This window comes from Setaria italica, chromosome I, assembly GCF_000263155.2.
Source record: "Setaria italica strain Yugu1 chromosome I, Setaria_italica_v2.0, whole genome shotgun sequence".
NCBI lineage: Eukaryota > Viridiplantae > Streptophyta > Magnoliopsida > Poales > Poaceae > Setaria > Setaria italica.
The window spans coordinates 32,221,720-32,288,531 of record NC_028450.1 but is presented as its reverse complement, the minus strand read 5'-3'; the positions used below and the strand labels follow the sequence as shown (position 1 = coordinate 32,288,531).

Below are 66,812 nucleotides of genomic sequence, written 5' to 3'. Positions count from 1 at the left end.
TAAAGATCCTCCATTGAAATGTGGCAAATAGAACTTCCATACTTTTGAAGTCAAGGAAGCCTTAATGCTGACATTAGTGATCAAATTTCGACTCTAATGAGCTAAAAGAGGCGGTGCTAGTCTCCACTCTGAGCTCCTACATCTCTCGGTCAGGCGCGTTCCATCACAAGACCATAGATGCAGCCTCTTGTGCGAATCTGCACCCTTTTCGCCTACATCTATCGATCGCATAATCACATTATGCCGGCGGGCCATCACATCCCCGCGACCCCAGCTTAGAGCGCGCGACAGAGGCAATGGGACGAACACCTTTCATACAGGTACAGGCACAACAGGCACCTACTAATTTACCGCAAACAAGCGCGCGCGCAAACGTCCCTACAAGCACTCAAAGTCGGAGAAGAGGGGGAGCGCGAGCGCGTGCGTACCGAGAGTGGCGGGGGTGTCGTAGAAGATGGTGGAGGCCTGCACGACGGTGGCGCGCACTGTGGTCGCGCTCGGGTCGGCGCCGCCGTTCATCTCCACCTCGGCGATCACCGGCCCGCCGCCCGAGCCCGATGTCACCAGAGCCATCCGTGTGGGCCTGCTACTGCCACTTGCTCGGGGACGAAGCGGAGGTGGGGACGAGGCGACGAGCGCGCGGGGGAGTGGATCGCCAGTGGACTTGTGCTTGTGCCTTGTGCGCGTGCGTGTGGCTTCTCTTCGGTTTTTGTTTGGATGGTGGGCGAGGGAAGGCAAGTACAGTAAGGCCGGAAGAGGAGCGTTCTATCACGACGCTTCTAGGCTTTTCTTCCCAGTTTCTGTTTTTCTTTTCTTTTCCTTTGGTTCAAGATCACGTGAGATTCCAAGATGGTGGCTACTGGCTACAAATGTCTACTTGTAAGTTGTACAGTCAGTAAAGAAGAGAGTAGTAGAAAATCAGCCTTGTAAGGACGAAGTCAGTAAAGAAACTAACTTTTTTGTTGAATGTTTTTAGGTGCATTTGCAACATTTATAACATCTTTGGTGTGTCTGATGGCTGTTAAGAAAAAATGGTGATTCGTCGCGATCTCATGACATGCTTCAGGCAATGGTTCCCATGATCATTTTTCTTGTTCCTTTTTGCTTACGGGATTATTACACTGGTCCAGATGAAGAGAACGAAGTAAAATAGACAGTGTGATGCTTGAGGACAAGGTGATGGTCGTTTTCGACCCACACGACCTTTGCAGGCTCACTATCTTGACCACATCGAGCGGACTGATAGAACCAAACCCATCACTGTCCAAGTGGCCGATCAATTATCATTTGACAACAAAATAGCATTACTCGCAAATCGGCACGAAGACGATGGGACTTCTTTGTCCCGATTTTCACGAAGCGACAGCGCCAGAAAATAGACATGACTTTTAAGCCAGACCTTAGGATAAGATCCACCGTCCTGAACATAACAGTTTATTCGCAAACGTACAACAGAAAGCCCACAATTATTGTGATGCAATGGCCACTTGCAATTTGTTGTATAAGGCGATTAAAGATGTGTGGTCATTAGGTCTTCGAAACGTCATCCCTCTTTCCAGCAAAAGTCTTCTCTGCGTCGGAAGCGAAGGAGACAGCAGATTTTGGATCGGTATTCACCACCAAACTCAGCACCTCTGGTCGCGAGTAGTGGCCCACCACGTCGAAATCAAACTTGGCTCGAACGATCTCTCCAAGGTCTGTGAACCATACCAGGCAATTTCCAATGAGAATTATGCGTGCCCTAATGCATATGATACTGTTATCATTTTTTTTTTTGCGAAACATATGATACTGTTATCTGGAATGCAAGCACATAACTAACCTACCATGTCATAATGCTTAATGCATATGATGAATGTATACTGGGATATTTTGCCTGGAATGTATTTGAATTCCTTGGTTTCTTACCCAGGTCAGCTGTGAGGAGGGCCTCGCCTTCATAGTTGGGACCTGCCAACACTGTTCCAGATGGTGAAATGATGACACTCCCTCCACAACAAACAACAGATTCCGGGGATGGCTCTTCCTCTAGGCTACCAAATGTATACTCGGGAGGGGGAGGATAGTCCTTTCTGCGGGTGAACGGCACTGCTGACAGCACGAAGCATCCCCCTTCAAGGGCAATATGTGTCACAGAAGCCTGCCAACTTGTCACGCAATCAACAGTGGGAGCACAATATATCTGAACACCTGTAAACATAGGACTCGGGTATGAAAGATTAACTCAAGTGCATCTGTGCATGTGGTGCATTTCAGCAGTTACACCTTATGGTTCCAAATTATGTTCCTGCACTTTGTTTCAGATACTGTACTTAGCTAAGCAAGAAACAGAAATACCTTTAGCATACATGGCGGTCCTGAGAAGTGGCATTCTGTTTTCCCAGCAAATGAGGGCACCGATTTTTCCAAGAGGAGTATCATAGACAGGTATTGTAGATCCATCTCCAAACCCCCAAAATACTCGTTCCAGTGCGGTAGGCATGAGCTTACGGTGCTTCCCTAGGTATTTTCCCAGGGGATCAAAGGTGAGCACTGTATTGTAAAGTGTGTATCCTGACCTTTCAACCACCCCTATCACCAAAAAAATCTTATATTTTCCAGCTAATGCAGCTAAGCGGGATACTTCTGGGCCTGCATCCATCAAACATTGAAATGTTTACAAAGTGCTTCCTAGAAATAACAGATGCGTACATTGGTGAAAAATAAACATTGATACATTAACATCATTTTAGAATACCAGGCACATCTACGGCTGATGCATGATACTTCCGAAAGTCTTCCTTTCCCTTGGCAGTGCGATTGCCAACAACGAGTCCAAAGGTAGCCCCATGAGGATAGCCACCAATGAAGACTTCTGGAAATAAAACCAACTGTGAACCATATCCAGCTGCCTCCGCCATCAATTTTTCTGCTTTATCTGTAGTACAAATCATTGAAGAAATTTACAAAATGCCTCATCTCCAAAGCTATCAGACTTAAAAGGCTGATAAAAGGATTATTGTAAAAAAAATTGTGACTCCAGTACTGGGTAGGAACTGAGGTGGCACATAATAGTATGCAGATAAAGATTTTATTTAAATGCCTGTGTATCGCACCTGAAATACCTAATCCTCCAAGCAAGTAAAACTGTCCACACAACTCACCCACCACTATCTAAGAAAAGGCAGTATCAACTCCTTATCCCGTATAGCTCATGCTCATTAACCCTGAGAAAACCTACTGCTCCATCCATATATCTAAGATCACTATAGAGAACAATGTCTCCTTGAAGCAGATGCCGCCATGTCAAACAATCGGTACAGTATTTGAGAAATGAATCACCATATAATGACACTGTCACAATTCAATTAAACAATTTTCTCCGTGCAGTTTTACGACTACGATCCATCACTGAACACAATTCACAAAGCTAGTTTTGACGAGACAAGCAAGCAATCACCTCGCGCGCGCAGCACTGATCAAGACCGCCACACGGGCGAGACAATGAATCGAACACCATGCGCGCTACTCCAACAACTACAGCGACAACGGGGGAAGAGCAAAGCTGCACGCACCGAGAGTGGCAGGGGTGTCGTAGAACACGGACGCCGCCTGCACGACGGTGACCCGAACAGTGCCGGCGTCCTGATCGGTGCCGGCGTTCATCTCCACCTCCGCGATAACGGACTCACCGCCCGAGCTCGCTGGAGCCAGGGCCGCCATCGTCTCAGAGTACTGAGCGATCGGGCGCGTCGGGCCGGGGCCCGGGGGCGGGCTACTTGTCGTGCTTCTTGCGGAGGTAGTCGCGGACGAACTGGTCGCGAGCGAGCGTGCGCGCGCGCTGGGGTTCGATGTTGACGTAGGAGAGGTGGATGCCGTAGGCGAGGAGGCCCGCGCCGAGGGCGAAGAGGGAGGCCGTGGAGAGGAGCTGCCGGGGAGTGGACGGGGAGCACCACCCCATCCGTCGGGTTTGGTGAGGCGGTTTATAAGGGAGAACGGAGAGGGACGGCGGCGGCCACAGGAAGGAAGACGGAGATCGGGGTTCTTCCAGCCTACCGTCTCGGCAAGTTTTGTGCAGGTCACTGTAAACTTCTGCGATTTGCATCGATATTCTGTGCTATTTTTATTACAAAACGGCAAGGGTTACAGTACAGAATTACTCTTTTCTGGACCAATTGAAATCGCCCCCCATCAGCATCAGATCTGTCAGGCAATATACTGAAGGCGATGTAGAAGGATAATGTACTGATTGCTGAAGGGAGGAGGAACAGAGCTGAAAGACAATACGAGATTGTAGAAGGATAATGGGCAGTGACAATGTACGCATCTGACATCTTTGATCTCTCCAACCTATTAAATATTAATCCATGCCACGACTTTTATCACCACAACACCACCCTCATAATTTAATCTACTAATTCACCAATAACGAGTCTCAAAGTAGTGCCAAATAAGCATAAGGACGACCCATAGGTATCAGTCTTCAGTTCTCACTCCATGGAATGATGGGAATTTGAGTCATTCAAAATTCCTTCGAGATTCATCCAGTAGGACGCACGTTGCCAATGAACCATGATGATGTACTATAAATGGCCGCACCTTACGATCCACAAGAAGGTTCAGTAAAGCACAACATGGGTGGGATGGGATTGTCCATGAACTTTTTGGATGGGACGATCCCACTTGTGTTTTGTGTCAAGCTCCAAATCTACAACCCTGTGTTTGGTTTAGAGTCTGATTTTAGGATGAAACGATCCTACTTGTGTTTGTCACCCCGAAGAGGAATTTCTAGGTACTAAAATTCGGGACGTGTTTGGTTATATGAAGAGGAATTTCGAGGTACTAAAATTTGGGACACACTGCAAGAAGCCTCATGCACCGAGACTACCGGCTCATCAGATTATGACAACTTATTAAGCCCACAGTGCAACTGGAGACCATGGCCCATGGCTATTGCGTCTATCGAACTTGATTTTTGCAACCACGAAATCCAGTCACACAAGCAAATCTGCAATGCTACGGTGACTTGCAGGAACGATACCAAATACAAAATACCACAAGAAACTAAACCCCCTGCATCGATAGGGTACACAAGAACCGTGCATCACATAAATAAGCCGCAGGGAGTAGGTCAAATACAACATCAACCCACCTGACGTTAACTTTCTTGTCTACAATATGCATCCACGAGGGTTCCAATGTAAGCATCACAAGACACTGGAGCAAATCAGTTTACAGTGAGTGACAAATAAAACCAAAAGAAAAGCTTCAGGCCGGCTGCTTATAAGTGATGCTTTCGTTGTTTGACACAGTAAATCATGACCAGGTTTACTCCACCTCTTCCAAGAAATCCTTGATCTCTGATGGGCTTAGAACTCTGCATTTTGTATGGAAAGTATTAGTTCTCAGTAAACCATCTGATTGTAGCAAGGAATCATTAACTAGTTTTAGTGTTGCAACAGTAAAAGCAGAGTGAATACAAGCATATAAGACCCAAATTCTACAACCCACAAAGATATATGTTTCACTAACTACAAGACTGAGAGAATTGTAAATTTTAACTATCCCTCAACAGGCGTTCCATGATAACAAGTGAGGAAGTGAACCAATAAAGAACATCCTCATAAGATAGGGAGCAATGCCACATTTAATCATTGGATGAGGCAGTGGAACAATGAATCATGCTAAAAAATGGATGCTAAAATTGAGTCTGTATAACATACTTGAATTCACGGTCAGCTCGAATAATTCCAATTTCAATATTGTTGGAGGAAATTTGCCCCTCATATCTGCAAGTCCAGATCCAGAACCAGTTAGTAACTAAGGATGTTTCAACAGTAAGCAATTACAAGTGGAATGGCATACCCTTCTTTCAGAGTCAAAATTGCTGTGTGGATGGCATCATCAAGCTCCATATCTTCTGTGTATCTACAATGAAAACATAAATAAAGGTTATACGTCTACAAGTGAATTCATAATCCTTGGGGCAAAAAAGATGAATTATTATGACATGTGCTGCTTTTATTAATCAATCAGGCATATAAAGTCATCTGAAATTTATATACAAATGTATGGAAGAAAATTATCAGCAGCTCCAAGTCATAACAATATCTAGTATTGCTCAACATTAGTGGTACACCACGTCGAGAATACGCATACCTCTTTTCAAGAAACGTCTTTGCATTGGACACATTTTTCCCCATAGCTGATGCTTTCCAGGAGAAGTATGATCCTGAGGGATCAACCTGAATAAACAGTCAACAATGTCAGCAATCTTGCTGCTGATACAGTATGATGGCGAAGTATTAGCCCAAAATGCCAAAAGTAGAGAATTTTCATTTTATAAGCAAATAACTGTTATCTCTTGTAAGTTATGACTTGATACAAGGAAACCGGATATACATTTGTCAGGTTGTCATTGAGATATGGACCATCATGTCAAATTAAGCTAAAATGAGGGGAATAAAAATGAATAGGTTTCTATCTAGTAGCTCCTTCAGCATACCTGATACAGCTGCGGGCCATTGTCATCATATCCAGCAATCAACAGCGATACTCCAAATGGTCTTACACCACTGAAACAAACAAGGTTCACAAGTAAAATACATTAGCATACATCTATCATTAAGGAGTAAGAGTTCTCTTCAGGCTTCCATTAATTAATCACCATAAAAACCAAACAATAGAAGCCATTATGTGTTTTTAAACCTGATGGTGTATCTCAGTAATCTCACTTTTGGTCAAGCTATCAGAAGATGTTAAGATGGCTACTAAATGTTTATATATTCCATATTTCAAGTATGACGCTGGCTGACTTGTTTGGTTACTGAAGTAGCCAACCACCTAAACCTTAAGGAATTAACAAGCAGCCAAAATAACACATTCATTAATGTCATCATGCTATCAACATATCCTAATAGTTAATAGTTTGGGTATTAAAATTCAAATGCAACTTATATTTATACACACCAAAGTAAGGTACCAAGTCTAGTAACATACCCTGATTGCGTGAACTCCTGCATAACAGCAGCAGTCTCTCGTACAAGCTGTGTAACGGGTATATGTTCCTGCATTTGACAATGAGAAACAATAACCAAAAACAAATTATTTACTTGGCAGCATGTGAATAGAGGAGTACAAGTTTTTCAAGTTACAAATTTATTTAAATGACCTCCTTACAAATTTCCAGGAGTCTAAACTAAAAGATTTGCCAAAAAGTATACCTTGTACAACCGATAGTACTGTTGTGCTTGCTTTCGGCTTTTCCTCACCAGAACACGGAAATCTGGACCCATCCCACTGAAAACAATGCAAGGTGAAGTTTATGACTAAAACATATACTTGGCAATTAAAAGATGCACCAAAGGTCCATAACTTCAACGAACATAATAAACTTGAATATGAAATGTATTCCAATTCCAAAATGTAAAACAAAAACGAATACAAGATCAACCAAGAAAGTGCAGTACCTGTAGACAACTCCAATATTTGGTGTCAGTGCCTGAATCTTTTGCACCTGGAGTTTTTCAAACAGGTAATCGTTTAGTACTTCTGTGGGTGGGTGTGGGGGGCGACAGAATGCAGCCGAAGAGAAATAAAAAGAAACAAGAACTAGTTATACTTACAGAGGTTTCATCCACTAAGATAGAAGGTAATTTCTTCTCAGTGGCGATGACTACACCATTGGCAGCTGCGAACATGACATTCAGAAATATCAAAGAGTGAAAAAGCAATGTAAAATGATGTACTGTCTAACCAGCGATCATGTATACTACATAGAACAGAATGGTACAATTCATACCAAGTACCTAGTATAGTGCAGTTAATTACACTAAAAGAACTAAATGTAACTTCAGAAGGAATGCTTAGGTTAATCAGGAAGTACAAATATCAAACAACAATCATGAGGGAAATTCAAAATATTTCTTTAAACTTCCACATCCCATCTTTGGCTGAGTGGCACCTTTTCTGTACAAGTATACTACTCAGAGTCTGGATATGAAGAGGACGAACAAATTTGCAATTCCCAATGAACAAGCTCCAATTCTCCACATCCAGGAGCTAGAAGTTAGTTAGAATTCAAAGTTCTCAACTTGCAGTGCCCACACTCCAAGGAATATAAGTAAATATAGTTCGAAAAGCGTCCACACAACAATAGATCTACATCAGAAAGAACACCAACTTTTACATTACTGATAAGCATTCAGAATATAGAAGAATACTTCAAATGCGCACATGCTTTGATAATCCCATCAACAAAGAAAATCAGGGCAAGTTTGACGAATGTATTAGCTCCAATAGTCCTCATAGTCATCAAGGAACTTACAAAACTGAACCTCATATGCAACTTGAGAATTCACATAAGATAAGAAAAATCATGTTAATGTCTTAAATTCACGCAATAAATTGTGACTAGCAGAAACAATATGTCCGTGGTTTTTTTTTTCAGTGCACCTCTCTCCTTGAACTTATGAACCAAGCAATGCCCCAAGCAAGCATCCACACAAATGGATGCAAACTGCTAATGTAAGGGTATCCAGGAGTTTTTTTTTTCAAAAAAACACAACTATATGCACAGTTGCTATTAAATCTTTGTATCTCTGTGATGCCAACGAGAAAGAATGAAAGGCCGTAATCAGCGCACAGGAATCAACAAGGACCTCAAACACATGGAGGTAACCCTAAATCGTACACTTTAGCCAACAGGCAACAGGGCCAGTAACTATAAGCCCTCCGCAATGCCCTAATGTTCGATAAAGCCTAACACTGCCGTTTCAAACCAGTCAAATTGATCAGGAACTTCTCCGCTACCCTATCAATACCCGTAATGTGAAATTAGAGACGGTAGAAAGCACAAGGGCGGAAGGGGGTTGGCGCAGATCGAACCTTTGATCCCGAGCGAGGTCTGGCCGGATCCGACAGCCGTGAGCGCGTGCTCGATCTGCACAAGCTTTCCTGACGGGCTGCAGCGAAATTAACCGAGGAAACTCGCATCAAATCACCAAAACTACATCAAATCTCCCCGATCTCGAAAGAGGTGACGAGCAAGCGAGAGATGTAGCGAGGGGGGGCACGAACCTGAAGGTGGTGAGGGAGAAGGAGTACTGGCTGTCACCCATGGCCGCCGCTCACGCACTTCGTCGGCTCCTCTGGATTGGGGTTTCGCGTCGGCGATTCGCGGCAAGGTTTTTGCTGCGCACAGGGGTGCGAGGCGGCTGAGAAAAAGAAGGGGAAGAGGACGACGAGACGGGAGTGGGGAGGTGGAATCGCAGGAGGAAAACGGAGAGTGGAGTGTTTCGCAAGAAGAAGGCTTTGGGCTGGAGTCCATGTTGAATTTGGGCCTTTATCTATGGGCCGGTTATCTGAGTTTTTTTTTTGCGGCGAAAGGGAGTTTATAACTAGGCTGGGCCGGGCCGGGCCCACCTCGCACCCACGGGCTCCTTCTCTTTTCTCTCTCCTCCCTTCTTCTTCCCCCAAACTTCTCCGACGGGCCACCGTCGCGGCAGCACCGTGCTCCTTCCAATTCTCTCCGCAGCAACCTCCTCCGTCCGGTGACTTCCCCCTCGGCGGAATCGACCTCCAGGCGCCGTAACACCGAACCATCGGCTTGGTACGCTCTATTTATTTCCGAACAACCACCTTTCCTTTGATATGAGTAGGGTTGAGGTTGAGAACTTGAGAGAGGATTTAGGAACGTCTTGGGAAGCAGTTGCTCATGTCGTTGGGTTAGGGGATTATTGCTAATAGACGTTCCTGAATGATTCCGGGTTCTCAATTTGTGGCGCGCCCTGTCTGTCTGATGAGCGCGGCAGGCAAATGCCCAGATCGGGTGGTACCGGTACTTGAGAAAACTTGGAATGAATGATTCAGGTTCTTGATTAGCCGTAGTGGATGCTTGATGATGACACGCGTGTCCTTAGTTTAAAGTTGTGGTTCATGTACTCTAGTGTTAGATCTTAGATATGGGTGTCCTGTATTGCAGTTAGATGAACAATTTGATGTTACCTTCACTGGAGTATAATATTAGAAGGAAAAATGTATGATCGATAAACCTCCTATATATTTGTCTATGTAGTCAGACGTCCAGTTTTGTTGTAGTATTTTCCATTTGATGAAAACTTGTGGCTGAGTAGCTTAGTTCATGTTTTTTGTGGATTATTTCTAGCTTCCTGAATCTGGTTCCAGGATATTTAATCTTCGTTTGGTATTACTTTTCCTGTGACGAGCTCAATATTGTTCATTTTCACTATCAAGGTTAATTAAATCATTCTAACTTCATCTTATATCTTATTTTGCTTGCCTTCAGTAACATCTTCACTATACCAGCTCTGTGGTAATCACTCATCCGTAGATAAAACAGTATGCAGGTAAGTTCACAATCGTTTCATTAGCACATTAATTGCATAGCCGTGCAATGCGTCAGTCATTTCATAAAAATAAAATAACTATCTTTCCTTATGCTACTTGATGCATCACTTTTATCCCCCCCATGGAAGATTTTATAGGTAGCAATTTGCATTTCATAGGAAACAATTTGCTCTCCTTTTTCCATTCCTTCTGTTCTATTGTGCATTGGTTCAAGTCTGTCATAAGTATAAAATTGTCTGAAGAATGAAATGTATCTGGCTATCTGCTAACTAATATAGTGTTATAGTCAACCAGTAATATTCACAATCCTACATCAAATACTCCACCATGCCCACGGAATATTTTGAGGTTCACAATGTTTTTAATTAATAGCTATCGAAATTTGGACCTTTTCTAAAATATATTCTATCTCTAGGCATCTAGAGCAAGGCTTTTCAAGGAGTACAAGGAGGTACAGCGAGAGAAGTCAGCTGACCCTGATATCCAATTAATCTGTGATGATTCAAACATATTCAAGTGGACTGCTCTTATCAAGGTAACTTTTTATTGCAGAAATAGGCAAGATCAGTCTTTTAACAAACTATTGCTATTGCCTCCTCTGATTGTCTATCTTTATGTGGTTAGGGCCCTTCTGAAACACCTTTTGAAGGTGGTGTTTTCCAACTTGCGTTTTCAATTCCAGAGCAGTACCCTCTGCTGCCTCCACAAGTTCGATTTCTGACCAAAATTTTCCACCCAAATGTGCATTTCAAGGTTATATAATAATGTGATGTCATCCTTTTTATAATTTTAAAATCATAAGCAACAAAATTAAGGGGAAATTTCTGTTTAGTTACATTTTTTCCCATCGTTTTTGGTTTTAGACTGGTGAAATTTGCCTGGATATTTTGAAGAATGCATGGAGCCCTGCATGGACCCTTCAGTCTGTTTGCAGAGCAATAATTGCTCTGATGGCCCATCCTGAACCAGACAGCCCACTTAACTGTGATTCAGGTAGCTCTTTTTCCTACCTATGACTTTGTATGTACTATGTTCACTCTACATCAAACTATGCAACATGAAAGCTACCACATTCTACTACTTACAATCTTACTGAATTAAATTATGGAACAGTTGCATGACAACTTTATAACTGTTGTAACTTCTAGATCTAATTACTCTACACTATTACAATATAGTCCTACCAAAATAAGTGGTCTTCATTGCTCAATCAATCGATAGTTGTTATCTTTACGGGTTCGTATTGAGTTTCTAATCTCTAAAAATGATGGTGTCACCTTTGACCTCACTATTCGAGTATTCTTTTACGTTTATGTGGATCTGGATATTTACTCTCTTTTAATATGATAATTATCAGTGGACTTCGCTAGCATGATTTAGGATCATCTAAATGTGCATTTTATTGTCAATCATATAACAAGGTTCTTTTTTGTGAAAGAAACATGGTCGAACTGAAAGAATGGACATAACAACTGATGAATCTACGATGTAGCACCTGCATTTTGCAAGATCCCTTTCTGATTAATGATGTACTGCCTAGACAAACTTATCTGATAATATGTTTACTTTCTGGCTGTCTTTTTGCCCAACGACAGGCAATCTCCTAAGATCGGGTGATATCCGAGGCTATCAATCAATGGCCCGCATGTATACAAGGTTGGCGGCCATGCCAAAGAAAGGTTAGCTGCTCAAGTGCTAAGGAGACACGCTCCAAGCTAGGAACGCAGGCCAATTCATGTACAAGTACAAATTGCCAGGTTCCCCCTTGTGCTGTCTGTGTTTGAACTTGTGCTTTTTTTTCCTTGACACTCTTATGCGTGATTCAGAGTGAAAGGGAGAAAATCCGGGTTTCCGATGTGTAGTCTGTGATGTAATGATGTAATAAGTCCTGGAATTCGGCAGGTGCCACCCCTAATTTTCCTTCATTACTTACTGTTTCAATCAGTTTGTGCTGCGCGCACTCCGAAGGTCTCTTGTTCCATATGCTGTGAGCACCAGTAATCTATTTGTGAAGTATCGATTTTTAAGGGCACACAAAGAGGCACTCAAGACTTGTGATTGTGAATACTGAGATCAGCGCTATGATTTTTATTCCTGATTTTCTTTTCCAATCGAATTACACTTGCATCTTTGGGAGAAACGAAAAGGGAAAAACTTCAGATCAGCCGGCGTTGCCGGACAACGAGCGGTGGCCACTAGGGGAACGCCGTCGGGGGCATCTTGGTGCCGGCCAGGAAGTTGCTGAAGAGCGTCAGCGCCTGGCGCGGCGCGTGCATAGGCACCTCGTGCCCGGCGCCGCGGATCGTCACGAACGTCAGCCCTTCGTAGACGATCGTCCATCCACCAACCTAAGTTACGGACGAGAAAGGCGTCAGTTCGATGCTCAGCAACGACGAGCTGCTTTCTGAGCCCAATTCTGAACAACCATTGGCTTACCTGCAGGTGGTCGTACCACGGCGTCCACTCCTGGACGGTCTTGAGTCCGAGCTTGTTGAGGGTGAGCCTCGTCGCAGTCACGGGGATCCTCCCGTCGGTGTCGCCGCTGAAAACCCAGACCTTGAGTCCGCCGGCGATGAGCTTGCGGATGATGGGCAGGGTGGAGAAGGCGGCGTCGTTCCAAGTGCTGATCACGTCGCTGCACAACACATTTGAGTCCTTTTGGTCAGTGCTAGCTCTGAAACCTGAGGAACTAATGTGGCAGCATTACTTGCTGCTCAATTGTCAGCAGTGAGTCGCACGGCACCTGCAATGCGTCCAGTTGTAGCCGATCTTGGTCACGTTCGCGTGCAGCGCCGCCTGGACGTCGGGCCGGTTGAAGTAGACCTCGGCGTACTCCGCCGTGCAGGGGTCGTAGCCCGCCGGCTTCATGATCCACCCACGCTGCAACATCGACGCAGAACCTTTTGAGATCGGTCCCAATGTCCAACCAGGAGTAGCGATGAACTCATCAGATGATCGGAGCGCAGCGTGTGCGTCGTCGTCTTACGTATTTGGAGAAGATCCTGGGGGCGGCGCCGTGGACGGCGACCTTCCGGTGGCCGCCGCGCGACGCCGTCGAGCCGGATCCATCGGTGCAGACGGGGGTGTAGAGGCTGTACATGTCGATGAGGCGGTACACGGCGAAGTACTCCTGGAGCGCGGCGTCGCAGGCGCCCGTCACCTTCACCATGCTGAAGTTGCACCGGGCCTTGACGTCGCCGTACACCCGGTCGGAGATGACGGCGTGGTCCCAGGCGTAGTCGATCATGCCCGTCTGGTCCGTCTCGTCGTCCATGAGCGCGTTCCCGACCATGAGGCCCTTGAAGTTGATGTAGTTCTCCCTGGGGCCCGCCTTGTTGCCGTCGAAGATCTTCTCCGACAGCTGCGGGACGTAGTGCCCTGGCAGAGGCAGGAAAAAAAAAAAGGGAACAGCTCGCGTCACGGTCTTTCAAAGATAGCGCTCAGATCATATCTCCATCGGTGATGAACAGTTGAACACTCACCGGCGTAGCTCTCGCCGGCGATGTAGAAGTCGTGGGACTTGTACTGCGGGAACCTCTTGAACCAGTTGAGCAGGAATACGTAAGCGTCATCAGCTGCACCCAGACGTGACAGTGAACAGTTCAAGTTCAGATACGGTTCAAATTCATCCAAAAACAACAAAATTGTTTGTCGTCTCAGCTACAGAGATCACTATTATGGCGATGGATTTAATTTACCGGTGATCTTATCGCCGAGGTTCTGCAGGTCGGAGCTTGTGTTTGTGTAGGAGAACCCAACGCCCACCGGGGACTCCAGGAACATCAGGTTGGCCTCTGCATTTTTGTTCAAAGTCTCAGCAAACTGAACACACATAAGCGTCAGCGTACTACTACGGTTGAAATTCCTGCTCTTTAACAGTGCGTGCCTGTGTTCCACGAGTAGTTGTTCCATTTGAGCTCCGGCTTGCCCTTCTGCACCAGGAAAGGCCCCAGCTCCTCCGCCTCTCCGTACCCGATGGACGAGCACCCAGGCCCTGCAGCAACAAACAACAATAACAATGCTCAGAACCAAGAATCCAAAAAAGACTCAAACATTGCAATATTTGACCAATAATTTTGACTATTTTTATTTTTATTTTTATAATATAAACTTTATACGGTTGGATTCATAATAAATATATTTTATAATGATTATAAGTTTATAACCATAAACAAATTAATATAAGATAAATTAATGGTTAAAGAGTTATTTGAAAGATCGTGCCAAATTATAGTATGCCTTGTAAAGATAGATGGAGGAAGTACTTGGATGAAATCATGCATCCGAATTTGAGACGAGGAAAACTCAAGCACACCTAGCTGGCTCATGATTACGAAGGGAGCAGGGCGGGGGAGTGGGAACGGAGCCCCGCCGCGACGAGGATACGAGCCCCCACCCCCCCCCCCCCCCCCCCCCCCCGCAAGCAAGGTTCACGTTGCAGCGTCGCCGCCCAACCCAATCATACTAGGCCCGTGGACCGGTCAGCTGGATAACGAACGGAGTGGGCCGCAGACAAGCAAGCGGTGGCCAGCGGAAGCCGTAGCGTCGCAGCAGAGCCCTCAGGCGAAGCCCCTCTTTGGTAGGGCTCACCCAGCGATTTCCTGAGCGGCTTATGGTGAAGCACTGTCAAACGGAAAAACTCAAAATGGCTCATGAGGAAAAGCAAGGAGAAGTCCCGCTTTTTGCGCTCTACGTGTTCTTCCGCCGATGAGAAGCCAGAAATAATGACTCATACCGGCTCATTCCTCCACCCAAAACACTAAAGTATGCATGTGCCCTTGCTATTTCACGAAAATTACAACATTTACTATCGAGTGAACCTGTGAGCTCGGCGGGCGCATTGGAGGTGGCGGCGGGGGTGGTGGCCAGCAGGCGCCATGGCGGCCGGCGGCGCGTGTGGAGCCCATGGCTGGGCCGAAGCTCAACAGCCGAGGCGGAGCACGACGGCGTGCCGAGGCCGCGGCCATGGTGGAGCTTGGCTGTGTGAGCGAAGGTGGCGTCCATGGCGAAGCTCGATGGCGCGCACAGCTAGGGATGCGGGCAGAGTTGGGGCAAGAAGAGAGAAGAGGATAAGACTGTGTGGCTGTGTGGCTCGTGGAGAAGAGAGAGAGAGAATGAATAAAAAAGAATGGGGAGGGAAAAGAAAAAAATAGTACTCCTTGTTCCAAATTATAAGTCATTTCAACTTTCTTAGAGAGTCAAATCATTTTAGGTTTGACCAAAATTATAGAGAGGATCACAAAGGTTTATGGCACCGAATAGATATACTATGAAAATATATTGAATGAAAAAACTAATGGTACTTATTTGGTATTATGAATGTTAGTAATTTATTTTATAAATTTGTCAAACTTGTGATGCTTTGACTCTTAAGAAAGTTAGGATGATTTATAATTTGGAACGAAGGGAATAAGAAAAGAGGGGGAAAAGCAAGAAAAGAAGGAAGAAAACTAGAAAGAGCATAATGGACTTTTATCTTCTCTATCAATTGTAAAAAGGCAGGTGAAAAAAACCATTTCATCACAAAAGCTAGAGCCAAAGTTATTTTTGCAAGAACAAGAGCCGTGCCAAACTAGCCCGAAATCATTCGCTCGGTTTCAACGAGACGGAAACCTACGGGCTACAGCGGCCACACGGGCCGGTAAGATCCTCCGCAATCGCCGGGCCCCATCTCGTTCTGGTCCGTCCGCGGCGGCTGCGCCCTATGCTATGCATGTGACCCTCACTGAATCGACCCACGTCCGGCGACTGAAGCCGATTGTTACAGCTGAGACCTGAGAGGGCGCCGTAGTGGACCGCAGTACAGTGGTGGGCCGGACCACCGGACTACCAGAGGCTAGCGCGCGGCCTAGAATCGCCGTGGCTGCCACCACCGCAGGCAGGCATGCTGAATTGCTGATGCTGTTGGGAGCGCAGCGCACCCCGCACCACGCACCATCCCTGTTCAGATCTTTTCCCCCGGCTTCCATCCGGTGGGCGCGGAGCCGCAGAGCACGCCGCGCACTGCAGCGCGTCGTGCACGTACGCCTGGTCCCCCCGTGCGCGTGTGGGCGGCGCCGGCTCGATCGCTTGCTGTTGGCGCGCGCGCGTACGCCCGTGCGGCCTCGCCCGCGCCGGCGCTTGAAAGCGCCATGCCAATTGCCATGCCAACCCGCTCCCCCTTGCCGTTTGCGCGCATGCGTTCGGTCCGGTGGCGGACTCGGTCGTGGGCTCGTGGCTGGTGATGGGTACGTACACTACCGTGGAGTGCCCGCGCGCGGTTGCATATGTACAAACACAAAGGGACGACCAACTTTCCGTGTATCCCAGAGACGGACGGGGTATATGCAGCATGGACGATGCTTTTGCTTCAGCTGTGTTGTTTGATTTCCCTTTTTGTTGGCAGGACTGTAGCTTGTTTTCAGCTTGATCTATGCACGCGAGTGTATCCACAGCTCGATCGGGCCGAGGCCGACCCGCGTAGTGCGCTAGCTGAAGAAAGACAGAAAGAGAAGTGCCTCGACCGGCGAGAGTCAGAGAGCGCATATTGCCTGTTGGCGTTCACGAACGCGTACATCGATCGGGGAAGGGAATAATCGATCGATCGGTACGTGCCTGATGGCCAGCCACGTACTGACAAAGAACGGCTTGGCGGTTTGCGGTGGGCGAGAGGCATATACTACATGATACGCATACGTCGGTGCGAGCTGAACCAACAGCTATGTGGGACGCATTTTATTTCTATAGTGCGGATGCCCGGATTTGGCTACCCGAAATCTTGTTTTCTATCTCCACAAAAAGCCGGAAAGAACATTGTCGCCTGTCCTAACCGCCTACCTGCAGAACTGATTGTTCTGTCCTAACTGACTGATCGGACACTTCCACGAAGACTGAAACGATGATCAATCCGACTGATCGGCATTATGGCCTAATTGTCGTCCTGTCCTAACTCAACCGTAGTCCGTAGGAACCATATGATCTGTACCTTGAAGACCTAGAGTGTCTTATCAGTTGTTAGACTAGCTACTTGCTCAATCACCATCCTCTCTCTGAAATCTAGACTCGCACGTTTCCAACTAATAATATTACCAAGGGGTCCGAAGAAACGGCTTAGCCGGTGCAAGCAAGCAGGGAAACTATACGCTGCCAGAGACATGAGACATCTCTGACTGACTGGCTGACACTTTGCTTGGGATGTTGGCAACGCCGCGCCTGGCGGGGAGATCCCAACGAGGACGTGCTACTACGTGAAGGCCACAAGGCTTGCTCGTCGCTCGGAAGAAGAAACACACAGCGAGAGCGAGGGCCCCAACCGGCCGGCCGATCCCATTGGCTGCACTTCAGGGATGCCCCTTCGCTCCGGGATGGTGTGTGTTGACTGCCGTGAGCTGACCGTCCCCACCAGCAAGCAAATCACCCAGCACTCAATGGTGGAGCGAGCAAGCTGAGCTTCAGCGATCAGCATCACCGTGTACAGCTACAGGCTACCACTACACTGGACAAGTGCGTAGCGGCAGCGCCAATAATCCTTCTGAAAGAGCGCAGCGTGTAGTACAACTAGGGCGTCGTGTGGGCCTCACTGCAATGTGTAGTACTACTCTGCAGCTCTTCTCTTCTGACCAGCAGCGGCTCCGATCCGGCTCGGTCAGCAATTGGAACACCGGCGACGCTGACGCTGACAGCGTGGTCCTGCGTCGTCTTGTGCATCGCCGTATCTAGCATTGGTCAATTTCGGATTGGGAAGGAGAATGGGCCTGAGTGGGAATTTTATCCCCTTTCTATTTCCATTTTTTAAATGAAAAATGGTAGTACTTAGTAACTAAGGTTAGGCTTCAACTTGATGGAATGTCTAGAGTGCAAAAGTCTCATAGGAGCTAGCTTTGCGTAAATTTCAAAAGAAGACCTTGAACTCAACATTTTTTTTTAAAAAAAATCCCGTGTTACTTGCTGGAATTGCCTACGGTCGTACAATGGTAACCAAACTCAGAAAACTCAAGTGACCACCCGACTTCAACGGTTACACCATCAACCTCCAACAGTAACCGTCGAATTAATGGTGAACGCAATTACTTGATGATGGGATGGGATAGCTCCTCACTTTCCCCTCTGAATGTCGCCTAATCGGTTGGGCAAAGTGCGCAGTACTGCAACTGCAATTAGGACTAGTCTACTCCTGCAATTTAGTACGCTGATGAAACCCTGCATCAACACCTAAGCTAGCTAGCTGCTCGTACGTCATCACAATTCACAAGCACACGCCATTAATCTCTCTCTCTCTCTCTATCCCCAGCCTAACCACTCCGCTTCTTCTTGATCAATGTCAACTTCGACGAGAGAATCAATGAACGTCTCAACAAATTACTTTTATTGCTGTTCATAGACGACGACCAGCTCGCCGTGCGTCGTCATCCTACCTCTATCTCTCGATTCCTAGCCGGCCGCGTTCGCTGCAGCTTCAGCCGCATGCATGTCGTTGCAGCCATGGCCGCCGAGCTCAAGAAACACGCAGTGCGCAGCAACGACAGGCGGGGGGAATTAATGGCGAACCAAGTATGAGCGGACGACAGCGGAGTATTAAACGATGCTAGTAGCTAAGCGTCGGACGCTAGCTGATGATGAAGTGATGAGCGGAGCGAGGTCGGGAGGTGTGTGTGGATACGTACCGCCGTTGAGCCAGAGCACGAGCGGCTTCTTGTCGGGCGCGGCGGTGGCCTCGAAGAACCAGTAGAAGAGCGCGCGGCCGTGCGTCTCGTTCACGGTCACGTACCCGGCGTACTGCGCGAACCCCACGGCCGGCTGCCCCGGGAGCCCCGCCACGCGGTCAGCCGCCTGCTGCGCCGCAGCCACGGCGTCCACCTGCGCCGCCGCGGCGGCGGCGGAGAAGAAGCAGATGAGGGAGAGCGCGAGCGCGAGCAGCAGGGAGCAGCGGGCGGGCGCCATCGTGATCGAGAGAACGCGGGGGTGCGCCGCTGCCTTTGCCTGCCGCTAGCTCCTCCCAGCTGCTGGTGCGTTGTCACATCGCCCTCGGGTGGGCAATATATACAGGTCCCGCGCCCGGGCCCTTGAGCAAGCTTCAGAGAGAGAGCTCCCTCTCCGCCTGAGACGAGTAGACGACTGTGGGCTGGCCATGCATCATTGTGATGTTAATGTAGTCAAAGCAGTTATTACTTAAATTTTAATGAGTGAAAATTTTGAGTTGGCATTTGGCAAATCTGATTAGTAAATGTAAATGATATGGAAGCTCAATGCCAGTTTGAGAATAGAAAGGATTGCCATCCGAATTATGGCTCACGAGAGAGAAGGAAAAACAAATCTACTTCCATCTGAATTTCGTTGGAACAATGATTTCGCCATTCATTATTCTAGTGGAATTTTTATTTTATATGATAAAAAATATTAATGAAGAAAGTATTTTTTGGATATGAATCCAATGGCATCAATTTTTTTTATCAAAAAATATTATGCATTAATAGAGCAATTGTTCGCCAAATTAAGGTTGTCCTAACGAAGCATGTTAATCTTTGTCATTTCAAAAAAGTATAGAGTATGCACAACCAATTTATACTTAACCTTCGTGATCTATTTATACACCACCGTCACCATTTGTTTCAGAACTCCCAATCCTAAACGGTATTAGTTGTGAGAATATGATTGTGGGTATAATGTGTAAGGAAAACATGGAGAAAATCAAAACCCAGGCGAATGGCGTATGTGAATCCGTTTGCAAATAAAAAGGCAAACTGAAGCTATCTTCACTTTTTATTTATCACAAAATTATCCTAATCAGAGGATACAAATACATTTGTCATGGGTAATTAATTTGTGCTATATATACGTTGCAGGTAATTATGTGCTATATATGGCACACGGCCTGATTCATTTCTGTTTATGAACTTTATCGGCATATTGCGATCAATGTAAGAGCTAAACAACTAATATTTCGATAATTTAGTAGCACTATGCATAAAATGCAAAGTACTCTATAAAATCAACAAATAGTATTCTGAAATCTGAACTCGGGTCATATATGGTTGAGGTTTCAAAAACAGGTAGACTAACCAGTAGTATACTCTAACCTTTTTGTTCTATATCTAGAGTTCACCGTACATTTAAACTACATGGAGTAAAATACTTGAATGGCGGAATCGACACATTCGAAGCACTTTTTTTCCACAGCAAGTAACTTCATACCAGTTGTTTTACAGATTACCATAATGGCATTCAGATTTGCCGTGCCTGGATTGCTTGTTTTACAGAGTAACATAATGGCATTCGGATACCCCATGCCTGGTTGGCAACTTGATCGACGAGGTAGCTTCAGAAGCCTAAGAAAAAAGTCTACCTGAGAGAAGGTTTTGTGTGCGTAACTAGCAATGTGGCTGACGGTTAAAGTCTGAAGAACAGCGTCTATGCGAAGACATGTTCATATTCAGACCCTAGGCTAATCCGCCGGCTGGACACAGCACTGCCGGATAACTTGTCCGGCATTCGCCCCTGTTCTGGTTAGCCTCACTGCCGGATAACTTGTCCGGCATTCGCCCCTGTTCTGGTTAGCCTGATCGATCTGAGCTAACACAATAGCAATGGCATTATATCCAGCTGCGTCGTTTACTCGTTTTGTTCTTTTGGGATGTTCAGAGACAACAATGGTGCCTTGGTCTCCCAAATGTGGGCTAAATTGAGACTGTATAGCCTGGAAAAAGAATAAAGTACGGTTTCTTCAACAACTTCCCAGATAGTGCACTTCCAAATTCCAGCTAGTGCATGATTGTATCGGCCGGCACATGGCTGCTCTTATCAACATGAATGCGTGAGATCACCGCTGCAGCACAGTGCACAGCCATATGAAAATCGACGACCCAGCCGCTCCTGCTCTCTGGATGAGTAAATTTCTACTAGTAGTTGGCAGGAAAAAAAAATCAAATTAGTCGCCATCATACGAAATCGTACATGTCACCGTCGTTTTTATATTTAGGTAGTTGTAGAAATTGCCCTGCATGAAGCAAAGAAAGCAGGTGTACTATTGCAAGATAGAGATAGCTCTTGGTTCGTAGTATCGTTGTAACCAAATATGAATGGCTAACACAGTGGTCGGATTTGTATTTGAGACTTGGTTGCTGGCGATTTATTGGCCCCAGGGAAAAAGAAAAAATGTCCATGAAGAAAGTGCCACCTTTGAAAGGCCAAAATAGACCCGATAATTTATCAGTAACAGAAAACTACATCGGTGCATGGGGCAGAAACCAAATGCCGATCAGGTCTTCACAACGCATTTATTCTGTTATCGCATTAACCAACATCGCACTCACGAAATTAATATCAGATACAAATGTTTTAAGGCAGGTACCTCTCTTGCTTCATGGTCCACAAATTCTCATAATATCTTTCAAAAGGAAAAAAGGTTCTAGAAATAACTTCATCAACCAAGAGAAAGGTACACTGATTTTATAGAAATGTTGACAGAATGACAGTTTTACTCATAAATGAACATTAAGCGGTGACAAAGAAAACATGCTCATGAACTGACAATCAAGCACCTGTCTGTGCCCAAGTCCAGTCAGCATGGCGTGCTTGCATCGCCAGATTAGTTTTGAGTACTCAATGAATGTAAAATAAATTTTGTGCAGATTTTGGGGGTTTGATCTCATGACCTTCTGATACTTTATTCCTAACAAGGCATCTCTATCAACCAGAAACAAATTCATATATAACCAAATACCATCCATAAAACAGAGTCACCTACGTCCTTTTGTGTCACACCGTTCTTTCACCACTAATCTATGCCAACATGCCATGGTAGGCAGAGAGCAAGCTTGCTCGTTTTCAAAATTATCTGGGTGCTTTGTCCCATTACCATATGAGTTGGCGACTTATCTCGATTAGGTAACAAACCATCTATGATATGTTTGATGTGATGCTTGACATCAATCGAGCAGTCGACAGGATTCTACCAACCTGAAGCAAGGGATGCCTGATGAAGGCATAACTGCAGCCCCAAGAGACTATGGGAAGGAAGTGAATAATCAACTAAATAGGTCATATACTACAGGAATTAACTAACCTTTCAAGCTATACGATCGAAGCAAAATCACCGTCCAGACCGCAAAATCTCAAGGCTTCCTGGAGCAGCCATTTGACTGATAAATTTCTTGTGGTGTTACCAAAGAATGCACTCTTTCGGTGCTACTAGCTAGCTAAATCGCCATGATGACACCAGGCAATGCATATCTCAAGGAAGAGCAAAAATACCACATACAGCATAGTTCAAGAGGAAGGAATATAGTCAACTGTCCTGCATAATTTTCAGTGAAGCGGGGATTGCAAGGAAGAACAGGTCATGCAGCAAGAGGATGGCCACTAGGCAATACGAGCATATTCAATTCAGGATGGCTAAAAAAGAAGCAACCCTACAGCAGAACTCTGTTTGACAACCTGGTCACAGAAAAAATGGAAACAATAAGCTGTTTTTGCTAGCTTTAAGTTATTTATTAGATGACAAGTATCAGTAAGAAGGAAGAAATATCACCATTCCTTTTTTTTTTCTGTTTCAAAAGCGCGCCCTTTCAAGTGCTGCAAGCACAAACTTCTGAAAACAAATTAATTTGATTTCCAATCTTTTGTTTTTTCTGAGACTGAGTACATAATTTAGAACTTTAGATAGCAGATGGGAACCAAACTGGAAAGCATAAGTTAAAAAGGCAAGTTCTGGCAAATTTGGATGTAAGTTTCAACATCAGGAAGTAGATTCATAAATTATTCATCTCCCTTAAATCGCTGGGATAGGCACACACAAAGGGAGTAACAACAATACAACCAGTATTCCTTATGTGCTACAAGTACCCACGAGTTTACAGGAGGCACTCTACTTTTTGCATGATGACAAATGCCACAGCAAACAATTGTTGTAGCAAATGGGGGGAAAACAATAGGAACCTGAAACTACCATATTGATTTAAGGAGCTTACCAGGGCTCTATTGCAATTTCTGGAAATAAAAAAAGAACTAGGAAGTGTTAGGAAAAAATTGCATAGCCAGAATGGTACAGAAGTGCTGAACTAGCCCCATCTCCTCTTGTCCTCTTCTTCATCAACAGGGCTATACCATTCTGGTCGACGCTTGGAGTTACTGTAACGGTAGTTAAGGAAGAGCTCTTCATCATGGATGGACCTTGTACTCACTAATACTAGCGTCTTTAGAACTAGAGAATCCCCAGCCTGATTATCGGAACTTCCAGACTTGAAATAGAAGGAGCCAAACCTCTTCATCTTAATGGGCTCTTCACCACCAAACGTAACGTTAGGTATGTGTACTCTCATCTCCTTCTCTGTCAAAGGAAAATCATATGGGCATATCATGACATTGGGACTTGAACCTTTTGGTGGATGATTTGCAAAATGACCAAAAGCAAGGGGATTTCGTCGTTCAAGCACTTCACTGAAACTTTCCCTCACACTTTTCTCTAGAGGCTTGCTAAGCATTCTCCACACCCGATCAGAGTTGTTCTCTGAGCCTTTAGGTGGTACAGCATTGTAGTCCACCAAATCTGAACCATCCCATAATTCTCTTGTTTCACCACCCAAACACCATGGTTTTGCATCAATTATTGTTCCATCGTATCTTGTGATCAGATAGTTGTTGCATGCATCAATTCTTGGGTATCCAGGTATATATCGATAATAAGCAGGTGAATATATAACACCAGGATAGATGGCCAGGACAGCACCAACATTTGCTTCTCCAGATAAGAACAGACCTTGGCCTGCATCTTTGTGAGGAATTCCAGATGGTCTGATGTCAAGGGTGTACCCAAAATGATCCCTGAATTTATTTGACAGTTCTGCTCGAGTTAAAGGCCGTGTAGCAGGGATAGCTGCACTGCAGAGCAAATAGATAAGCATTTAGCTTCCTACAATTCATCAAACAGAAGCAAGTGCAAACAGTAAACATACATAACCTCTTCAGGGTTTATCATTGCTTCTTGCAACATGTTTATGCAATGATGCATATGACGTCATCAGCAACAGATCAATGCATACTTATGTAACCTTAGTCTGGAGTTTTAAACAAACAGTGCCAGTATGAAATTGACTTGAGATTTGACATTATGGTATGTACAGTCGAAGCATGGTTATCACAAAACACAAAAAATCTTGAGAGTTACAAAGGAATGCTGTACCCATCCCACATAGGCCCATACAGAGGTAAATGAACTGCGGTTACCATACATTAAGTATCTTCATTAGTTTAGTTGCAGAAAAATGTATAGAGTGACACCTCAGTGGTACAAGTTATTCAACAGGACAATCCAGAAGCAAGCGATCAATGCGCTTAGTAGCCTATTTTAGGATGATATACCTATTGACAGGAATGCACCAATTTAGTGTACTTAGTGAGAGCACTACCTTTGCTTGTTTGCAGATGCAGCTCCGCCAACAGCAAAACTCAATCCACTACGCCGAGAATGACTCTCTGCTTCTGAAGGATTATTCGATGGATCATTTGTTACATGAGGACGAAGAATGCTATCCATTGTTTGGCATATATCACTAAGTTGATAATGAACATTATCCTGCACTTGTTTCTGCTGGTCAGTAACAGATGCTTTGCTAGCCAAGTCAATAATCTCCTCCGCATCCTTCTCTTCAGCATTCTCCCCCAGACGATAATAGCTAAGTGCACAGTAAAAGAAACTTAAGAAAGCAGTAGTCTTCACATATGGCTTTGCAGGAGAACTTAAGAAAGCAGTAATACAATCTCAATAGACAGAGATGACAACATAAATGGTTTAGTGGCTTAATCCCTGCAGCTAGCAGAAGAGTCAACAAGGTGTGACTCATCTAACCACAGAGATTCATAAGGATGCCTTATGACCTATAAACAACAAGAAACCAGTAACCACCTTAACAGGCTCAAATTGGTCCTGAAGGCTTGCAAGAATGCAGGAACAAACCCAATTACAAGTGCAAATTTATGTTCTTCACTAATCAAGGGAGGAAAGGTACTTATTGCATACACAGAAATTTCATAATGCTCATCTTGAAAAAAAATCACAGTGAAGAAAAAAGTAGGAATACAGAGCCTCTTTTGGATATTAGCAAACCTTGTATAGAGAAACAAACGGTTTACATCAGCTTCAAATTGAAGATGCCTTGGATCACGAGCAAACATGGGGTTCTTAGCAAGTGTTCTGACCGCCTGTAAAATTTAACAATAGAATCAATTAAAATGATATACAGATTTACGGTGATTAAGAAGAAATCTTCGTGGTGTTCCGTAGGCTAGTGCTCTGCTGTGCTCATTGAGTTAGCAGTAGCACTAAATGAATAACGGAGAAATCAAATAGTCATCCGAACGAGGATGCAGGGAGCTTTGAAGCTAAGAGCAAATCTAAGAAGGAGAAGCAAGCTTCGCAGGTGGACTGCAGAAAATGCCCAATTGCGTGCCGAGCATCTCCCATATTCTATCAGGTCAAAGCGTGCAATATGGTTTCGAACTTCCCTCGTGTCAAGGAAATCCATGAAGGGTTTCGTCGCCCGCGACCGGGAGGAATTAGGCAGATCGAGATCCCGCCGACGGTTGCGAGATGTGAAGGGACACAGACAGGGACGCTCACCTCCTGGAACTTGTTGAAGAGGAAAGCCATTCTGGCCTGGCGCTGCCGAGAGTGGCAGCCGGGGGCCCCTTCCTGGCCCCGCGAGAATTAGGAGAAGCGAGCCACGCCGGCCGGAACGCTCGAGCTGGGGTGAAGACGGGAGAAGGGCTGGGAAATGAGGCGGCGGCGGCGGCGATCGGCGTCGTCGTGGGAGAAGCAGGGGTTTAGCCGGAAGCCTGGGTCGTACCGGATTCTTTCGGTCCTCATGGGCCACACAATGCGGCCCATAATAGTTGTACTCGGCAACGTTGGGCCTCTTGTGCAGGTCTACAAAACAACAATCTGCTGCCTCGCTGATCATTATTGTCGTCGATCAGCGCGATAAGCAGCCGTGAGTCCTTCCATGGAGAAGCTTGGCATGATCTTTATCGCTTTCTATTTTCTATTTGGCGACATGTTAACCCTTTATGCATCATTGAACACCAGAACTAGCGGAGGGGCCCAACAGTTGCGGCAGCAATAGTTGTCAATTCTTCGTCCCTCGTAGCATGGTGATAGCAGTAGTAGAATATCGTTGGTAACATGGTATACCGCATCGCTGATTCGCTGTTGTTGCAAAAACAAGACTTCATTTAAAGCTCGCTTTTTTGTTTGAAGCATTGAACATGGACTACATTTGAACAGCGAAACCAGATTTCAAGCCTATTTTACCAATCTGGCATGAGAAAGAGGAGTACCACTGGAGCCGTTGCGATGTATTTCCTCCATTTCAAATTGTAGGTCAATCCAATATTTCTAGATTTGTTTTTGAATTTATAGTAGATAGTGTATATCTACTAAAACGACTACTAAAACGACCACAATTTGAGATGATGCTCTTGCCTAGACTTAAAACAAGGTCCTGTCGAACTCAGGTGCCATAGGTGTGAAGGAAGCTTTTGGTTGGCCCATATACATCTCAATTTCAGATACGCATGCAACAGCAACCACCTTAGTGCAGAATCGTGGATATTTCTTGAATCCCCAAAATTCACCAATATACCAAGTCTTACAAAAGTGCTAGATTACATACTGTTTCCATTAGGTGGAGAACTCAATGTATTCTTGAAATCCTAAATTCAACATCAGATGTTGCTATATCAGAATTCAGAATCATGACAGCTCTGAGTAAAAACATGTGTTGAAAATGTCAAATTTACTCCATTAGCTGACGCAGCAATCAAACTCAACAAGTCAGCTACTAAACTTTCTGAACTTTCCATGCCAAGACCTTAATCAGTCTTCCTGACTAAATAATAGTCCTCCATCCAGGGTTTTTTTTATTATATGTATTTTAGTTTCATTAAGTGTGGCTCTAACCAACAATTACACCATATATTTCATTGATGTGTAAGTATTTTTAAATATGAAGATAATAACACAAATATTCTAAAAAAAATATGTATTCATCATAGAGCAATTGCTGGTCAAAGGTCTGTTCAAAGGAAACAAAATAAGCCTACAAACTTAAGAGGTACACACAACTAAAAATTCTTGACACAAGACTCCACAAGCCAGATAACATGGAACAAGAACAACCAAATATGAGTTCAAAATCTCCTAAGCTGGAATGTGAGTGAAAGACTCAGAATTTCCACTGAATCTGAGAAAAACACATGTTTTGTTTTCACTCCTGAACAGAACCACCAACAATACGAGATAATACAAACTGTTACTTTCCATAACAAGTACCAACTGTTGGTAGAGTAGAAGAGTGTTAACAGCTTCAAATTTTAAAATGCTACAGGATGCTGGTGCCATCCAACTGCAATGCAGTCTACTGCATATGGATTATAATCACCACCATTATGATTATCAAAAAAAATCACCACCATGATCAAATCCAGCATTACACAAGCAATAACTTGGCCAAAATTGATCCTGGTTCGTTCATTTGTCCAGCTACACTTACAATGCTCTTTGCATGGAGTGATGCAAAATATGGGTTCTATTGCATATTTTGACTGAGCCACGCAGAGCATCAAAGTTTAGGACCAAGCTCTATTAAATCTTTTTAGATTACATAGGTTGTTAGATTGCAGCCGTAACAAACTTTGAGAACAGACGTTAAACGTTATTGAAATTATAAGTACATTCACCATTATACAATTTTTATTACCCTGCTCGAGTGCTTGATTGCATACAGTTCACTAGGTGGAAAATTCCTATTGCCGTCAGATATAAATATATATATCAGAACTGTTAAAGCTTGAAGTGGAACCATGTGCTCACCTGCTGACACACAAATTCAATTCGACAAAAACTTCAAAAGTTCCATCCCAAACTCACACAGCTCAATGCTGAAAAATCTTTTAAATCTTTTCCTAGAAGTCAAATGCATCAGAGCTTAACTCCATGGTCTATTCTATTAAGCTCTAATAAAGACTGGAGACAACCTGCTGCATGCAGTTTGCTCCATACTCTAGCTCATACCAATGAACTTCAACTTGTGAACAGTTTGAAACAAGTTTGAAGTTAACGAGGATCCACAGAATTTGAGCTACACAACATAACAGAAGTTCAATATGGTATTGACGTGAAAAAAATCCTATGTTAGAAGGCATGGGACTAAAAATTGAGCTACCTTAAAAGATGCTCTTTTGGGTGACCACAAGAGTTAATTAAAACAACTATTTCAACACCCATTTGTAAATTTTGCATGCCTTAATGCTCAACCAAATAATGGCATGTTTAGGCATGCTTCTTGTCTTGGAATTTAACCAACCCACCCAAATGTAAATAACAAACCAAGTAAGTAATCAATTTTCTGAATATCACAAATGATGAGGCCTCCTAGGTACATCTAGTAGCAAGAGAAAGGCACAGGCATCATGGTGGATCAGGACATTACAGAATGTTCATTCATCTTCGTACCGCAGTTACATAATATGTGGTCAGCAATAGATGCTAAGTCAGGCCTGAGCAACTAAGCCATTGGAAGAAAACTGGCACACATGAAAGAACATGTACCATGAACATCTTAAAAAAACACAAGTTTGACACCGATAGAAACAAAGCTCAAGAACATTTACTGTGATGTGAGGAGGGAACAGCAGAGATGAGATTTTCAATGCTCCATTATGGAATTGATACTAATATAGTACAACATACACAATACTGTGTCAATTTATCCGTATCAGGAACGAAATTTCCTTGGAGTTGCAATAATTATCACCAATAACTCAATTCAGGCAATTGAAGCAAGAAGAGGAATGGGGAGCCGGACGCCTCGGCAACCAGAACAACAAGGTTAACCTTGTCTAGTAAGAATTAAACCTTTGGATCTAACGACAAACACAGCCACCGGACGCGATAGGATTTCACCTTTGTGGCCACCGTTCCTCACACCGCAGAGGGCTCCTCAACATCCCTTCCCCGTCCGCCGCCGCCGCCGCCGCCGAGGTTGGGCACATCGAGGCCGCCTCCACCGAGTCCTTCGGTCATGAGCGAGGCGGGCCGGTTCTCGATGACCTCGTCGATGAGGCCCCAGTCGCGCGCCTCCTCGGGGTCCATGAACAGGTCCCTCTCCATGCACTGCTCGATCTTATCGATGGGCTGGCGCGTGTGCTTCTGGTAGATCTTGTTGAGCCGGTCGCGCATCTTGAGGATCTCCTTGGCCTGGATGGCGATGTCGGTGGCCTGCCCTTGCGCGCCACCAGAGGGCTGGTGGATCATGACCCTGGCGTTGGGCAGGGCGCGCCTCTCACCGGGCGCCCCGGCCGCGAGGAGGAGCGAGCCCATGGAGGCGGCCTGGCCGATGCAGAGCGTGGTGACGGGGCAGCGGATGTACTGCATGGTGTCGTAGATGGCGAGCCCGGCGGTGACGACGCCCCCCGGTGAGTTGATGTAGAGGTGGACGGGCTTGAGCGGGTTCTCGGACTCGAGGAAGAGGAGCTGCGCGACGACGAGCGAGGCGGTGTCGTCGGCGATTGGGCCGTGGATGCAGACGATGCGCTCCTTGAGGAGGCGCGAGAAGATGTCGTAGGCGCGCTCCCCGCGGGAGGTGGTCTCGATGACCATGGGGACGAGGCCGTACTCGCGGTGCGGCGAGAACCCCTCCGGCTGGGGCGGCTGGTAGGGCGACGAGGAGAAGAACGCCCGCGGGGGCGCCGCCACGACGAGCCGGCGCGGCCCGAGCCCGGCGGAGCCCGGGCCCAGGCTCAGCGAGCCGGGCCGGGGCGAGGGCCGCGGCGAGGAGGCCGGGAGCGGGGAGGCCGCGGCGAGGTGGGCGAGGGCGAGGGCGGAGGAGGGCGTCATGGCGGCGGCCGCGTCGCGCTCGGGCAGGGGGCGGGGGATCTGAGGCGGTGGCCGGGGGCGGAGGGCGTGGGTTGGGGATTGGGGGAGGAGGGGACGGCCCGGAAAGGAAAGAGTTATAGCAAGCGTGGAGGAGTGTGAAACGGATAGGGTGAGGTCAGGTGGGGAGGATACGAGACGGAGGAGGAGGAGGTGGAATCGCGAGTCCCGGACGCTGCCGCTTCGGTTCGGACGGAGCGGGTGGGTTTGGATCTTTCGTCATGCTCTCCTGCCCGACGGGCTTGTCTGCCTGGGCTCTCTGCTTTTTCTCCAAGAAAGAATTTGGCCCACATGAATCAGGACTCGGTTACCGGCGGAGGTGAGATAGTTTTGGGTTGGGAACTTGGTTTTCCATATTTTGTTTTTGCGTGGAGGTGCGGCGAATTTGGTTCCACATGCGACGGATTTTTTCCCTATTCGTTGCAAATTTGGTATATCCCATCCCGCTGCTACTCTGACTTTTACATCGTCTGCAAATTCGTTGCGAATTCGGTCTGTAAATGTCTGAACCTGAAGTGAACATCAGGTTCTCATATGGAATTATCAGCCTGGTACTATCGACGAGTGCAACATTTTGAAGTTTTCTTGTAGATAGATCATGTTGTTTTAATATTTTGCTCTTCCTTGTGCGCGAGTAGCTAACGATGAGATGCTACTAACGGTAAATGCAGTGTAATCAGATACAGCTATTGTATGGGTGATTCACTATGTTCGTGTGCGACGCTGCCACCAAACACTGCATCTTACGGTGGGATCTGGCTAGCGAAGAGAGATCAGCGGCCCAGAGGGTTCCAACTGAGGCAGGGGTGGTGTTTTGTCTGGTGGGGATTAGGAGCTCGTGGCGGGGAATCCTGCGATGTGGCATACTGGCATGCCATGCCCATGCCACGGCGGCGCCCGCACGCGCGGGCGTCCGATGCGTGCAAGAATCCGCCTCTGACTTGGTTTCTGCGATCCGCGAAGCTGCCGCGCGAGGGCCGCCGGCGCCGGTGGACGTCGCCGTCCGGCGGGCGCGGTGATCTTGGCTCCTTGCTGCGGCTACTAGCTACTGCAACCTCGGTTCACCAGTCGTAAAGATATTTTGCCCCAGTCCTTTTCAGCAGCCAGAACGTGCGAGAAGAGGTTTTATTTCCCCGCCAGGTGCAAGAGAGGCTCTGCAGGCATGGCCTGAATCTGAATATTTTGGGACCAAAGATCCGGATGCAGGCATTTTGCATAGGACTGCTCTGATCTCGTTTGCAGTAGTTCGCGTCTGGATTCTGGGTTCCTGCTCTGCTCAGGCTACAACCTATGGGCAGTGGGGCTTTGAGTTTCTGAGCCCGTGGTATTCTTTCTAGGGATGATATTTTAGACCCATGTCATCAGGGCTCTGTTTTGCAGAATGGAGCCAAGGTGATGTGTCAATACAGTTTTTGGTAAACAGTATTAGAAGAATTGACCATCAGCCGCGGTGCCTGGACTTGAAAGACTGGGTCTCGCAGATGCAGGCTCTTGAATCGGACCTGAAACTGATGCCGGAGAAGGTGGAGAATTCAGCGGAAGTGATGGGAAGGAAGAGCCAATTTGGGTGATGCTCAATCAAATAATGGCGGAGTAGTTTAGTTTTTTTTTTCCTCTTTCAAAAAATAATGGCGGGTAGTTTAGTTTTCTTTCTGTGTCAGGTTGAATCAACGAAGTGCTGTAATCTGCTTACGCTGGTGCAGTCCGGTCTTTAAGCCTAAAACACGGTGGCACATTAGACTTAAAATTAGACAAAATTTGAAAGTTAGCAACAAATTAGGCGTGTATTAATTAATCATGTGATACTCCCTGCATTTCATCACAACAATTATTCATCCAGATCGTCATCCGGTGAAATCATCATCATTTGGTCTCTCATGGGTACTTTGGATAAGCAAACTGCACTGTTATCCATATTTGACTAACTTTTCTTTGAGTGTATGTGTGTACTACTGCCCCCAAGCTGTGACAAATGACTATAGAGTTGCTTGGGGCTTCTTGTCACATCGCAATCTATAATGTTACTTTGTTCATCGTTACCAATATCCAAATATCGCATTGGCATGATCTCCTCTTTTCAGGAGGAGATGGCAGGATCCACATAAACAAGGTCTTCTATATAACAAGGCACGGGGAGTAGGGGAAGTGGGTTCCAAGTAAAGGTAGACAACAAGATCAGTCAGATTAATCAGATGGTTTTCGTGCGGCTAGCTATTTGTGTGACATCGTTTTGGACCTTTTGGTCATGCTATTTTTTTGCGATGCAGTGTTCGAATAACTTTTCCTTGTCATGCTGATGTTTTACTTTTGTCATGCTTTTTTTTTCTTTTTGTTGCATCGATGGCTATCAAAATGTATGGTAGATATATTGGATGTTACAATTGATTGTTGAGTTTGTTTCTATTTAAGTCAATATTACTTGCAAACCGAGATACTCCTTATAGTGGAACCAATCCACTCGTGTATGATACGAGGCACCCTTGGGAGTGGAGGAAAAATAGAGGAATCACGGAGGATTCATTCCTATAGAAAAATTTACTACGAGATTCTCTGGAATGAAGGAAATCCTATCAATTCCTTCTGAAATTCCTATAGAATGGGCTTTTTTCATGGGAATTTTGAAGTAAAATAAGCATGAGGCCCAACCCCATGTTTCCTTTCCTAGATTCTGCGTGCTTCTGGTACAATTCCAAGCACATTTTGTCCATCGCCAGACATCTAAGCTTGGTATCTCATATGCATTCATAGGGATGGATAAGGCTAGTGTGCGTTCATAAGGTGTATTTTATGTGCTTTTATATGACCATCACTGTGCAGTGTGTTTTGAAAAAAAAAATATTTTTCTTTTCCTTTGTTTTTTCAATTGATTGTAACTTTTCTCCTAATAATTAATTAATATGGGAAAAAGTCAAAACTGTCTTATAGAATGAAAAAGAACTTCTGTTGTTCATGATTCAGTCCTTATCAAACATTTGGTCCTTTCTTTTATTCCCAATGAAGCATTCAGTTTCAGTTAGATTGCTCCATAAATCGCAAATCCAACAACCACGAGGAATTGATTTAACAAATCAAAATGAGAGCAAGCGTTCCAATTGCCAAACAGTCGTTATCTCACATCTGCTCAACTGGATAACAACGGCTAATTAAGCTGTCAGGCATACATGGATATCTAGATGCGTTTACTTTGCGTTTAACAAGTGGCGTGAGATCGTTAGTTAACGAATGTCAACCGGATCGAAAGGGCCATTAGGCCAATAAGGAAACCGGAAATGTAAGTCCACGACGTGCGGCGCCTTCTTTTAAATCCCACGCGCACATCGCGCTCGCATCCAGAACAGCCAAAGTCCAACACCGCCGTTGTCACCGGCGGCTTAGCTTCCCAAACGTCGCCGTCATGGGCGCTGAGCCAGAGCTCGTGCCCCTCCGCCCCGAGGCCGCCGTCATCCTCGTGCCGTTCCCCGCGCAGGGCCACGTCTCCCCGATGCTCCGCCTGGCGCGCGCCCTCGCCGCGCGCGGCGTCGCGGCCACCGTCGCCGTGCCCGACTTCGTCCACCGCCGCATCGTCAGCGCCTGCGACCAGGCCGGCTGCGGAGACGGCGTCGGCGTGGAGCTCGCGTCCATCGACAGCGGCGTGCCGGACGACGGCGAAGGCGAGCCCCCGGGCTTCGCCAGCTTCGTGCACACCATGGAGCACCGCATGCCCGCCAGCCTGGAGGAGATGCTGATGACGACTCGCCGCGACGTGGGGTGCCTCATCGCCGACGTCCTGGCGTCGTGGGCGGTCCCCGTCGCCGCCCGGTGCGGCGTGCCGGCCGTGGGCTTCTGGCCGGCGATGCTGGCGACCTACCGCGTCGTGGCGGCCATCCCGGAGCTCATCGACAAGGGGTTGATCTCAGATTCCGGTACGCTCCTACGTGCAGCTCCTGCACGGTCCACGCATTCTAAGATTGCATTCATCTGGCTTTGTGATTTCCTTGTCTCAGCTTGCAACTATGTGCTAGCTAACTTCACATACGATGGTGCATGCACCGGTGCTCATCACATGCCTCTGTTACAAATCAGCTGTGGTCACATGATTCTTGGGATCCATAAGCTAGATCAACCTAGCGTTATTCTTACGGTTAGGCTTCAAATACCGATGCACAATAGCTGGCTGCCCCAGATACAGCTAAACTAGGGTCTTTGTTTATATGGTCAGGAACAGATCAGTTAGTTACACATGTACTAAGCTAACTAAATACACTATCTATCTTGCTGTATGCAAACCCAGCAATGGCGCGCCAAACCGACACTATGTTTATCGATGTTAATTTGCACGCTTGGAAATTGAAACACCAAGCCCCAGTGCCATCAGCTTACAAACTGCTATTTCTTACGTGTGTTCCTTGGAAAGCTCTACCTTTCTTCAATGGATTTTGCTATTTGGTGGTGCACCAATACTTAGAACAGATGACATTACTCATTAGCCTCAGTTATTTGAAAACTGTCTCGTGGGGTTAGTTTCCTGGCAAGTCCAGCAGTGATCTGTAAAGGACATCTCTGGCACAACAAGTTGCTCAAAACAATTGTATAGCCTCAGAGCAATAACATGACTACACGAGGCAAAGCAACGACTACAAACTATAATGGCTTTATACATTGCAATGCAACTACCCACTTGAGATAACATTCAAGTTTTGCAAAAGTTGCAAATAAACAACTGATGTTCGTACCAAAAGCTGCAACTTCTCTAGTTATTTGTTCTGTTCCTTGTCACATGTGTAGGCATTCCCATATCGACCAAAAGATTAAACAATGGCGAACAGAAAGTAAACGGAGACTACCAGATTGGCGACGGCCTCCACGTATTGCCTGGAGTGCTAGAGCTGAGTACGGCAGAACTGCCGTGGCTCGTGGGCGACGCAGCGTGCCTGAAATCAAGATTCGCCTACTGGCTCTGGATCATGGAGCGCGCAAAGGGCCTCCGCGCCATCCTCGTCAACACCTTCCCCGCTGAAGCTGTCGCCGGCGACGACTCCGCCAAGCACCTTCATGCGTCACAGGCTCCGCAGATCCTCCAAGTCGGACCACTGCCAACAAATGGCAGCTTCAGTTGCGGCACCAAAGACGATCTGCTGCGTGATGACTCGCCACCCGTCAAGAACCCTAGCATGTGGCAAGCGGACGAGACCTGCATGGAGTGGCTAGACCAGCAGCGTGCGGGGTCGGTGATCTATGTCTCGTTCGGAAGCTGGGTCCCGTCGATCGGGCGAGACGCGATCAACGAGCTCGCGCTGGGTCTGGAGGCCACCGGCCGGCCGTTCATGTGGGCGCTCAAAGACGAGCCGTCGTGGCGAGAAGGCCTCCCCAGCCAGTACGCGGAGGCGGTCGCCGGCCGTGGCAAGATCGTCGATTGGGCGCCGCAAGAAGACGTCCTCCGACACAGGGCTCTCGGGTGCTACCTGACGCACTGCGGGTGGAACTCCACGCTGGAGGCCATACAGCATGGGGTGCGCCTGCTGTGTTACCCTGTGTCCGGCGATCAGTTCATCAACTGCGCTTACATCGTCAAGATGTGGCAGACGGGGATCAGGCTTTCGAGCACGAAGAGAAGTGTCGTGGAAGATTGTGTCGAGAAGATCATGGAAGGAGAAGAGGGAAGGCGTATGCAGGACAAGGTTGTGGTGTTGAGGCAAAGAGTCATGATGGGTGAGGCGAGATGCGCGGCGAAGAGAAACCTAGACTCTTTTGTGGATGGAATCATGAGAGGTGACTTTGTGTTAGGGCAATTATAAGTTTATAAAATCACAAAAAATGTTTGTGGATTTTTTTCGTTTTGCTATTTGCAAGTTACCTATTTGTGTTTAATAGTTAGATTTCCCATCTAACAAATTTACATAAATTATGATGTTATTAGATTGTTGTTGTAAGAATGCGTTTAGTTTTTTCAATGGACTGATAGAAAATCGTTGAATGCATATGGAACTACAGTGAAGTCAGCTAATAGGTCATTACATTCTTTTTCTCACGTTGTAAGGGGGTGTTTGGATACGAGGTGTTAAACTTTAACAGTGTCACATCGGATGTTCGGATGCTAATTAGAAGAACTAAATATGAGCTAATTATAAAACTAATTGCAGAACCCTGTGCTAATTCGCGAGACGAATCTATTAAGCCTAATTAATCCATCATTAGCAAATGGTTACTGTAGCACCACATTGTCAAATCATGGACTAATTAGGCTTAATAGATTCGTCTAGGCGAATTACACTCCATCTATGCAATTAGTTTTGTAATTAGCCTATATTTAATACTCTTAATTAGCATCCAAACATCCGATGTGACGGGTGTTAAACTTTAACACTTGGTTGCCAAACAGGCCCTAAGACGAACACAACAAATTAGATGAACACAAAAGTTTTTTTTTTACAATAAAGGAAGCTTTTTTATGACAATTATATGAAGGTGATACAGTTAATCCAAGAACAATCTTGACCCTTTACGCAGCTAGAATATGGAGTATACACGTAGTCTATGTGATTATTAAAATAATAACATGATATCATACATCATACCCCCAACAAGGTATGACTCAAAATCTAAATTTCATATGAACACTAGCTAGATGTATGTGGTCATGTGGAGCTTCTTTCCTTTTTTTTTATTATCATGTCTCAATCAGATATACAGTACATGCTACATGCATGCACCGGGATGCTCCTCATGTATAATCCTTAACTAGTGGCTGCGGCGCGCACCTGATCATTGTGTGTGGCGTGGTATAATATCCTAAATAATTAAAGATTTTCAGCGTTGTTGTTGGTACACTCTTCAGTTCCTTTACGCCATCATCTCCCCTTTCCCTCTATCGTCGTACGCCTCACTTGATAAAAAGTGTTCGCCTACCCTACTACCTAGATGTGCGGGGCAATTCCATTTTCTGTCATTACAGGATATGGCGATAGAGAGGAACGTTATCCATGGAGGGAAACCGAACGTGAGCCTTACACGTACCCTCAGCGATCGGGTGGCTATAATAAGCCAAACAATTAACGTCTGGAGATTATATGAAGGGTTTTGGAAACTATCATGGTGCTTTGGTAATGAAGATCACCGGCATAACTATGGAAGGATTCCACGGTAGTCTCTAACTCCCTCCAACTCGATCAATATCAAGAACATGTCGTTAGCATGGGGTTTGGTTTTGGCTTGGTTGAGTTTGTACACTGTTTGCATATATATTTTTTATCTATAGCTGTAGTTAAATAAGCTATTGGGCCTTCATTTTGTTGTGCTCTTTTAGATGCAGTCTAAACAGACTTGCCAATTTGGGTCCACGTGCTACATTGTTCGGATATAAGCATTGTGCTGGGACGTACGTATATAGAGGATACCTTTATATATCCTAAATAATTGTGTGCGCATTGAATAGGAAGATGGAATATCTGATTTTTTTTCTAGAATTCTTTACTGGTGGGGAGCGGTTATTTTAAAGTCGAAATGTTTCCTTGTAATCTGTCGTTGATATTTTTATTTTAAGATATGAAACTAGATTCAGTCCTAAAAATGAATAAATTAAGCTGATTTATATTTCTGGGCGTCTAACTCGTCACATCGGGCTTGTCACTTCTGACCCAGTTGCCACTGTCGCTTAGCTATCTAATATTATGTTCAAGCCAGCGCTTCATTTCGTAGTTGTGTATGGGTCACCATATAATGTAATATGTCATCTTTTCTTATTAGTAACTTACTGCTTCTTCCTCGCCATGTAGTTCTTTTTATACAGAACGGATCGGGGCACCCTTTTCTTATGAAATTCACACTGGACCAAGCATCCTAATATGTTATGAAATAGATTTTGTAGAAAAAGATGTAGTAGGTTCAGTATTTGGGTTTGCTGAGGTTATCTAAGAAATCTAAATGTCACAAACTGCATGAGAAATAAATAGAATTCAGTCAGCATTTCTTGAGTACACTTTTCTCTATAAATAGAGCTTCTTCTCAGCTTTGTTTCTCATTCCCATAGATACCTTTTGAGTCATCATTACTACTGAAAATTTCAATGCTTGGCATTCTGATCCACATATCCATTCTTTAGCCTTCTGTACCACCCTTGCCTTAGTTTGTGATCTCAAAATGAGATTATCCAAGGGCCATCTTATGTGGGGATAAAAGCTAGTACTGCATAGTAGATTAACATCAGTACACATATGGTTGTTGGGAAAGGAAAAGGAAAATGCATATATCATAAGCACATCCAATCCAAGCACTGTATCGGGCAGCGATTTAGCTAGGTACCCAGTGTAAAAAATAAATAAAGCAGTTACAAGTAGGAATAAACATATCAACTACGGACTAAACTTTTTATAACCAATTCTCCTCTAGTGCATTACAAGTAGGAATAAACATATCAACACTGACTCCAAGGACCATAAGAGTCCTTATAGTTAATGCAAAACACCATACATAAGAATCACAAAATTATAAAATTTAGATAAACAACCCATTTACATACCCATTGTACAACCGATGTATCTCTTCACACAGCTTTAGTTCAGGTAATGGTAGGAACCATCTGACAAACCTTGTGGTCACTGTTAGAAAGAAGTAATACATGGGTAAGTTTGTCAGCAGAAATCCAATGGTATAGGAGGTGAATGTATGGAAATTGCAAACCATACAAAGAAATATGGAAAGAAATATCGTCTGAAGCAATATAATGGAGCATTCTCTAATTCAATCACTCAATTTAGCAAACATACGAGGGAAAAAGAGAGACTGACTTGTGTCAAAAATTTTCATCTCTCCAGCACTATTCCTTGAAATAATTGTTCTCCTAAATGATTTTAGGGAAAGCACACTTGCTGAGCAATGATTTTTCATCAAAGATAGGAAGAAATTTTCAATAGTACTATAATATTTCTCCATTATGAATAGATACGTACATATTTCATTCAAATATAGTATTTCTGTGTTATGAGCTTCTTGGAAGGAAAATCTATGCCTACATTGGAAGAATAGAACATTACCTTTTTAGCATGTTGATTTCAATTTGGTAAAGAAACATTACCTCTTGTTATCTCGACCACCTTCTATAACAATGTTTTGGCTTTCCTTGCATCCAAGCATATTTTCCATCTTCAAATCGGAATTATACCCTTAGGATAGCAAAAGTGTTTAGTTTTGAGTAACACTATTATTAATGTTTGTGTATGCTTAGGGCCTAGCTTTATTGAATCGCTTTAAGTGAATTTTAAAAGATCGTTTCCATGCCTTGGCTGATTTGCTAGGTGTGATGACCATCGAGCAATGCCAGCAGATTCTCAGATCCATTTATTTGCTTGAAGTCACCTACACTTGCATGGCACCTTTATACCAATTATTTTTATATATGCCTTTGTATTTTCTTCCTACTAAGAAAAAGCAAGAAAAGCAGCCATGTTTAGTAAAAAAAAGGTAGCCATGATTAAACCACCCATTCCTATCTAAACTGAATATGGTATGCATTTGACTCTCCCACAACCTTTACAGTGTTTCAAGATACATAGATATATAGTAAATAGATACTATGTTTGTCCACATTAGAATTTATTGTTGGACACCACAAAAATTGACGTCATATGTTCAGATGCAGCTCAAAATCCAACTAAAATAAGTTATCAAGCTCTACAAACTCTTTTTCAAGGGAGCAGTGTAAATATTTTTCTAGACATATTATGTTAAAAGTAAATCAAAACATACTCTACTGAAAAGATGATGATAAAAGATGCGGCAGACAGAAACTAACAAACGATATGGAACAAATATTATTAATATTTAGAACCAAGATATCATGGCTTCATACGATTTCATTCCATACCAAACAGAAAGTCTTTTGTTTAATCATCATAGCTCTATGCTAAAGGCAAAATCATTGAACATCTTAGATGCAAGAGATAAATAAAGTAATAGTGGAACAAATATCAAATTACTTCACCTTAGCCACTACCCTGAATTTAACATGCTCACTTGCGTTTTAAATTTGTAAATAAGCAGCAAGAGCAATTTTCTTCTGAATGTGCACTCTAAGTTTATGCACATCATATCTGGCATGAATTGAAAACATAATATAGTGACACATTTAATCAAATTAGCAAATAATATGCTATGACTCAAAAGTCTTGAGCTATTGGCTACCCATGGGGGCAGCGTGTAAACAGAATTGTTACTGACGTGGGAACTAACTTCGTCGCAAGTGTGGCCCCCTTCTCCATAAACTCCATAGTAGTACGGTATTGTAAAGCTTGAAACACAGGGTTGTCCTTATTAGAATAGGCTACAAATCAACCGAGCAATTGACCTGCTACTACAAGATATATATTGATAGTTATGCATATCTACAACTATAGTTCATATCTTTGCAAGAATACTAAGGACCGTAAAAGTTTAGTATGGAACATTTTCTTAAAGATTCCAGATCATTTTGCGCCATCCAAATTTCAATACCACAACGAAGAACAAAAGGGTAAGCACCCTTTTTACTACAGAAGCCAAACCATACAAAAATTGTGCTGGTCTGTTGGGTAATGCTTCACGATATAAATTAGCAGAAAAACTTGAACTGGGAAACAAATCATCTGCAGAGCATTTTGCATGTGAATCAATGGTCAAAAGGCCGAGGGAACCCAAATTGAAAGGGGAAAACAAAATTAGTAGAAACCCTAGTATCAAAAGGATTTGATTCCACTTACTGGAGATGTTCTAACCTAAATCCATGGCACCCTGCAGCACCAAGAAAGGAGAATCCATGAGTAGCCTTCGGGAGCAGCAGAAAGTGAATGAAAGGAATGTTGCACCCGCTGCTCCGGCAATAGCACAAACGAATGATGTTTGTAGCCATGGCACAGCACATCCTTGCAACCCATCCTCACCTAGCGTTGCTCCTTGGTGAGTCACAAATCCATGGCAACTTGTAACAGCAAGAATAGGGCTTGAAGAATCTTCACTGTGAACAGAAAATGGATAGAGCCGACTGATATGAGATGTCCCTACACATCAGTTGGTACTTGCTAAAACTGAAAAAAAAAACAAAACTATTCAGTGACCGGCTTACCTTGGAGGCATTTCCTCAAGCACCTTTTGGGCGTCGTCCATATTGACAGCCACTCTAGCTGTTGGGGTACAAGCCGGCAAGCTCTACACCATGGGAGGTTGCACAGGGGTGTGAGGGAGGTGACCACGCTTGCACGTCCCATGTCTTCGTTGCACCCGCGCACACCTTGTGCAGTGCCGGCGGGAATACTATGTTGGTTCCTCGGCGAGCGGTGGACAACAGGCGTCGGGGATGGATGAAGGCCGAAGGGAGGTGTAGAAGGAGGTGCAATGCGCTGTTAGGACCTCAGGTTGAGGAGAACAGAGGAGAGACCAAGGTCTCCAATGGACGAAATGAGAAAATGTGAGACAACCGTCCTCGATGGATTGCAAGAGCACGTAGCCCTCACCTAAAAGTGAGGCTCCTATGCCCCAAAATACTAGCGACGCAAGCAACTGGGCAGCCGTCGTCCGCCCATCCCATCAGTCACACCACACGCGTACGGAGCAGGCTTGCAGGAGAAGGCGAGAGGGCACAGGCCAACCAGTGGAGCCGAGCGACATGCACCGCAGAACATTGGTGATGCAAGCAAATGGGAGAGGCGTCGTCATGTCAGTCAATCACACACGTACGGCATAGGGACCAGCTGAGGGAGGCCGCACCCTATCTACATAGCGCGCCATCACGGGCCGTCCACGTGTGATCAAGCGGCGCGCAACGATAGGGCTACATGGCCGGGCCTGCTAGGCACGGCTCCATTCCAGCCTTGATGGTTTCTAACTAATAAACCCTGTGGTTGGGGGGTGAGTTTGGCATAAGCCTTTTCGTCCTACGAGAACTGTGTCTTGAAAAAATTCTATGCATACCATAACACCACGGGGCTACGATGCTGAAGACAAATAAGAGGCCCATGGCGGCCGCCTTCATCTCCATCCAACTGCAAAAAAGGAAAAAGAAAAAGAAAAAGAAAAATGTAAAGCATATATGCCGGACGGACTCCAGTTGTTTACAGGATGGACGGGCAACATAAGTTTTCAAAAGAAAAAAAAAAGGAAAGGATGGATGGGCAACCGAATCGTGTGATGAAACAAATATCTATATCCATACCACTGAAAGAATTGGAGGCTGTCGGGAGCAACTCGCTGTTGCGCCATTTGCGTCATGCCACATATCATGTGTCACCAGTCACCACGCGTTTGCCGTCAGTCGGTTGCGGTTACGTCGGGTTTGAAACGAAGGCCTACGCAGCGGCTACGTGCAATGCATTGCCGTGCGCGTCCTCTTGTGCCCGGAAAAATTCTCCTCCTCCTGCTTCGTCGCACCTCAGCTTCCTCGCCTCGCACACCATCGCTTCCTCTGCCTCCTACGCCGCTAGTCCTCTGAGCCAGCCCTCCGGCTCAACCCTATGGCCCTCCTCATCCACTGGCCGCGAAGAAGGTAGCCTACTGTGGCTGCAGAGGAGGTGGCAGATTCGTCACCGGTGGGGAAAGCGACAGCAACAATGAACGGCGGCAAAAGGAGGCGCGAGGAGATCGATCTGCAACCGGCGTTAGCACGTGGAGTCTGGTCGAAGTCATCCTCACTCGGATGCGAGCCCGTGCCCCTCTTCCGCTCCCAGTTGGCCCCATTCTCCATCCTACCTACGCAAGCTTGGATCCTCTCTATCCTCATGCAACTGCAGTGTCACATCCATCTTCATTGATTAAGGATCATTTGTTGCTGGATGTGGATTTAGGATCACCTCGCCGTCTCCTTCCTCCACTACGTCATCACCATCATCATGCGCCAGTTGCCGTTGACCATGGTGAGGAATCCATATACTGTACAGGAGTTGCAATGGTTCTATTGTGTTGCTCTAATCCCAATTCCTTCTACTGCATTGGATTTAACCTCTAGGTAACCTTCTAAACTAATCCTTGTCACACTTTCAAATTCTACAGATTCAGCAACAGGTATGGTGATTTCGTTTCTCCATTCTAAATCAGAAGATGGGAAACCTCTTTGAGATACAAATTACAATTTGGTTATATCTTTACTTTGACCTGTATGATTGGTCTTGGAGGAACCATAGGGTTCTTGCTAGGTTTGAAAAGGGGAAATTTTACTAATCCATGCAGGGGTGAAAATATGTAGCATCACATACACTCTCGAATGATGTGCCATGGTGTCGGTGTTTTATACCGGCCGTCTACCAAGGGGTACCCAAGGTAGCAGAATGTGTAGTGAGGGATCGCCGGACCTGGAACTTGAAGGTAAAAGCGAGGACACATTGTCAAATCATGGACTAATTGGGCTTAATAGATTCGTCTCGCCGTTTAGCCTCCACTTATGTAATGGGTTTTGTAAGGGGGTGTTTGGGAACACCCTATTAAAGTTTAACACCTGTCACATCAGATGTTTGGATGCTAATTAGGAGTATTAAACATAAGCTAATTACAAAACTAATTGCACAGATGGAGTATAATTCGCGAGACGAATCTATTAAGCCTAATTAGTCCATGATTTGATAATGTGGTGCTACAGTAACCATTTGCTAATGATGGATTAATTAGGCTTAATAGATTCGTCTTGCAAATTAGCACAAGGTTCTGCAATTAGTTTTATAATTAGCTCATGTTTAGTCCTCCTAATTAGCATCCGAACATCCGATGTGACACTGTTAAAGTTTAACACCTCGTATCCAAACAGCCCCTAAATAGTCTACGTTTAATACTCCTAATTAGTATCTAAACATTCGATGTGACGGGTGCTAAAAATAAGTCAGTGGAACCAAACACCCCCTCATCTCCCTTTATTCTGTTGAAAATTTGGGTTGTGGAGGAGACCATGTCGTCCCATCATCTTTGTGCTCATGAGGGAGAAGTTGTCTACTGCGAGGATGTGCTTCGGGGCCTGTTCGCTTCAGCTTGTAAGCCGACTGAAAAGCTGAAACGGCTGATTTGTTGTGAGAGGAAAACACTGTTTGGTGGCTGATAAGCCAGGCTCTCGGTAATCAATGTGTAATATTTGGCCAGTTCTCATTTTCTTAATAGGAATGGTGAGGTAGGTTTCGTTCAAATGGACTTAATTAGTCCTTTGCTTAAGTATACTTCCTCATGTAGTTTTGTTACACATATTTGCCTTCATCTCTATTGTTAACAAGGTGCCATAGCTTATTTATTTATCTGAAATTGCGCGGACATTTTACTTCACTCTGTACTTAATTATTCAATCCGACTGAATTATCTATTTATTTCGAAGGATGCATGTGCTTGACATATTACTCTATCATTTTGTTCCTGTTATGCATTGAACATAACCATTTAATTCAGTACAGTAGAACTCAGGTTTATCTGTACCCAGGTCAATGAAGAATTACTTTTTAACCCTCCTCCTGGCGGCCCAGCCAGCACCAGCGCACATGCTCTACCGGCGCAGCGAAGCGCGCCATTCTTCCAAGTTACTAGATGGAGTACTCACAAACAATCCTCCTCTACACATTATCGACTCATCCTTGACAGCTCGTGGAAACCGGCGGGTTGCTGCCCTTGCGGCGGCGGCGGGGTGTACGCCTGACGGCCCGGCATCAAGGGTTGGTCTTACTAGCTTATGGAGCTGCCTCTTCTCTCTTCGAGCCTTTTGTTTTCCCATGTGCGGCCCATATATAGTAGCAGAGCCCGATTCATGCATCGCATCAGGGGTTGGGCTCGACTCCGATTCGTTGGAGGGCTTTCTAAACTGAACTGCACTTTCAGCTTATTTGGCCCAGCGAGACCACGCAGAAGGACTCACCAGAGAGATCCTATCTAACTTAACTTCTGTGAGCCCGTTTGTTTCAACTTCTGGTGTTTGAGATCGTGCGGTCGCTGTCGGCCGCGTGATCTTCTTCATTTTCTCCCGTCCCTAGACTCAGTCACGCATCGCCGCTCACTCGTGCGCTGGCGAAAAGGCGAGGCTAAGAGCAAGTACAGGTATCGTGTAATAGGTGGTCTCATGCATTGACACGTAATCTTAAGATGATTTAACAGGCAACCCGTACAATAGGTTGTCCTATAAGTTGTCTGGTAGTGGTATATAATTCCTTAATTTGTGCATAAGAAAAATAAAATATTATGAGTTGCATGGCAACAATAACTCGTACAATGGTTGTTAAGTTGTCCTACAATTTAGCTCATGAGGTGGTTGTTTCGCGAAGCAACGACCTCTTTCTCTCTCCTCGCTCTCTCTCCTCCACATCATCAAAAATCCTACGTGGCACTGCATGAGACGACCTATGAGACCGCTGACGTGTAGCAATGTACTTGCCCTAAGAGGGTGTGAGCTACGGATGGGGGGCGAGCAACGCGACTGCCGCTGGCCGAGGCGACGGGGATGGAAAGAACGGGGAAGAAAAAGATATAGGACGTTGATGGACTCTTAGCGGGCTCTTGAAGACCTTAGGGCGCATTTGGAGGAGCTCCGGCCAGCTCCAGCTTCCTTGACACACGCACTGTTGCGTCAGAGGAGTTGGAGCTAAAGGAGCCACAATTTGTAGCTCCACCAGTTCCTTCAACGTATGTCAGAAGGGGGGAGGAGAGAGAGAAAATCGGCTCCTATGAACAGTGCATGAAAAGTAACATATTAGGTGGAGCTGGAGCCGGTGAGCTAATGGAGCTCCATCAAACTAACCCTTGTAACTATTTACGTTAAGTCAGATAGGAGCGGGGTCCTCCAAACCCATACATTCTCCGTCATGAGATTTGGACCACTAGTACCGCATAGCGCGGTGACGGGCCGTGGCAAGATCGCCAGTTGGGCGCCAACTGCTTAGTGGTACTCATCTTGATACCTTTTGAACAACGTCAAATTAGCCATTCGTTTTATGGTGGCTTGATTTGACGTCGTGTAATCGTCTAGGCAACTAAGATTTGTACACTTATGAAAAAAAAAAAGAAGGATTGGATAAATTTTCCGAACAACGTTTTTTTTTCCCAAAAAAGATCCACAAAGTTCAAACCCAAAACTAGTTCCTAACCCGATGGCGGCGGCTCGGCTGTTGTTTCAACTAACAGAATCCGAATCATAATATCCTTGCAAAAAAATCCGAATCGTAATGGAAGGAAAAAAAAACCCGGAGCAACAAAAGCGTGTCTGCGTAGTGCCGAAGTAGGAACACGAGTCGGAATCAGTTCGGTGCCTATAAACGACACAGCGTGACCATGAGCCCAATCCTGGTTCCTGCCTGATAGATCGTTGCAGCCGCATGCACCGAGCTCCCTGCAGCCTGCACGATTCATTAGAACCCTAGCCAGAGGGCAGAGAAAAATAAAGCCCAAATTAAGATGGAGCAGCATATGGTGCAAACCCTGATCGAGATCGACGGGCGGATCCCCGGCGCCCTCCGCGTCGCGTTCGGCATCAGCGGCCGCCCCACGCCGGCGCCCGGGCACCACGACGAGGTCGCGAACTTCGCCGCCGTCCTGCTCGCGCCGCGCGATGGCGCCAGCGAACCCATGGACTGCGACGAGCCGGTGGCACCGGGAGGCCTGAGGATGGTGTTCGAGTCGTGCTACATAAAGGATCACGACGAGGACGCGCATTTCGGGCACGCCGCGGCCGGCGTCGTCGGCGTGGCGGACGGCGTCGGCGGCTACCGCGACCGGGTGGACGCCTCCGCGTTCTCGCGCGGGCTCATGAACAACGCCTACATGGAGGTGGTGACCGCCGCGCCCGGCACGCATGTCTGCCCCCGCACGCTGCTGGAGCGGGCGCACATGATGACGGCCGCGGCGGGCACGCCCGCGGCGTCCACGGCCGTCATCGTCTCCCTCGCCGGCAGGACCCTCAAGTGGGCGTACGTCGGCGACAGCGGCTTCCTGGTGTTCCGCGACGGCAGGATCCTGGCCCGGTCGCAGCCGCAGCAGCACTCCTTCAACTGCCCTTACCAGCTCAACTCCGAACGAGACGGCACCAGTGTCGCCGAGGCGGAGGTCGGCGAGGTCCCGGCGAAGGAAGGCGACATTGTGGTGGTGGGCACCGACGGGTTGTTCGACAACGTGACGGAGGACGAGCTCGAGCGGATCGTGCGCATGGGCACGGCGCTCGGGTTCTCGCCCAAGAACATGGCCGAAGTCATGGCGGCCTTCGCTTTCGAGGCGGCGAGGTGCGGCAACAGAGACACGCCGTACAGCGTCTTGGGCCGGAGCGAGCCAGGGCGGGCGTTTTTCACTGGCGGCAAGCCGGACGACATCACCGTTGTCGTCGCCTACATTGTGCCATCCTCCCTCTGATCTCAAGATCAAACGCCCTCAAGTGTAAACAGTAAGCACCTCACCCCAAGATGGCAAGATGGCAGTCGCTCTGCATTCTGCAGCCCATGGCACCCAGCTTGGGTACTCGGTACTCTGAAGTCCGTACTCCTACTGACACATTTTTCGTCCGGAGTGTTCAAAATCATGCACTAACACGCATGTATGACTTTTGTAGTTTGTAGGCTCACATGTACGCCAGTATAGTTAGACAAGTTTCCTGAAATAGTGAAATTGGTACTTGCCCTCATTCAGTTTAAACAGGGACAGAGAAAATAACATGATGAAATTTCTAGTGCCAAGCTCATTCAAGGAAGAACTGGGATTTGTTGGAAAGTAGTGAGCCCTGTGGTCAGATGTTAAGCAATTTTATTTTTGTGATGATCTTTCTTTTTATTTTGCGGGCTATTTTTGTGGTGATCTTGCTTACACAATTTATTTTTGTGATGATCTTTTTTTTTTGGTTTTGCGTTCAGACGTTATACACATTTATTGGTGATGATCTTGCTTATGCAATTTTGACAAGAAAATGTCAGATACGTAGAGGTTGTTAAAAAACTTGAGTCAGTATCTATCCCTTGTATTACTTTACGCTATGGAGACGGAGTGACGGACAAACAAAGAATTATCTAAAATGTTTAAACATATAAATAAAATTGTCTTTGTACAATATGAGAGAAAAGAGAATGTGTCTTGTACAACCCTTTTGCAACTGCAAGGCTTAATGCAAAGAAAAAGAGTCTCATTCTTGACTGAATCATGGGAGAACCCACTTAGACATGGTTAGGCCAGGTTTATCAGGTCAGGCTCAGGCCGTCTGCTACATTTATATGCAAAATAGAAAATTGCCCCCTTTTTTTCCCCAAGATGAGACTAAAATGCTCGTCTATCTATTTATTTCACATTGGAAATCCATGTCCCTGCGCTAAACAAATGAAAAGGTTTTAAAATATTATTCTTGAATGAAGATAGGTGTAGGTTGAGGATTTAGGTGACACAGAAAAGGAGATTGAATTTCTTTTGGAGTTGTATAAATGTTGTGGCCCGTATATAGGAAGAACAACCAAGTTCGAACTGGTCCGGGCTCCGGAGTTAGGCCTATATACGTTCACGCCCACACGATGAGGATGAGCCCAAGCCGGCCCCATAAGCCGTGGCTGCATATCCCTCTCATCTTCTCTCAAAAAGAAAACGAAAGATCGCATCTGAACATGCAGGGGAGTTTCCGATTCTTCAAGTCCTTTCACGTTCCAAAACAACCCACAGAACCAACGATGGATAAGAAGATCAGCCAAAAAACCCTGCGCGAGATCGACGAGCGGGTCCCCGATGCCCTCCGGCTCGCGTTCGGCATCCGCTAACGCGCATCGCCCGCGCCCAATGCCGGCGAGCCCGACGAGATCGCCAACTTCGCCGCCGTCCTGCTCCCGCCGCGCGCGCACGGAGAACACGACGGCGACGCCTGCCCCCAGTGGGACGACGACGAGGACGTGCCGCGGTGGGACCTGAGGATGGAGTTCGCGTCCTGCTACCTCAAGCACCACGACGAGGACGCGCACTTCGGGCACGCCGAGACCTGCGTCGTCGGCGTGGCGGACGGCGTCGGCTGCTACCGCGACCGGGGCGTGGACGCCTCGTCGTTCGCTCAGGGGCTCATGCGCAGCGCCCACGAGGAGGCCGTGAACGCGGCGCCGGGCACGCACGTCTGCCCCCACACGCTGCTGGAGCGCGCGTACCAGAAGACGGCCGCGTCGGGCACGCCCGCGGCGTCCACGGCGACCATAGTCTCGCTCGTCGGTAGGAGCCTCAGGTGGGCGCACGTCGGCGACAGCGGCTTCGCGGTGTTCCGCGACGGCAGGCTCCTGCTGCGCTTGCGGAAGCAGCAGCGCCGCTTCAATTGCCCCGTGAGCCTCAAGACCGAGGGCGGCGGCGCCGGGGTCGCCGACGCGGAGGTGGGCGAGGCCCCCGCGAGGGCGGGCGACGTCGTGGTGGTGGGCACGGACGGGCTGTTCGACAACGTGTTCGACGACGAGCTGGAGCGGATCGTGCAGATGGGCGTCGCTCTGGGGTTCTCGCCGCTCAACATGGCGGAGGTCGTCGCGGCGTTCGCCCACGAGGCGGCGCGGTGCACGTACAGGGACACGCCGTACAGCGTCGAGAAGCGAAAACAGAAGGGCGCAGCCTCCACCTGCGGGAAGCCGGACGACATTACCGTCGTCGTCGCGCTCATTGTGTCATAATAGGACTACGTCTCGTCGCAGATCGCACTAATGGTGTACACATGGACAAATTTTATGTTGCTAGCTGGATTTATCCGCAATTACTTCTGTTTTAACTCGCATCAACTCATATCATCAACAAAGAATACTATCCCACTGTTCTGCACATTATGCAGCCCATGGGCACCTTTGTAGCCTCTTTGCAGTTTTAGGATGGCATCTTTGTAGCCTCTCTGCAGTTTTAACAATACTCAAGAAACTGAACAACTGGAGTTCAGTATCCAACCCTGAATCCCTGATGAATAGGACACCCCATTGTTGTGTGCGCGCATCGGAAAACAAGTAAGAACAAAGTATTTATAAAAACCAAACCCGTGAACTTGTTCATTTATTGGATAACACAATACCGTACAACACGAAGCAAGTAAAGCACAGGAAGCTCAAGTAGGGGAAATCATACATAGACTGCTTCATTTGCCCGTCCATTCATCATGGACCAGGCACTTATTTTAGATAGATATGATCGCAGGCAATACGGAATTTTTAATGAGCACCCGTGATTTGATACCTGCAGGCTGCAGAAGCTCAAGTAATGGTCTTGGGGGGCTCGTATTCATTGAGGTAGGGCATGGTGGTAAGCCCCTTGGTCATGAGCGGCTCCACCGTCTCCCACACCTCCTTGGTTTTGGCGAGCTCCTGGATGACGTTGCTGATGTCTTCCTCAACGTTGTACCTCATGGTGGCGATGACCTCCTCCGCCGTCGGGCCCAGGTCGACGGACACGATGTCGAAGCCACCATCTTTGCCATTGCTCTTGACACGCACGAGTGTCGGGCCACTGAACAGGTTGTGCTTGCAGGACAGGGCCTCCTGGTACGCCCCGGACAGCAGCGCGGCCACGTAGTACCCACCGTGCTCCGGGCCCAGCGGGTGCAGCGGCAGCGTCTCGCCGCCGCTGATGAACTTCTCGATCTTCCCGTCGCTGTCGCAGGTGATGTCCACGAGCGTTCCGTTGAGCCCCGGCTTCTCGTTGAGCCGGCTCACCGGCATCATCGGGAAGAGCTGCTTGATGCCCCAGAAGTCGGGCACCAGCGAGAAGACGGAGAGGTTCATGTGGTAGTTGTAGATGGGGTTGGCGTCGCCGACGATTCTCTTGCTCAGCTTCTTGCCCAGCTTGTACATCTCGATGCCGTGCTTCTTGAGCTCCGCGGCGTGGGAGTATATGCCTTCGAACGCCCCGCCGCCGTTAGCCGCCGTGGCCCTGCCGGGGTGCTTCGAGGAGAGGTCCTGGATCTTGCTCAGCAGCTGCTCGGAGGTGTCCTCGTCCTGCGGCTCTTGGATCGCCGACAGCGCCTCAAGGATGATCATGGAGTGGTGCGACGCCATGGCGCGGCCGCTCTCGGTGCACAGGACCGGGTGCGCGACGCCCTGGTACGCGCACTTGAGCCGCACCGCCTGCACGATGCTGGACGCGTACTGCTCGATCCCGTACGCCACCGACATGTCGGAGCTGCCGGAGCGGGTCCCGTCGTAGTCGACCCCGAGCCCGCCGCCGCAGTCCAGCGTGGTCATCTCGGCGCCCCACGTGTTCACCAGCTCGCAGTAGATGCCGGCGGCCTCGCTCGCCGCGTTGTACACGATGTCCGTCGTCGGGATCATGGAGCCGACGTGGAAGTGCAGCAGCTTGAGCCAGTGCAGCCTGCCGCCCTCCTTGAGCTTCTTGGCCACGGCGTAGATCCTCTCGGCGAGCAGCCCGAACTTGCCGTGCTTGCCGGCCGTCGACCCGTAGTGGCCTGGTATCTTGGTGAGGAGCTTGGCGCGGACGCCGATGACCGGCTCGAAATCAACTTTGTCGCCGAGCTTGAGCTTGAGCTTCTCGTACTGGTCGATGACGATGTCGAGCTCCTCCTCCATCTCCAGCACGATGATGGTGTTCAGGCCCATGGCGCGCGCCGAGAGCGCGAGCGCGATGTAGTCCGCGTCCTTGTAGCCGTTGCAGACCAAGTAAGCTCCGGGCTTGGCTTTGGTGAGGCAGCTGATTGCGATGAGCAGTTCGGGCTTGGAGCCGGCCTCGAGCCCGTAGCTCTCGTCGTAGCCGAAGGCGACCAGGTCCTGCACCACGGCCTTGTTCTGGTTCACCTTGATCGGGAACACGCCCTGGTACCTGGACGTGTACCCCAAGCTGTCGATGGCGCCCTTGAACGCGGCGTGGAGCGAGTCGAGGCGATTCTTGAGCACGTCGGGGAAGCGGAGGATCATGGGGAACTGGGCTTTGCTCTTGCCGCCATTGGTGGGGGTCTCCAAAGCTTTCAGGATGACCGAGTGGATGTCGATCTCCTGCCCGGGCATCGTCTCCCGGCCATGCGGCCTGGCGCAGAGGTGTCCCTCCGCGTTCACCGCGAAGTAGGGGTCACCCCAGCCGAGGACGTTGTAGAGTTCACCGTAGTTCTTGGTCATGATGGGAAAAAACTGCTCGCCTATCCTAAACACACAAGATGGGTATGGTCTATGGTGAGAATGTTCAAGTATGCCAAACTCAATGTAGATGAGAGTTTTGGTAGTTTACATTTCGATTATTTAACCTAGCTCAGCTAATAATATGGGTATACGGACTGTCAAACTCAGTAATAATATGTTACAAGTCACGACCTACGTTTGTGGAGCTGTGGGAGAGTTGACTCTAGACTTCTTGAGTAGTAAATGAGTCCAAACTCAGACTAATTTACTGAATATTTATATACATGTTTAATATGCGCCTCATATCCTTAAGCAGTCAATTAAGTATCTTTTTTGTCAAGGTCACCACTGTTGGTGATGGTGGTAGGTGGTTCTATAAGGATCTTCCTATGATTCCATTAGTTCTAGTGTCATATAATTCTTATGTGTCAGCATTCTCATGAGTAGTTTCACAACCATATTTCAAATTGCAGACAATTAAATTTTCAAAGTTTCAAAGTAGCTTCCTCTTTATTTTCTGAAAATCTGCTGAACCTCTTTGCTGTAAGCGTTTTTGCCTTGCCACAAGCCTTAATGAAAATCAGGTGGGGATGCTCTCCCCGTTGATCCTAAAAAAATATATATAGTACATTTTCATTTAAGAGAAAACTTTAAAAATCATACAATTATTAAGATGTGCTGATACAAAGTCATAGAAAACAAAGTCAAAATCACATGTTGAGAATTTATAGAGATTATGGTTAGTCCGGGACGAAAATAGCTCCATGTCCATTGTTTATTATATCTGTGGCCCCGATTTGGAAAAAAAGAGGTTTTCTATATCTATATACGAACTTTCTGCAAAGTTTATGCACCATTCATATATTCCAGACAGGTATATATTTAGAATAATAATAGTAATGAGTGAAGCCAGGCCCTGCAGTACTCAAAATCTTTCCTGGTCATCGGTTATCAATAATCAACACGACTACTGTACAGTGAACAGTCCAGAAATGAACACATGAGAACGTTGTTACAAAGAGATAGCTCAGCGAATCTTACGAATAATGTAATAGTGCATGGTGCATGGACACTTCAAAGAGAAGACACCAAATGGAGATTTAATCGTAGAGTAACCATACCAGCAGAAGTTCAGGGAGAACCAGAGACGAACTGATTTCAGTTTGCTGTGTGCTGTGTGGATTGCGGACTACACCTTCGTCTCCTTATATAGAGGTCTGGCAAGCATACAATGTCATATTTGCCCCCAGTTGAGGACAAAATAAATATCATTTGTTTGAAGACAATGACAAATCTCTAGCTGGTTAGGATCACAGAGGAGATCACGTATCACTCTTATCCGTAGATCTGCATTAGATGTACTCCCTCTGTCCCGCAAAGAGTGTCCCTTTATTCTCTTTTAAGTCAAACCATCTTATGTTTAACTAAAATTATATAAAAATATATCAATATTTTTGATGTAGCAAGTTTCATTAGATTCGTTATGAAATATATTGTCATAGCATATCTATTTAGCTCGTAAACTTGACCAAACTTAAAATAGTTTAACTTAGGATCAACCTAAAAATGATACTCTTTGCGGGACAGGGGAATAATAGAGAACTCCAAATTAAACTCGTTTCCGCAACAAATAAAGGTTTGAGCTAAAAAAAACCCTACTTATTGTGGAAACCTTAGCGAAGTCACAGACCCTCCACTTTTCATAATAAAACCGATAAAATTGTAGGATTTCCTCATCACGAAACGTTGGCGTTTTCCTCACCTCCATAATATAATTTTAACAGGTACCTTTGTTGGAATATATGGATCATAAAAAAAAATATCTCAGTAGCAGTAGCTCGTGCCCGCTCTCCAATGAACTAATTTCGGGGGCATCTTCCGGTCCATTTCGGGACGTTTGGATCTAGATATTTGAATAGCAATTAGAAGGATTAAATATAAATTAATTATAAAACTAATTGTATAAGTCAAATCTATTAAATCTAATTAATTCATGATTAGCACATATTTAGTGTAGCATCATATGGTCAAATTATGAACTAATTAACCTTAATAGATTCGTCTCGCGAATTAGCCTTCATTTATACAATTATTTTGTAATTAACCTCTATATATAGTACTCCAAATTAATATCTAAACATTCGATGGGACAGTCTATGGGGGTGTTTGGTTCCCTTTGCTTATTTTTAGTCCCTATCACATTGAATGTTTAGATACTAAATATTAAACATAGACTATTTACAAAACCCATTGCACAGATGGAGGCTAAATGGTGAGACGAATCTATTAAACCTAATTAGTCTATGATTTGACAATGTGCTGCTACAGTAACCATTTGCTAATGATGAACTAATTAGGCTTAATAGATTCGTCTCGCCGTTTAGCCTCCATCTGTGTAATTAGTTTTATAATTAACTGATATTTAGTCATTCTAATTAGCCTTTGAATATTTGATGTGACACGAACCTCAAGAAACCAAACACCCCTTCATCTACGCTGAGGCAATAATAACGAGGCACGTGTCGTCTCAGACGTGTCACTCATGCGGCACATATGACATCTAGGGCCTGTTTAGTTGCCCGATTTTGGACAATCAAAACCACTGCGTCAGTACTGTAGCACTGTAGCGTTTCGTTTGCATTTGTGAATTATTGTCTAAATATTGACTAATTAGGCTTAAAAGATTCGTCTCATAAAGTACAACCAAACTGTACAGTTAGTTTTTGATTTCGTCTACATTCAGTACTCCATGCATGTATCATAAATTTGATGTGATGAAGAATTTTCTTTTTGCATGGTGCTGAAGTTGGGATTTTGAGGTAACCCTAACCGAGTGAAAACTACCTCGTGTGCCACGCGCTCCGCCTCCTCCCCGTGTGAATCCGTGATCGGCCAGAGAGGGGACCGACGACCGGCGCGGCTAGACTCCGCGGCCACGCGGTAGAGGCACCATTTGTTACTGCTAAATACCAAGCTACCACGTTTATTTCCTTCTCTCTTTTTTTTTCAAAAACAAACACCTCACCAACCACATTAAAATCGTACGTGCTCGTGGCAGCCAGATCAAACCTGCTGGTCGCACCGAGCACCCAATAATGCACCGCTCCGGTATATATCGGGCATCTTCGTTTCCCAATCCCTTTCTACCCCCTCCGTTCCAAATTATAAATCATTCCAATTTTCTTAGTGGATCAAAACATCTCAAGTTTGATCAAATTTATACAATAAAGTACTAACATTTATGATATCAAATAAGTACCATTAGTTTCTTCATTAAATATATTTTTATAATATATTTATTCGGTACCATAAACTTTTGTGATCCTCTCTACAATTTCGGTCAAATATAAAATAGTTTGACTCTTAAAAAATTAAAATGACTTATAATTTGAAACGGAGGGAGCGGGGACTAGGATCCTTTATTACGCGCCGCAACGTAGCCTCTCACACACATATAAGCGCAGCTCGGCACCGTCGATCTTTGTGGTCACTGTCACGTATGTCCACGTTATGTTACTATATATTTTGTGCGTATACAATCATGGGAGAATCTGAAGTGTACTGGCACAACCTTGCACTGGAAAGACACCAATCAGAAACGGCTGGTAAAGCTGGTCCCATGCTGGCAGCATGAACCTCGTCGTCCGTATGCGTGCAGTATTCGATGCCATAGCATGATTGCCGTCCGTACGTACTCGTATACGTAATTGAGTATACTACGGAACGCTAGAACTAAATCGTGATACTAGTATTTTCATTTTCAAAAAACATACCAGTATTGCCTGGCAAAAGGAATATTGGATTAGTGGCCAGCCCCAGAGAACCAGAGTACAAGCCTTAGCTAATTTGTGAGCATCCATATTGGATTTCCTGCTTGTACGCAGGTGAGTGCAAGGAACACGTGGGAAGAAGCGACGAGCAAGATTTTTTTTTTTGAAGGATGTGTGCAAGATTGGTTGGACGGCTTTAAAGCTGTACCTTCTTGTTTTTTAGGAAAAAACAAAAGCCCATCTCGATCGATAAGCATCAAGGGCGTTGGGCCTGTGTGTAGCACGTCACAACTCACACAGGGCGGGCGGCCTTGGAGCAAATTTATTGGGGTCCATGCCTTTGTCATTCTGGGCCTCGGCCAGAAACAAAATTCTTTTTATGGTGGCCCAAGAAATGCCTATAAGGCTATAACCAAATATAACCGTAACGAACGATCACTTTTCAAAGCGTGTGTTGTTTAGAGCTCCATCTGATTCTGATTCTGATTCTATACGAGAACTGATTCTCTGAGAGTAGAGAGTAGTGATTCTATAGCTGAAAGTGTTTCTCTTTGATTCTCTAGCATAAACTCTTAAAATTAGGATGGAGAATCACCTCACAGAATCAGAAGAAGCTATCTTTTTTTCGACTTCTAGCCTCTTAGTTCATTTTAGAGAATCACTTCACAAAATCAGTAGAGAATCAGTTCTCTCTGAAAAATTGTTTAGCAGGGCTCCTATTAGATAAATACACCCTAGCTCTACCGCGAGCCTGCTGTTGCCGTACTCTCGAGAGTTCACAGTTCCTTGGATGGAAGTTGAAAATCCTTTTTTTCAAGTTACATTTTTTAAAATAAATAAATAACCTGAAAGTCTCGTGTTACAATGCTAAGTTTTCGAGATTGTTTGTTATCCTAGTAGACTCATCCATGGAAATGAAGTATATTAGGTGGACGGCTGCAGGAGCTCTGAAAAAGCTAGCTAGAGGCCCTGAAATTTGATGTGCATACCAATTGGCACGACTACCTAGCTTATGTACCGGATATAGTGGAAATGTTAGGCAAATATGATAGGGCTGTTAATAAATATGATACGGAATGATTTAGCATAGAATGGGAGCATCTATATTAGCTAGTGAGCAGAAAAGGAGACCTCAGCTGTTAATAAATTGAGTGCAACAAACAAAAAAATGTGGCGCATTACAGAGAAGGGTTCGGTAAATTTATATTTCAAAAAAACGCGCAAACGGTGGATCCACCATGTGGAGGCAGCTGTGTAGCAAAAGTTACGCACTTTTCGCTACAAGCTGTGCCTGTGCTCGACGATTTTAAAGCTACTAGAGCATACAAGAAGTAGCCCCGAAGTCTCCTTCAAATTTACTTGATTGAACTGAAATAGCACTCGGAGAGTAACCCTCCAGCTGGCCGGTTGTGTACGTGTCAGCACCGTAGGCTTGCAAGTACGTGGAGCCTAGCCTCTCAGGGAATTTCTTGCTGTTGAAGCAGCGCTAGCTGTTCAACGTTGTGTCCCCACGTCTAGTGCTATGTTTGCCTGATCAAGCTTCACGGCAAGCTCTCGCGTGCTTCCTTTCTGCTGCACGGCAGCATGCACTAGTGATGGTGTGATACTGTGATGTCTCTCTCTCTCACACACACACACGCACACGCAGGGATGTCATGGGCCCCAGATTTCGTCGTCGTCCTAGGGTGGTTGCAAGTTGTAACGATCCGGGATAGCTTGGCGCCGGCCTACTATAAATTACATTCCCTGGGAGCTCGACGCGGCGCCGCTGGATCGGGCCCTGAGGACGCAGCGTCCTGCTTCATCCCTCACCACGACGAGGACGCCTTCTTCTGCCACCCCGGGGCAGGGGTCGGCGGCGTGGCGGACGGCGTCGGCGCGTACCGCAGGAAAGGCGTGGACGCCGGCGCGTTCGCGCGCGCGCTGATCGGGAACGCGTTCGCGGAGGCGAGGCGTGCGTTCACCGAGGGCGGCAGCGGCACGCCCGTCTGCCCCTACACTCTGCTGCGGAGCGCGCACGAGGCGGCTGCGCGCTCGCTCACGCCCGGGGCGTCCACGGCCGTCATCGTGTCTCTCGACGGGGCGACCCTCAGATGGGCGTGCGTCGGCGACAGCGGCTTCGCCGTGCTCCGCGGCGGCAGGATCGTGCACCGCTCCAAGCCGCATCAGCACCGCTTCAACTGCCCCTACCAGCTCAGCGCCACGGGCGCCGACCACGTCGCCGACGCGGACGTGGGCGGCGTGCCGGTGATGGGCGGCGACGTCGGGGTGATCGGGACACGACGGGCTGTTCGACAACGTGTTCGACGCGGAGCTCGAGCAGATCGTGCGGAAGGGCACGGAGCTGGGCGCGTCGCCGCAGAACATGGCGGACCACATCGCCGGCACTGCTCGCGAGGTGTCCTTCGGGTGGCTGGCACACCCTCCGTCCACGTGCAGTACCGAGAGCTGGAGGAACGACGAGGAAGGCTAATGCCAGTTTACTTTCCAAGATATCTTGGTCCAATCCGAATTTGACTAGAAATCAGTTTTATTTGTGAAGATATCTTGGTCCAATCCGAATTTGACTAGAACTCAGTTTTATTTTTGAAGGTATCGTGGCCCAATCCGAATCTGACTAGAAACCGAACGCCCACTGGGGAAATTGTTGATATATGCACTCCGGCAGCATATATTGTTAGGCGTCTAGGATTCAAGCTATCACAAGCAAATCAAACGCAGAAGGCGACCAAGATGACAAGAGCACCGGAGACATTGGAGCCGATCCAGGAAACGCTACGCGAGATCAACGAACGAACCCCGGAGGTAAGAGTTGGCAGGTTCAGCACCCGCGTGCTGCTAGCGCTCGGGACCGAAGTCGCGTCGTCGCCGCCGGAGGACGGTGATGCTGGCCATCGACACCGCGCGGAACGGCCCGACAAGCGGCCGTGCGCGCTGCGTATGGACTGGGCGGCATGCGACCTGCCGCTGCACGGCGAGGACGCGCACTTCGGGCACGCCGAGGCCGGCTTCGTCGGCGTCGCGGACGGGGTCGGCGGGTACCGGGACCGCGGCGTGGACGCCGGCGCCTTCGCACGCGAGCTCATGGCGAGCGCTCTGGAGAATGTGGAGCTGACGGCCAAGGCCCGCCGCCTCCGCCCGAAGGAAGTTCTGAAGAGGGCGTACGAGACGGCGGTCATCAAATGCACGCCGGGTGCGTCCACGGCCGTCATCCTGTCGCTCGACCGCACAGCTCTCAGCTGGGCGTACGTCGGCGACAGCGCCTTCGCCGTGTTCCGCGGCGGCAGGATCGTGTACCGTTCGATTGAGCAGCGGCGCCGCTTCAATTTCCCGTACCAGCTGAGCTCTAATGGCGATGGAGACAGCCTCACAAAGGCGATGGTCGGCGACATGTCGGTGAGGGACGGCGACGTCGTGGTGGTCGGGACGGACGGGCTGTTCGACAACATGCACGATTGCCAGCTCGAGCGTGCCGTGCAGATGGGCACCGAGCTGGGTTTCTCGCCCAAGAACATGGCGGACATCATCGCCAGCATTGCTTACGACGTATCGAAGAACAAGCGGGCATGCTCACCGTTCAGTCTCGCACACTTGAAGGCGTCCGGGGAGGGAGGTTGCGGTGGGAAGGAGGACGACATAACGGTCATCGTCGCGTACATTGTCGCGAAGGATTCATGATTTAGGAGTGACATTTGATTGAGGAATTAGCTTTAGTCTTTGTCAAATTAGATTGACCCCTCAGTCTTGAATCAACCATTTCGACTTTCAACGGAGGTGTAAACGCTAATCTGAATCTCTAGTTACTAAGCCGGCCATGCGAGCCAGGATGGAACAAGGGGCGTGCCACCTACTACCATCAAATTGATATGAGCGCGCCGCCCGTCTGCCCCTCCGCGCTCCTGGAGCTGGCGTACTGTACGCGTACAAGAACACGGTCGCATCGGGCGCGCCCGGGGCGTCCACGGCGGCTATCCTCTCGCTCGCCGCCAAGGCCCTGAAGTGGGCGTACATCGGCGACAGCGGCTTAGACGTGCTCCCGGGCGGCAGGATCGCGCGCCGTTCAAAGCCGCAACGGCACTTCTTCACCGAGGCCCCGCCAACAAGAACAGCGACGGCGTGGGCGAGCGTGGGGGGAGACGGGCGCGAGGGCCGGCGACGTCGTGGTGGCCGGGACGGACGGGCCGTTCGACGACGTGCGCGACGCGCAGCTCGAGCGCGCCGTGCAGATGGGCACGAGGAGGCTGGGGTTCTCGCCCCGGAACATGGCGGGCATCGTCGCGGGCGTCGCGTACGAGGCGTCGAGGCGGTCCAGCAGGGGGGAGCCGGACGGCATCACCGTTCTCTGGTCGCGTTCGTTGTCCCGTCGTGATGGGAGGCGTGAGGGCAAATTTGATTTTGTCCAGTCAGGTTTGGGGAAAAAAAAACTGACATTTTTTAAGCCGGACGGCATCACCAGAAAAGGTAGCCGTAGTAGGATGCATGCGTCGCGTCCGTGAGTTTACAGCTATCAATAGTCCGTTGTTAGTTAGCTGAAAAATCTTATTGCTAGTTTGCTACCATATTATTGGCACAAACGAACTCTTTTCGTAGCGATCATTTTGGTATCATGTCATTAGTAGTCATAATAGTACAAAATTCAAATCGGTATCATCATCACAACCACTAGTAACCGAAAATGCAGGTAAATGAGCTGTCTTTAAAGGTCAGGTTGTCACCCTGCAGTCAACGTCCCAGCAAAACAGAAAGTGCGAACGGACAAGGAGGGTGTGGTCCAAGTCCAATTCAGCTTTCCACTCACGATAGCTGTTGTGAAACATTTTTATTAGGCTAATCCCAATTGAGAGTTTCATTTTGATATTTCCAAGATAGCTACATAAGCAACATGAAAATAAAATTGTGTTTGAAACACCTCTGCAATGTAAAATTTCATGGTGTAGTTTCATATGCACTACATGCAAGATACAAACCGTGTTGGTAACTGTGCATGAAACCTCTCTCCTCATTAACTCACTGTCACATCATTAAAAATACTGACAGCACCTTAATTAATGTGCATAAAACCTCTATGAAATCTGCACTGGGATTTGTATCAATTAGGATTAGAGACAATAAAGGGTGTGGATCTTTCATGAAAGGACCAACTCCTAAGGTACATAGTGACCTTTGGTCATATCCTCTCCCATTTTATAAATATTTAACTATACCACCCATTTAATCAATGGAGAGTCCACCTTTCTACTTTTAACAATAGCAAACTGCCAAACACCGAGAAAGAATGTAGGATGTCCATCATGTCGCATCGCATTCACATCGCGTCATGGGCTTGCAGAAGAGGACTTGGGGCCTTGGGGGTGCTCTGGTTCAGTGCGCGCAAAAAACGCAGAAAAGAATGCTAAGAACTCGGCGCAAATTTTGCAAGCTGTACTTCTGGGCTCTAGAAGAACCAAATGAATTTATGCGGAAAAAAAATGTAATGCGGTGTATGTCAAATACGAGCGCAGTCACGGGTAAGAACTCCAAACAGCTATTCCATCTGCCTACATGCACGGTAAATTTTCTAGAGAGGAAATCACCGCAGGGTTGAAGGTTAACACGGTATTTCAGCACCTGATCCAAGTTTCCTTACCGATGAATAGAGTCAAACTTACAAAGATACCATCACCGAAGGCTGACCTAAGGAATCTACGAACTCCAGGACTAAAATCAGGATCAGTGATGAGTGATGGCGAGGCCTCCGCTTTCCTTGAGAATTTTCCGCCGGGACAGGTCGGAGCCGCACCGGTCGGATCAAGACGAGCAGCACAGGAAGTCGAGGATGCTGGAGCAGCAGTCGTAGCAGCACGAGCAACTGCAGGCCACCACATGGTCAAGAGCCTATCGGTCAGGGAGCGAGAACGCGGAGAAGGATGGGTGGGAAGAAAGAACACGGATTTGAGCGAAAAGCAGTCAGGCGCCTTACCACTCGTCCACGGTCTTGTCCTGGAAGTCGTTTGTCGCCGACATCACCTGAGCCGACGGGGGATCCATGGCCGCCGGTTTCTTGCGTCTGCGGGGGCGGGGGAGGCGGTGGGATGTGGTGAAGAGCGCGGACTGCACAGCGCAGCCGTCCGCCAACTAGAGACTAAAGCAGAGGCGCAGAGCGCAAAGGCGAAGCAACGAGCAAGCTGGATGGAATGCACATGGGACGGGGAGGCTCAAGGCTGTAGCACCCGTGGATATAAAGAAGGATTGCGAGGCCGTGGACCGCCAAGTGTGAGCCTGGCACCCGATTAGCAGTAGCAGCGCTTGGATTACTGGCTCGGCGTTTGGAGTTTTGCACCGGCCTATTTGGCTTGCGGCTTGCCCCCGCTAATCACGTCCGCTGATTGCTGAGGCCACGATTGCTTTGTTTCCGCACATGGCACACTTGTTACCTTAAAACATGATTCGTCGGACAAGGAACATGATCAGGTGTAACGCCGCCAGCAATGATTCTTGTCGGTTCAAAACGAAATTGCCAAAAGATTTTTTTTGCGTGTGATTTCTCACTTCCAAGGAAGCATAGGCTCGAGTGTGCGGATGTTTTGGTTAAGAAAAGGAAAAAAAAGCAGCTGCCATGGGACACGGTGGACCGACCCATGTCATACGCTAATATTGTCCCGTGGAAGGAAAATGACCACTTTATTTTTTTCGAAATAAATATGCTCAAACACATATACAAGCACTCATCTTCATAAATACACGCATAGAACTCTATCCCTTTTAGCACCTTCGAGATTGATAAAGCCACCACGTACACCACTTAACACTGAAAGAAAAGTAGTGATTAATTCCTATAAAGACGTAATTGGTTTTCGGACTTGACTTCCATGCAGACCCTCGCTGATCCCTGAACTTTTATTTGGCTCATGCTTATATACAATCAGGTTGGTCCCGAATTTTGATTGGTTGCCCTCCATTTTTCTCCTTACTTCACGCCCACTCATGTGCTCATCTCGCATCGCGTGAGCCAAGCTTGGCGGGAAAATTTCCGCGCCGCGCGAGCCAAGCCTCTCTTGATGCAGGTATCCAAACGTGAGCTGGTTGCATCCAACGAGTCTGGATAAAGTAAAATGTAATTATTCAATCACCTTATTAATAGATTTTTAAAAAAGTACTCGTACCGAGTCGATTACTGGAAGCTGAAAGAGCCGCCACGAGAATCAGCTGCACGGTACACCTGGCTGTGGCACATCCCACGCACTGAAGAGCTCTCGCTCCACCTCCGCACGCCAGGACTTCCAGTTCCAGGTGGTCCGGTCCGCTGAGCGGCTGAATCTACGGTTCTACCCACTCGCCCGTGGCCCGGCCGGCCGGCCCGTTCGAACGTTCTGATCGTGTCCGTGACTCCGTGAGTTCGTCGTCCCCTGCGGGCTGCGGCATCGCAGCATCCGAAATGGCGCAGCCTCGCCCCGGCTCTCTTGCGGCTTGCGCGTGTGTCACGCAAGATCGATCGAACAGCCTCTGCAGGCTGTCCGCTGTTGCACATAACGGAAAACCCCCACCATCACCTGACCGCCTCTCCTCTCCTCTCCTCTCCCACTCCGCTCGCTCCCCTCCCCTTGTCGGCTGCGCCTCCGACCCTTCCCGACCCGAGCGCGCGGAGGGCACCGAGCGACGGGAATCGAACCCGTATCTTCTCCTTGGCTGCGGCGGTGGTGGCGTTGGGCCAGCGCCACTGCCTCGTTCCTCGTCCGTCCCGTCAGGTTTCCCCGCCGATTCGCTCCTCCTCCGCCCCACTGGTTAAACCTCCACACAACCCCCGCCATGACCGTGCCGCCCGCTGAAGACGACCGCGAAGGGTACGCTCCGCTCGCCTCCCCTCTTCCTTGTACCATGAACCGCCGCCGCGTGCAAACCCTCACCTCTTCGTCCCCTTTTGCCCCGCTCGGGATCGTGCAGCGGCAAGCCAGCGAGGGCGAATGCAGCGCCTGCACTGACGTACCGGTCGCTGGCCCTACCGGTGAGCAAGCCCGTCGACAAGTTCGCGCTCCTCCCCGCATTTCTTAGGCCCCGTTTGATTCTCAGGACTAAAGTTTAGTCCCTGTCATATCGAATGTTTAGATACTAATTATGAGTATTAAATATAGACTAATTACAAAATCAATTGTACAGATGGAGGCTAATTCGCAAGACAAATCTATTAAGCCTAATTAGTCCATGATTTGATAATGTGATGCTACCATAAACATGTGCTAATTATGAATTAATTAGATTTAATAGATTTGTCTCGCAAATTAGCCTCCCTCCGTGTAATTAGTTTTATAATTAACTCATATTTAATCCTCCTAATTAGCCTCTGAAGATTCGATATGACACGGGTTAAACTTTAGCTCAAGGATCCAAGCAGCCGTGCAACGTTCGATTGTACTTGACCCTATGCCGTACCTTCGATTGTCTGTCAGCGGTGGAATCCATCCAACAATTTTGGTACTGCACTGGATTTTTATCTCGCTAGCCGCGTTCACGAGAAGCTGTGCTATTTTGAACCCGATTGCTTCCGTGTAACAAATCCTTTCTATCCCCAATTATGATTGTTTGGTATTAGTTGATGCAAAAGCCACAATCATCTTATATTCTTATTGACCCGTTTTGCTGGGATTCTCATGCCACTTGAAAGATTAATGTTCTGTGTAGGTTCTGTTTGCAGTTCGAGGATTAATTATTTTCTGAATTTCTTTGCTGCAATCGAATTAACTCTTATGGAACCCTTGTGCTCCAAGCGGACACTTAGGCTGGAGTCTAAGTATGCCTGATGCTGCAAGGGCAACCCAGCCTGATGTATGTTTTACATGCTGTCAGCTACAGATTGGCTCCTGTGGGCTCCTTGCGCTGCTCTGTAGTGTTAATCCTGTACCTGTCTCTGATATTTGATTGATTTTGTTACAACAAATCAACACCATGGAGCCTTGAGTTGCTCATTCTTGTGTTCAAACTCATGCATGTGGTCGTTTTGATGGAGTGACAGTACTTCATTCAGTTTGAAGTTCCTGTTGGCTTCATCATTCTTCTTTCTGTTCAACTTGTTTGTTGGAATCCCAGGTTAGAGGGCTTGTGAAGGAGCACATCAATTCGTTCAACTACTTCATCAACAAAGGAATCAAGGACATTGTCTTAGCAACCAATCGAATTGAAGCACGCAATAAGCCATCCATTTATCTAAGGCACGACTGTCAATTATACAATATAGTTTGTATTAGTCTATTCTATTTTAATTGTTCAGTGTTCTCTAAAATATATTTTTGTGTGGCTTCGGTGTAGGTACACTAATGTATATGCTGGCACCCCCTCTGTACGAGAGGAATTCAGAACTGTAGAAATCACGCCACAAGTTTGCCGCCTTACTGATCGCACGTAAGCCCTGCATTGCCTCATTTCCATCTATCTGCCGTTTGTACTGATGACTAGCTGAGCATGCCAAGAATGACTGTGCATTAGTTTGACCTAGATAGAATAAGCGAGGGGATTTATACGCAGGTTGACTATGGAACATATATTGATTGCATGCTTACCACAATCCAGGCTAGCCAATGCAAGCTTGCAATCGCAGATCTTTGTAATGTATCATTGCAATGCCTATAAGGTGTGAATATGTAAATGCCATACACATTGGATTGATCTTGGAAAATGCTGATTGAGTAGTGTAGATTTCACATGCCCTCACACCATAGCTTACCTGCAACCTGCAGGTGTCCCTCAACCCCCATTATCCTTGATGCCGATATTTATGCCTCGATTCCGAGTTGAAAAATGATGGTTCTCGACATAATTCAGGAAGGGAAGGTTACAAATTTGCATGAGCATTGCCGTGAAGCTCGTGACAATCAAGGTCCAGTACATGGGCTGTAGGCTGCTACCATAGAGCTGTTTCTGCATCCTTCCTCCCTCAATCTATCTGCGTGATTGATGAAATGACGCTGATGTGGAAACTCCTTCAATCTAAACAAAGCAAATGGAACTATGGAATTCTTGTCTTTCAGGTTCATTTTTGGTCATATTCAATGGATTACTACTTGGGAAACACAGGGAGCCTGAGGTTCTTATTCTTTATGAAACTTACATATATGTTTAACTTATTCGACCTTTCTTTATTTTCATTACGTTGTTCACGTACTTTCAGAAATTTGCTAATAATATGAGAAAGTTGCGTAGATCGGGCAAGATTGGAGAGTTTGTAAGCATTTTTGTAAATAAGAAACAGGTATTATTTCTTCTCTTATTTACTACTAACTTATAATGAATCTTAGCAGAATGCTATGAAAAAAAGTGTACTTAATAGCTGATAGTTTTCCTGAAAAAAATGTTGAACAGTGAATACAAGTGTGTTTTGAAAACTTTAAACTCAGTCTATGGTGGTGTTATTATCATTTCTTATGTAAAGCTTGTTACTGCTGACTTAGACCACCATGGATTAATTGCTACATTGCTATTAAAAGCTTACTTTCAAACAAGGAACTGAACTCAAGCAATAGTTCGGACCCTTAAGATATATAGTTGCTAGGAGCTTGAAATAGTGCCACTTCCTGTGAAATTTGGAGAAAATGAGCTCAAATTGGTGGAACTCACATTTGGATTCATGTCAGTGAAAAGGACATGTGACGTTGAAAACTTAGAATAGTCGAACTTCTTAGGAAGGAACATTTAATATAGAGCGGCGAATTGGTATCCTCGTTTTCTTTTTGAACCACACTAATATAACATTTCTGTTAAGTGTTAACACCTTAATATCCGTGTCCATATCATTTTTGCAATGAAGAAGGGGGAGTCCAACAGCCTTTTGAC

General features: G+C 46.7%; 12 protein-coding genes, 1 long non-coding RNA gene and 1 pseudogene across 16 annotated transcripts in view; 6 read left to right on the top strand and 8 right to left on the bottom strand.

The window, feature by feature from the left end:
* The window catches only part of LOC101767363 (bifunctional nitrilase/nitrile hydratase NIT4), a 3,268-nt gene extending 2,501 nt beyond the window's left edge, over nucleotides 1–767 (bottom strand). Inside the window, exon 1 of the mRNA XM_004953149.4 lies at nucleotides 429–767. Within this exon, the coding sequence (XP_004953206.1) occupies nucleotides 429–573 (145 nt within the window). The 5' untranslated portion in view covers nucleotides 574–767. The remainder of the gene's footprint in view (nucleotides 1–428) is intronic.
* Nucleotides 768–1,317: 550 nt separating this feature from the next.
* Nucleotides 1,318–4,021, bottom strand: LOC101766965 (bifunctional nitrilase/nitrile hydratase NIT4). Its single transcript, XM_004953148.4, has 5 exons — nucleotides 3,555–4,021; nucleotides 2,738–2,917; nucleotides 2,338–2,631; nucleotides 1,909–2,190; nucleotides 1,318–1,697 (listed from the first exon to the last, which is right to left on the bottom strand). The coding sequence occupies exons 1-5, from the start codon at nucleotides 3,700–3,702 to the stop codon at nucleotides 1,528–1,530; spliced, it is 1,074 nt and encodes a 357-aa protein (XP_004953205.1). The 5' UTR covers nucleotides 3,703–4,021; the 3' UTR covers nucleotides 1,318–1,527.
* A 1,017-nt stretch (nucleotides 4,022–5,038) lies between these two features.
* LOC101766544 (proteasome subunit alpha type-2) lies at nucleotides 5,039–9,254 on the bottom strand. Its single transcript, XM_004953147.2, has 11 exons — nucleotides 9,058–9,254; nucleotides 8,866–8,942; nucleotides 7,605–7,669; nucleotides 7,449–7,495; nucleotides 7,203–7,278; nucleotides 6,979–7,046; nucleotides 6,485–6,554; nucleotides 6,139–6,224; nucleotides 5,845–5,907; nucleotides 5,703–5,768; nucleotides 5,039–5,356 (listed from the first exon to the last, which is right to left on the bottom strand). Exons 1-11 carry the CDS (start codon nucleotides 9,096–9,098, stop codon nucleotides 5,308–5,310), a joined length of 708 nt encoding a protein of 235 aa, XP_004953204.1. The 5' UTR covers nucleotides 9,099–9,254; the 3' UTR covers nucleotides 5,039–5,307.
* Nucleotides 9,255–9,428: 174 nt separating this feature from the next.
* On the top strand, nucleotides 9,429–12,326 carry LOC101765715 (protein PEROXIN-4). Its single transcript, XM_004953145.4, has 6 exons — nucleotides 9,429–9,589; nucleotides 10,286–10,346; nucleotides 10,763–10,882; nucleotides 10,972–11,100; nucleotides 11,211–11,340; nucleotides 11,943–12,326. The coding sequence occupies exons 2-6, from the start codon at nucleotides 10,341–10,343 to the stop codon at nucleotides 12,029–12,031; spliced, it is 474 nt and encodes a 157-aa protein (XP_004953202.1). The 5' UTR covers nucleotides 9,429–9,589; nucleotides 10,286–10,340; the 3' UTR covers nucleotides 12,032–12,326.
* Nucleotides 12,327–12,405: 79 nt separating this feature from the next.
* On the bottom strand, nucleotides 12,406–19,340 carry LOC101766136 (serine carboxypeptidase-like 34). Its single transcript, XM_004953146.2, has 8 exons — nucleotides 18,990–19,340; nucleotides 14,234–14,341; nucleotides 14,046–14,141; nucleotides 13,830–13,922; nucleotides 13,334–13,725; nucleotides 13,091–13,227; nucleotides 12,784–12,982; nucleotides 12,406–12,695 (listed from the first exon to the last, which is right to left on the bottom strand). Exons 1-8 carry the CDS (start codon nucleotides 19,264–19,266, stop codon nucleotides 12,543–12,545), a joined length of 1,455 nt encoding a protein of 484 aa, XP_004953203.1. The 5' UTR covers nucleotides 19,267–19,340; the 3' UTR covers nucleotides 12,406–12,542.
* Nucleotides 19,341–23,047: 3,707 nt separating this feature from the next.
* Nucleotides 23,048–26,146, bottom strand: LOC101765052. The gene is made up of 4 exons (XM_004953143.3): nucleotides 25,940–26,146; nucleotides 25,427–25,521; nucleotides 24,729–24,995; nucleotides 23,048–24,201 (listed from the first exon to the last, which is right to left on the bottom strand). The coding sequence occupies exons 1-4, from the start codon at nucleotides 25,967–25,969 to the stop codon at nucleotides 23,382–23,384; spliced, it is 1,212 nt and encodes a 403-aa protein (XP_004953200.1). The 5' UTR covers nucleotides 25,970–26,146; the 3' UTR covers nucleotides 23,048–23,381.
* Nucleotides 26,147–29,016: 2,870 nt separating this feature from the next.
* On the bottom strand, nucleotides 29,017–30,407 carry LOC101764632 (ATP-dependent Clp protease proteolytic subunit). The gene has a single exon (XM_004953142.3). The coding sequence runs from the start codon at nucleotides 30,212–30,214 to the stop codon at nucleotides 29,300–29,302; it is 915 nt and encodes a 304-aa protein (XP_004953199.1). The 5' UTR covers nucleotides 30,215–30,407; the 3' UTR covers nucleotides 29,017–29,299.
* A 3,237-nt stretch (nucleotides 30,408–33,644) lies between these two features.
* LOC101772752 (UDP-glycosyltransferase 82A1) lies at nucleotides 33,645–36,061 on the top strand. The gene is made up of 2 exons (XM_004955042.2): nucleotides 33,645–34,152; nucleotides 35,015–36,061. Exons 1-2 carry the CDS (start codon nucleotides 33,645–33,647, stop codon nucleotides 36,022–36,024), a joined length of 1,518 nt encoding a protein of 505 aa, XP_004955099.1. The 3' UTR covers nucleotides 36,025–36,061.
* Nucleotides 36,062–46,600: 10,539 nt separating this feature from the next.
* LOC101772347 (putative protein phosphatase 2C 24) lies at nucleotides 46,601–47,548 on the top strand. The gene has a single exon (XM_004955041.1). It carries the CDS (start codon nucleotides 46,601–46,603, stop codon nucleotides 47,546–47,548), a length of 948 nt encoding a protein of 315 aa, XP_004955098.1.
* A 1,249-nt stretch (nucleotides 47,549–48,797) lies between these two features.
* Nucleotides 48,798–50,028, top strand: LOC101771941 (putative protein phosphatase 2C 23). Its single transcript, XM_022829630.1, has one exon. The coding sequence runs from the start codon at nucleotides 49,078–49,080 to the stop codon at nucleotides 49,804–49,806; it is 729 nt and encodes a 242-aa protein (XP_022685365.1). The 5' UTR covers nucleotides 48,798–49,077; the 3' UTR covers nucleotides 49,807–50,028.
* A 113-nt stretch (nucleotides 50,029–50,141) lies between these two features.
* LOC101763965 (arginine decarboxylase 2) lies at nucleotides 50,142–53,422 on the bottom strand. 4 transcript variants are annotated; one of them, XM_004953141.2, is made up of 2 exons: nucleotides 53,364–53,422; nucleotides 50,142–52,262 (listed from the first exon to the last, which is right to left on the bottom strand). In XM_004953141.2, exon 2 carries the CDS (start codon nucleotides 52,240–52,242, stop codon nucleotides 50,371–50,373), a length of 1,872 nt encoding a protein of 623 aa, XP_004953198.1. In that variant the 5' UTR covers nucleotides 52,243–52,262; nucleotides 53,364–53,422; the 3' UTR covers nucleotides 50,142–50,370. The 4 variants fall into 4 exon arrangements, with proteins under 4 accessions (XP_004953198.1, XP_004953197.1, XP_022685358.1 ...); XM_004953140.2 differs by having other exon boundaries at nucleotides 50,142–52,267; nucleotides 53,364–53,413; XM_022829623.1 differs by having other exon boundaries at nucleotides 50,142–52,267; nucleotides 53,284–53,410.
* A 4,240-nt stretch (nucleotides 53,423–57,662) lies between these two features.
* Nucleotides 57,663–58,506, top strand: LOC101771543 (annotated as a pseudogene).
* A 209-nt stretch (nucleotides 58,507–58,715) lies between these two features.
* LOC101771145 (putative protein phosphatase 2C 23) lies at nucleotides 58,716–59,742 on the top strand. The gene has a single exon (XM_004955039.2). It carries the CDS (start codon nucleotides 58,746–58,748, stop codon nucleotides 59,688–59,690), a length of 945 nt encoding a protein of 314 aa, XP_004955096.1. The 5' UTR covers nucleotides 58,716–58,745; the 3' UTR covers nucleotides 59,691–59,742.
* Nucleotides 59,743–61,493: 1,751 nt separating this feature from the next.
* Nucleotides 61,494–62,269, bottom strand: LOC111255770. The gene is made up of 2 exons (XR_002675706.1): nucleotides 61,972–62,269; nucleotides 61,494–61,860 (listed from the first exon to the last, which is right to left on the bottom strand). It is a non-coding gene; the product is annotated as an uncharacterized LOC111255770 (long non-coding RNA).
* Between the last annotated feature and the right edge of the window lie 4,543 nt (nucleotides 62,270–66,812).

What these genes read in the sequence shown, in the direction of transcription:
- LOC101772752 (XM_004955042.2), top strand. Translation starts at nt 33,645, where the DNA reads ATGGGCGCTGAGCCAGAGCTCGTGCCCCTCCGCCCCGAGGCCGCCGTC. An exon ending in GGGGTTGATCTCAGATTCCG is followed by an intron (nt 34,153 to 35,014) that starts GTACGCTCCTAC and finishes TCACATGTGTAG; the next exon opens with GCATTCCCATATCGACCAAA.
- LOC101766136 (XM_004953146.2), bottom strand. Translation starts at nt 19,266, where the DNA reads ATGGCGCCCGCCCGCTGCTCCCTGCTGCTCGCGCTCGCGCTCTCCCTC. An exon ending in CAACTACTCGTGGAACACAG is followed by an intron (nt 14,142 to 14,233) that starts GCACGCACTGTT and finishes ACAAAAATGCAG; the next exon opens with AGGCCAACCTGATGTTCCTG. An exon ending in CGCCGGCGAGAGCTACGCCG is followed by an intron (nt 13,726 to 13,829) that starts GTGAGTGTTCAA and finishes TGCCTCTGCCAG; the next exon opens with GGCACTACGTCCCGCAGCTG.
- LOC101763965 (XM_022829623.1), bottom strand. Translation starts at nt 53,309, where the DNA reads ATGCACCATGCACTATTACATTATTC. An exon ending in CATGCACTATTACATTATTC is followed by an intron (nt 52,268 to 53,283) that starts GTAAGATTCGCT and finishes TTGTGTGTTTAG; the next exon opens with GATAGGCGAGCAGTTTTTTC.
- LOC101771941 (XM_022829630.1), top strand. Translation starts at nt 49,078, where the DNA reads ATGGAGTTCGCGTCCTGCTACCTCAAGCACCACGACGAGGACGCGCAC.
- LOC101765052 (XM_004953143.3), bottom strand. Translation starts at nt 25,969, where the DNA reads ATGGCTTTCCTCTTCAACAAGTTCCAGGAG. An exon ending in CGTTTGTTTCTCTATACAAG is followed by an intron (nt 24,996 to 25,426) that starts GTTTGCTAATAT and finishes CTGTGCACTTAG; the next exon opens with CTATTATCGTCTGGGGGAGA. An exon ending in GCATCTGCAAACAAGCAAAG is followed by an intron (nt 24,202 to 24,728) that starts GTAGTGCTCTCA and finishes TTTGCTCTGCAG; the next exon opens with TGCAGCTATCCCTGCTACAC.
- LOC101766965 (XM_004953148.4), bottom strand. Translation starts at nt 3,702, where the DNA reads ATGGCGGCCCTGGCTCCAGCGAGCTCGGGCGGTGAGTCCGTTATCGCG. An exon ending in CGACACCCCTGCCACTCTCG is followed by an intron (nt 2,918 to 3,554) that starts GTGCGTGCAGCT and finishes TTTGTACTACAG; the next exon opens with ATAAAGCAGAAAAATTGATG. An exon ending in GACCGCCATGTATGCTAAAG is followed by an intron (nt 2,191 to 2,337) that starts GTATTTCTGTTT and finishes CTATGTTTACAG; the next exon opens with GTGTTCAGATATATTGTGCT.
- LOC101766544 (XM_004953147.2), bottom strand. Translation starts at nt 9,098, where the DNA reads ATGGGTGACAGCCAGTACTCCTTCTCCCTCACCACCTTCAG. An exon ending in AATATTGGAGTTGTCTACAG is followed by an intron (nt 7,279 to 7,448) that starts GTACTGCACTTT and finishes CATTGTTTTCAG; the next exon opens with TGGGATGGGTCCAGATTTCC. An exon ending in ATGGCCCGCAGCTGTATCAG is followed by an intron (nt 6,225 to 6,484) that starts GTATGCTGAAGG and finishes CTGTTTATTCAG; the next exon opens with GTTGATCCCTCAGGATCATA.
- LOC101771145 (XM_004955039.2), top strand. Translation starts at nt 58,746, where the DNA reads ATGACAAGAGCACCGGAGACATTGGAGCCGATCCAGGAAACGCTACGC.
- LOC101772347 (XM_004955041.1), top strand. Translation starts at nt 46,601, where the DNA reads ATGGAGCAGCATATGGTGCAAACCCTGATCGAGATCGACGGGCGGATC.
- LOC101764632 (XM_004953142.3), bottom strand. Translation starts at nt 30,214, where the DNA reads ATGACGCCCTCCTCCGCCCTCGCCCTCGCCCACCTCGCCGCGGCCTCC.
- LOC101765715 (XM_004953145.4), top strand. An exon ending in AGTGGACTGCTCTTATCAAG is followed by an intron (nt 10,883 to 10,971) that starts GTAACTTTTTAT and finishes TTATGTGGTTAG; the next exon opens with GGCCCTTCTGAAACACCTTT. An exon ending in ACCCAAATGTGCATTTCAAG is followed by an intron (nt 11,101 to 11,210) that starts GTTATATAATAA and finishes TTTTGGTTTTAG; the next exon opens with ACTGGTGAAATTTGCCTGGA.